Source organism: Candoia aspera, chromosome 10 (genome assembly GCF_035149785.1).
Source record: "Candoia aspera isolate rCanAsp1 chromosome 10, rCanAsp1.hap2, whole genome shotgun sequence".
Lineage (NCBI taxonomy): Eukaryota > Metazoa > Chordata > Lepidosauria > Squamata > Boidae > Candoia > Candoia aspera.
The window spans coordinates 4,209,177-4,281,265 of record NC_086162.1 but is presented as its reverse complement, the minus strand read 5'-3'; the positions used below and the strand labels follow the sequence as shown (position 1 = coordinate 4,281,265).

Below are 72,089 nucleotides of genomic sequence, written 5' to 3'. Positions count from 1 at the left end.
CCCTGTTGTAGACTGTGCAGGGATTTAGATTTAAGGCCCCAAGGTGCTTCCATCCGTTTTCCTTGGATTGCTTGCAATCCCAAGAAGAGGTCTGGCTGGCTTAAGGTGATGCAGTGAGGTGCTGCATCCATGCTCCTACCTGCTCCAAAGGATTGTCCTGTCCTTCAATCCTAAATCTTAATTACTGCCATTGCAGCCCAAACCAGCAGGAGTAAGTCTGCTCATCCAAGTGGCGAGCATCACACCTTCAAAGAAGATCCAAGCTGGCTCTTTATCCAGGTCTTCAAACCCTCCTCCCTGCATTCCTGTGGTTGTAATAGGAACTACTATTGATTTAATAGCTGCTATTACCTCCTGGAACTGATCTGATGTTTTCATTAAACAAGTTTTTAACACAGGTTCATTTGAGATTAGCTCACTGGAGGCAGCAGGGCAGCTGGAGACCATTTTTTCGCTTTCTCATTGAAGTGTGATTTATTGGGACTGGTTCAAAAGTGGTGCAGCTGACTGCTGGTGAGATAAAACCCAATATTTATATATTAAAAAATAATAAATGGTATTTACTTTACTTTTGTTCTGGAATGTTCTTTATGTTCATCCAGCAACCTTCGGGTCTAAGGTGAAGGAAAAGGCCACTCAGGAGGAACAGGAGAATATCAGAAAAGAAGAGAGAAAGCAGAAATATACAGGAAAAGATTAGCAGCTGGCAGTCCTGAATCTGACCCATGTAAAGGTGCAAGTAAAATGTCCCTTGAGCTGAACTGGACTCCTGGTCACTTTCGGTCAGGGTTTCTCCACCGGGGTTCCGTGGCACTCAAGGGTTCCACAAGAGGTCACTAGGGGTTCTCTGGGAGACCACAATTTATTAAAAAAATTATTTCAAATTTGGGCAACTTCACATTAAAGAGGTCAGTTTCACTCTTTATTTTTAGTTTAAGAACACTGTTCATGCATCTATACAGGCCTATCCATGAAACAAATATAATAATTTTGCAACTTCTGGCCTATACTTGAGCCTGACTGTGCAGGGGTTCCCCGAGGCCTGAAAAATATTTCAAGGGTTCCTCCAGGGTTAAAACATTGAGAAAGGCTGTTTTAGGGACACATTCATGTAGTTTTCTTGGCAACCATACAAAAGTAGTTTGCTACAGCCATTGTCCAGAATTTTCCTTCTTTTCTGGTTTTTTAACTTCACAGTCAAGTCTTCAGACCTGACTTTCCTTTTGTCTCCCATCCATCCATATCTAACCAGATATGACCCTTCTTTGCTTTCTTTAAAAAAAATATTCAATACAAAAAACAAAGAATATGCAAATAAAAGAAGAAAACAAACAAAAGAAACAAAAACTTACACACATACAAAATGTACATTTACAGACATATATACTTCAATAAATTAAGAACATGGTTTGCTACAGTCATCCATGGTTGATCTACATTGATTGATTGATTGATCTACATCAATCAATTCTGCAAACCACTGGATAGTTGGAGCACAAGTTTGTGTTTCTGATGCTGAACAGTAAGTCTTTGGATTGTGAGTTCATTTTCTTTGCCCAGAAGTTGACTCTCATGTGATTGAGATAGAATATAAACATCTGAAAATATTAAACCTCAAGGTTGAGTTAATACATGTAATTACTTCACCCTTCTTTGCTTTCTTTAGATCAGCCTGTTGCACAGATCAACTCTAGCTCAAAATTCAAAGATTTTTCTGTATGGCATGTTTGACTCTCACCACATATTCAACTGTTTGTCAAAAAAGGCACTGTTATTGGTTCAACCTCATATCCAACCCCTTGTCCACCTAACCTGAGATGTTACAATTTGACCAGAATTTTATTCACTCTGCAGGTTATCACATTTTTATCATTCCTCCAAGCTGGTCATGCTTGCTATGAAAGGGAAACATGTACCAGATTCCCCACTCCTGCCATGCCTCTTCAATTTTCCGATTTCTATTGCTATGGAGTCCCCCTGCATTTGCATTTAAATGCATTGATTTTACACCTTTTTTAAACTCTGAAATGTTTTTATGATTATTGTAAACCTCTGTGGTATATTGCTGGTAGTAATGGTATTCTGTACTGAGAAACAGCATAGAAGAATTTTAAATAAATGAATAAATATACTCAATATTATTATAACAACGGGTGTGTGTAAATGCATGGATGCTGGTGAAGAGATTATTATGAGCATGCACATAGCCTTATCAGCAATCTGGGTCACCAGAATTCACTCCATAGCTTGTTTGGATTTTTCTGCTGTCCTCTTTCCCCAGAATCAACTATTGTAAAATTAGCTTTCACTGTGAACTCCTGAACTAATGAGGCTGGAAAAGAAAGGACTCAACCTTTCTTTTCCAGAAGCCCTCTGAATCTGAGTACTCTGACCCCTGACCCAGTATAGTATCGTGGTAGTTATTGCTCCCACTGTCTATCTTCCTGTGGGATACATCTACCTGGAGTTCTTTCCCCTTAACCCCAGCACATGAGATATATAGGGTCCTCACAGCCTGTGTGCCTTTCTGGCAAGTTAAAAGAAAATCTGATTAAAAATGAAATAAATTCTATTGTACCATTTCCTGGCTCTGAAGCATTAAGGTGTGTGACTAGGGAAAATGCCCCCCTCCTTTGGGAGATCGATCAATCTCACAAGGTATAAATAGAATCAACCTTTATTTGAAAAGAAAAAAGAAAAACATTTCTTTTAACTTTAAGTAGTCACATGCAAGACATTCATCAGTGGAGGAGGTAAAAATACAGACCTGCTAAAATTACAGACAGCGGCTTAAAAGAACCTACAACAGAAAAATCTACAAGAAAAGATAAAGATCTGATAGATCACAGGAAGATGTTGGCATGCTTCTGGTGAGAGGCGACTCTGATGTTCGGATGTTCCAAGCTGCAGAAAAAAATGGAACTGACTTTGTATAAACAATAATCACCAGAGACAGGAGATTTAAATATCCAAAGTCAAAAATATTTTATGGAATATTTATAACTAAACGTTTTTTCCCCTATCCTTTCAAAGATAGCCATTCTTCCTGAAACAGATTGCCCTCTCTTTCAATTTTTCCTAGACTCTACCCACCTTCCCACCCCTGCTCTTGCAGATTCCTGAGGATTTGAGTCAATTAATTTTGGTGACTGCCCCGCCTCTCTTCTCAGCCTCAGTTCTCAACTTTTGCCTTTGCTTTTAAAATACAAACAGTTTTTCTCTCTAACAAAAAAAGCAGAGCAAGCTTTGAGCTCCTGGATTCTATGGTAAAACACGGGCAATTCCATCAAACACTGTTCAGAGGTGGGATGTTACATGATTCCTCACACAGAGAAGACATGACATATGCTCTCTTGGACTGGCAGCTATACGCCTCCGCCAGGGTGCAGCATTTAGAGCCACTAATTGACAGGACAGGGCACTGGGACCCCATCGACAGGTCATCTTCCTTCGTTCAAGGTTCTGATACATGGGCAATCAGAAAGGTTGCCAGGTTTATAGCTAAAACAATCCAGGTAAGCACTTCCTACCCAGATCAGATTGGGGTCAATTTTCAAAGTTATGATCTTATTTGAATACTTTTCATATATCCTGACATGTTGTATCAATTTTAGTCTATTTTACATGCTGATGCTATGTTATGATTTGATATGGTTGTTTGACTAATCAATAAACAATAAACATAAGTACCTAAGTACAAACTCTAGCAAAAAGGGAGGGCTTAGGTGAACTGACGTTCCGTATGACCTAAGCACGCAACCGTCCTTCCCACAGAGGGGGATTTTAGGTCTGAGAGGAGTGAATATGGACTGAAACTCAGATGTGTCTGCTGTTGTGTAGGTGTAGGTTGTAGAGGCTGCTTGCCCGTTCCCCCTCTGCTTACCTGGCAGTGCAGGGCAACAGCTGTTGTGCTCCAGTGGCTGGAGAGAGCTGGTCACATCCTCGCCAGTCCGCACCTTTACCCACAAGTCTTTTTCACCCTATTGGTGCATTATCCATGATTTTATTTTTAAACATAAAGTATCCCCTCCATTTCATTATTTTCTAACTGTTTTCACATTTTCTACTGCACTGAGGATTGTCTCAGAATATTCAAAATATGCTAGTGGATCTAAAGCCATATATTTGTTCAAAAAATGGCCACAGTATCAGAATTTGGGAAGATCATCGTATTAACCCCTTGCTGAGGACTATCTGGAATTGGTTAACAATTGAGGAGGTTGTGGAAGGTGGAGATGTAAAGGAAAACAGAGTTGGCCTTGGTCATGGGCATGGGCATGGGCATGGGCATGGGGAAGGAATGAGCAAGAGGTTAAGGGTGGGGGGACTTGGAGAAGAGATCCCACAGTCCAGGAATAGAAGGAAGTGCAAAAAAGAAACTCACAGTCACAATTCCTGATTTTATTTTGTATAAGAAACTGGGACAAGCTTTCAAGATGTTATTTTACCTTACTACAGTGAAGGGCATTCCTGGAATCCCTGCCCTGCCTGTTTCTTGACTCAGCCTACCTCGAAGAGCTGGCATCCATTTTGAAAGCCTCTCAGAGTTTCTCTCTGCCCCATAAGAGAGACTATCTAAAATAGTTTTTTCTTGGGATCATCTGAGCCTTTCTGCAGTCTTTGTCACTGGCAGAGCCCCTCGCCCCTTCAGCAGTACCCCAGGGCCCTGTCCCACATCCACATTTTGCCTTTTGGCAGTGGATGCTCCTGTTCGCTGTATTCAGCCTTTCTCTTTCCCTCAGAGGAGATCCAGCACGCTGTAAGCCCATGCAGGGTGGAAGCTCCTAGAAGGACCGGTGCTCATGTGAACACATTCTCCCCTCCTTAATGAGCCTATTCATAGCACCACTTATGCCTATGTCCTCCTCTTATTAAGGCCACACTTGCAAAGAGTTTTATTTTTAGATGTTCATTTCTCTTTTTTGCTCATCTGGATTCGGTACATCTGCTCCGCCTGCCCGGCCAGACCGCCTGATCTCTCTCCCCGTTCTGTTGCCAAGACCTGTACCTAGAATTATGAACAGGGACATCCTGAGCAGACCTCTGCTGTCCCACCTGGCACATCTGTCACCTTCTCCTGGTCAACTTAAGCCTGGGCAATGCCTGTTTCTGCAGGACATGCCCCGCAGGTGAGTGGAAGGATGATGACTCTGCAGGCAGAGTTCTGGTAAAGGGGAAAGATGCAAGATTGTCTTTCCCATTTGGCATTGGTCCACATGGCCATCCCAAGGAGGTACTCTCTCAGGGGAATAGCAACCTCCTGGAAGATATTAATTAATGCACCTGGCTCCCCATGAGTACAGTCTCTGTTCTTTCCAGCAACCAAGGCAGAACTGGTCCCAGGGGCACACAGCCCCACAGTTGCAGGGGGGGCAGTCTTGCAGCAGTCCCACTGGAATCCAGCAGGTCACTGACCCACTGAAGACCCTCCAGGTGACCTAGAATGCTCACAGAGTGGGCTTTGACCTTGGAAGGAAAACACCACTTTCCTGCCGGATCCCTGTGATCCAGTTCCTACCTGAGATAAAGGGGTCACTGTGAGGACTCATCTTCGGCCAATACTTAGCAGACCCTGGACCTTAGCAGACAACTGAACCCACGAACAGGAAATAGGAAGAACAACCAGAGGTGGCCTGGGATCCAAGAAATCCATTATCCAGGAAAGAAAGGAAGGGCCGTAACTCATTAAAAGGCACCTGTTTGGTCTGGTAAAGGTCTTAAGTTGGATCCTCTGTATCCCCAGATATGGCTGAAAAACTGGAAAGCTGCTATCAGTTGGTGATGCCAATACCAGTTGTCTAGTCTGATTTGGCCTGAGGCAGCTTCCTCTATCCCAGTGGATGTCAGAGTAGGTGCTTCTTAGAGGCTCCTGTTCATCATCTACTCCTTGAGTCCAATAAACAGGGGAAAAATAGCAAAGCATCACTTGACATCTAGCTTACCTGCTTGATTCTCCTCTAATTATCCCACATTGATTGGAGTTCAATGACAATAACCATCTGCCGTTGGATGCTCTCCAAGGCACTAGCAGAAGGCTCAGCGGTGGACCAGGAGCTCTGGAAGGGCTCCAAGCAAAGGCTTCAAGGGGGCTTGGTCGAGAGCTGGAAGTCTGGCAACAAGCCTTAGTTTGGCAGCAAACTGTATGCCCTGCAAACAGGGGTTGTGGAAGACAGTTTTCCCCCAGTGCCCTCTTCACTTGCTAAAAAGGGGAGCGGCTTCTAACAAGTAAGGGGAAGGCTTCAGCTGTTGGATTTCTGCAGGGCAGGCTACCATTAAAAGCCCAGGAGTAGAGTCAGTTTCAAGAGAGTTGCAAGCTTGAGCAAAAGGCAGAGGGAAAACATCTGGACAGCGGGAGAGGAGGCAGAGCCATGTTGAGCATGAAAGATCCGGTGTGGAATTGAAAACGGGAAATTTCTCCTTTCCATCCGGAGAGAAAGAAAGGACACTTCTCCACCGCTTGGTCACATTCATGGCTGTGCCTCCCTGCCCTCCCAGGAATCTGCTGCCATCTACAGAAGGAGGAATAATATTTGGAAGGCTGCTTTTTGATCATGAGGACATATGGCCCTAAGAACCACGTGTGTCAGAGCCCAGCAAGTCTGTAAGTAACTTTGAGGTAGGGGGATTCATTTCATTATTGCTTTTTCCCACATTGTTTTTCTGCTCTAGCAGAAAAACTTGTTCTTGTCACTGACTGGATGCAGAGGCTGCAAGTACTGCAGAACGACCAGGGCTGTTCCTTTACTTTGGGCTGAGAAAAAAAAACAAGGCAGCACCGAAGGCGAATCAGCAAAACTTTTTGGCCCAAAGAGGTTAAGAACTAGGATGCAGCTCATGGTAGGGCAGAGCTCCAATGCCTCTACTACAATCTTCTCCAAACCCTGGGCTTCCTAATCTTCCCCTTGTCCCCACCCAGCTTAGCTAATGGGAACTGTGACCCAACACAACAGGGTTATCTTAGGTGGACAGCAGTTACATATGGGTAGTCCTCAACTTACGATCACAATTGGGACCAGAATTTCCATCATAAGTTGTTGTGGTCATAAGTCGAGCCACCGTGTGACCAGATCCAGTTTTATGACCATTTTTACGGCAGCCATTAAGTGAATCGCCAGTGATGAAGCAAATCCAGCTTCCCCAATGGATGTTTTTTGCCATTTATAAAAGGTCACAAATTGTGATCACGTGACTGCAGGATACTGCAACTGGTCATAAATGTGAGCTGGTTGCCAAGCACCTGAATTCAAATCATGTGACCACAGAGGTGGTCAATGGTCGTAAGTGTGAATATAGGTCGTAAAGCACTTTTTCCAAGGCTGTCATAGCTTCGAACCATCATTAAATGAATGGTCGTAAGTCGAGGACTATGTATGCATCTTATGTATGTTGATAGATCCAGAAGCAACAAGGTATGGCGAAGTTAGTGACTAACTGGCTTAAGCATGTTTAGTGAACTCAGACACTGCATTGTAAGTTAGTCAGATGGTCTGGATTTGCACTATGCACTATGAACAGAAACAAGATTAGAAGTAATTAAGTTTAGCCTGATGTGCACAGGAAGCCACAAAGTCATTAACAGGCCAGCTGCAGCTGATGCAAACCAGCGAAGTGAATCAGCAGGATGGGGGGGTTCCATGGATGTATTTTGCTGCAAGGGGAAAATCACCCCATGGGGCTGGCAGCGGGGCTGGGTAGCCACTTTCCAGTCAGTTTCCAGCTATTCTTGCCAACCTTTCTCGGCTGGGCAGGAAGCTTATTCCGATCACATCCACAGAGGCCGAGAGATTTATTGACTGCTCTCTTCTCCATCACAATCCAGCAGGATTTTTATTCCAAGCTTCACAGTGCAAAACTGGCAAGGAATGGACAGGAGAGGAAAAAGAGAATAAGAGGGGGAAGGCATCCTCAATCGAATGGTAATTAAGTCTTCCAATCTGTCCAGGCATGGCACGGCAGAAGAGGGCATTGGCGGTCAGGAAGCAGGAATGAGTAGCCAGTTGTTGGGTTTTCCTTTTAAAAAAAAATGGTGGGGATTTTTGTCAGTGCAAAGGCTGAAGACAGCCTATGATGCATATTAAAGGGGGTGGGGCTTCAATTGCACAATCACAGTGGCCATCTTGACTTTTTTGACCCATGAACATCCTTGGAGTGAACTGTCCTTGCCACATGAGCCATATTATGGGACATCCAGCATGTCCTCTGCATCCCTGCAGCCCCTTAGCAGCAGGCATGATCAAAATATTCATCCAACAACCAAGCAGCATTCCTGGAATCCCTGTGGGGTCTCCTTTTTGACCTGGTCTACCTTGAAGTGTTGACAGATGAGGACATCATGCCTCTCATGCTCAGAGGCAGTTCCTCTTTCATTTTACTGCAACCTCTCCTGACAGCTGGCCATTACGATCCAGGTCCATGCAACACTTTGCCGCAAATGATGAGTTAGGGAAATTCCAGCAGGTGCAAGCAGGGCTGAGCCTCTGTTGCAGGAAGGCTCCCTTGCCAGAAAGCTGGCATCTTCAGGAAGGCTACAAAAAGTCCTTTCTGAAACCCCTGGAGAGCTGGTGTTCATCAGGATCACTGATGTGAAGCTCAAGCAAGTGATGATGAGACACACAGAAATTTGCTGCTTCACAACCCAAATCAAGGCTCTTCAGCTCTTTCTCCAAGAACACTTGCAACAAATTCTCCAAAGGCTGCTTTCTGTTCTGGGCCAGGAAACCCTGGTTGAGTCACCTTAATGTGCCACTGCCAGGCCGTTCACCAGGGCTTTGCTGCCCCCCGCTGGTTCTGAACAGGAAGCAAGAGGTGGTTTTCCAGCCCAGGTGGCTATTGGCAACTGTCGCATTGGCTTTTGTGGCTCCAGGAGTTTTGCACATGTTTCTTGCATTGGGCTAAATGATTTCTAAATGATTTCTGGTTATTTCTCCAAGATGTGGGAAACTGCGGGAACTCAGACTGCCAAGTGGCACGTTGTTGAATGAACACAGCATGTGAGGAATAGGGGGTACACTCTTTGCACAAACCTGGATGGGATCTAAATCAGGAATCTAGAGTTGGAAGGATATTTGAGGCCATCAAGTCCAGCCCTGCTCAGGAATCCAAACTGAAGCATCCACATTTTCATAAAAATACATAAAAACCAGGCAGAGGTTCAATCACACCACTATGGCCACCATCTTGACTTTTTTGACCACACCCTGCAGACACCTCTGACTCACTCCCGACCTTTCTGTAACTCAGGTTCATTATTCTGTGTCCTCTGCTCTGGAACAAGACAGAAAAGGTCTTGATCTTCTCTATGCGACATCCTTTCAAGTGTTGAAGAAAGCCGACATATTTCCCCTGGTCACCTGTTCTCAAGGCCACACCTCCTTCACTCTCTTTTGACAGGGCTGTGCCTCAGTGTCAAGTTACTGTATTTTCCTCCAGGCCTTAAGTCAGCAGAAAAAGATTCCAGCATAATTGTGCTGACCTGGTAGCCAAGCTCTAATCAGGAGCAGGACTTATTTATTCACTAAGCATTGATACAGAAAAATAATAAAAACAAAATGGGGTTCAGTAAAATAACCTGTGCCAGGAACCAAACAGCCACCTCCACATAGTTACAGCAGCTTCATATACTGTCCTGGGTGAGCACCTGGGAGAAGAATCAGGTTTTGGGGTCTTCTTAAAGGCTAACAGAGTGGGTTGGCACCAGCCAAATTTTGCTGGAGGGAGGCACCTCCATAGAGTGGATGCTGTGGCAGAGAAGGCATGCCCCCTGGATCCCATAAGGTGGCACTGTTTAATAGATGGGTCCCAGAGCATGCCTGCCTTCTCAAAACTTCTAGGATAAGCAGAGATAACCTGAGTGGACTGTCCCAAAAATATGCAGGCCCATCCCACCAAATGACCATCAGCACATTGAATCGCACCTGGAAGCCTACTGGTAACCAATATTGTTCATGCAGTAGCAGTACCAAGGTGCACTCATCATTACTTGCACTGCCACGTTCTGGACCTGCTGTCGCTTCCAAGTGGTCTTCAAGGGCAGCCCCAGGTAGAGCCCATTGCAATTATCCAAATGAATAGTCATTAGGGTGAGTGACTGTGAGTAGGGCCTCCCAGTCCAGGAACAGGTACAATTGGCACTAAAGATGGATTTATATAAAGGCCCTCCTAGCCGTAGCTGCTACCTGCTGTTCCAGAGGAGTTCAGAGTCTAAGAGAGCTCCCAGATTGCAAAAGTTCTGTATAGGGTGGTGCAACCCAAACTAACGATGGAGTTGGGTAGCCTCAAAATCGTCAAAATCCATAGCCACTCTGTCTTGCTAGGGTGCAGCCTTTGCCTGCCTATCCTCATTCACACTTCCATGGCCTCCAGACACTGAGGTGGAACCTTGATAGCATCATTGGTCATCCCAGGACTGAACTATATAGCTGGGTATCATCAGCATACTGATGAAGCCCAACCCATCCCACCAAATGACCAGAAACTTCATCAGTCCCCTTTTCGGGAGAGATGGGTGGTGATAGAAATTTGAAAAATAAATAAAAAATAAATAAAATGTAGATGTTAAATAGAGTGGGGAGAGTATCAAGCCTTGAAGCACCCAGCATAATAGGAGCCTGGGGCTCAATCTTTTCCTGTTCCACCAACACCAACTGAAACCAGCCCCAGTGGAAGGAGGAGAGCCAATGAGGTACTCCCCACAACCCCTTAGCCAATTCAGAAGAATGAAGGATGGTATCAAAAGCTGCCAAGAGACTGGGTCATCAGACTTCTGGTGGGAATATGGCGGACTGAGCAGCTGTGCCCGCAAGCTCCACAGGCAGAACTGGCATTGTGGCAATTTTTCCGGGCTCCTGTAGCCCAGAGCTTTTTTCTGGATTAAGGAAAAAGCTTGGAATCGACTCATTCGTCCTCCAGACGGCGAGTTGCAGCCAAGAAATTGTGGACAGCATGCATGATCGACGGGTAAGACTTCACCAGTAGGCTGGGATTTCACCATTTCCAAGCCACACTGCAGCCCTTAAAGGGACAGTAAGCCACCCCATTTCTAAAACACCCAATTTACTTTTTTTTTTAAGTTTTGTACCCTAAGAGAGGCTTTCTACAGTGAGAAGAAACTGAATCTCTTGGTGCTTATCGTTATTTCTGGGTTAAATTTTAAAAATTTTATAAAGTTTTGGCTTGTTTTCCCATTTAAAGATTAAGGAGGACTGAGAATACATAATTGCCTCCCTGTTACTATTTTTGTACTGAATTTGAAGGATTGAATATTTTCCTACACATTGGATTTGCCATTTAAAATCTTCAGATTTTTGTTCACTTTCCCTGGGACCTGCTTGTTAGTACATTGTTTCCTGTCTCAATTTCATTTGGATGCTTTGTAATAACTCATTAACTCCTGTCTGCGCGAGTCAAGTACCTAGGGGCTGCCATAATCTACTGCCTGAAATGTGGAAGATTTCAAAGAGGATTTTTCAGAGTTCCGTTGTGAGTATAAGCAGTCCTTTAAAGAGATTTTTTCAGAGTGCTGCCAAGCTATTCTGCAGAATATTCGGGATGTTGGGGAAGAGATTACTTCTAAACTGTGTCATCTGGCTGAAGATGTTTTGGAGGAAGATGGAGATTTTGGCCAAGATGGAGATGTTCCTGCTGTCAGTGAGACTGAAGTAATGCCAGGGGAAGACCACATTTTGGTGCCAAAGGGGTTAAAGCAACAGTCTGAGCTGCAGACTAGAGTTGTTTTTCTGGGGAAATGTTATGGCTTTATGAGGGATTGTTATGGGAGAGAAGAGAATATGTTTCATGGGAGTTTTTTTGCTGAGAAGTCTGAAATTTTAAGGGGGGCAGTTGGGCTGTTTGATTTTTGTAAGAAAAATGCCTTATGTGTAATAGGGAGATATGTAAATGTCCTGGTATATTTTGAAGTGGGGTAAAAAAAATAAGAATGTGTACCTGGATTGATAATGAGGCTACTATGATTTCATTTTTTTTAATGACTTGGATTAAGATTTACTGGACTTTTTTAAAGAGTTGATTGATTTGTAAGATTTATAAGGTATGATTTATAAGATTTATAAGGTATCTATAAGATGTAATAATAATTCTTTGGTTTTGGGGTTTAATAGGGTTAAGATTGTTGTAGTATTATTAATTATAAAAGTAGACAATTCATATGTTTTTATAATTTGATTTTTATTATAGTGGACAGAAATATATAGAATAGTGGTAGGAAGGAAATAATTAAATGGATGTTGTCTTATGGGGGAGGGAAGTTGATATATAGATATAGATAAAGATATAGATATATATTCTTTTTTATATAAGGGGAAGGAGCAACTGCATTAGTGATTTGTATATGTGCTAATGGAAGGATTTATAGAAATATGTGATCTTGGCTCTTGCTGTTGAAAGTCGGAAGTCACTTCTGTATACAATATAATCTTTAAAATTCTTTTTTCTTGTGTTTCACACTTTTTTAGTTTTTTTTTCTTTTTGTAGTTTTTTGTTTTTTTGTAGTTTTTATCTTTGTTTCAAACTTAATAAAATTCTTATTTTAAAAAAAGCTGCCAACTGATCAAGAAGGGCCAGGATGGATGGGTGATGGATGATGCGCTATCCCCATCCTGAACCTGATGGAGGTCATCCACAAGCACAATCAAAGCTGTCTCAATACTTTGCCCAGGCCAGAAATCCAACTGGGGGTGGGCGGGGAGAGATGGTTTCAGGATGATTCGAATGCATTACATTTATTGTGCACTTTATTTCTGCCATTGCTGCAGAGCTCAGCACTTTTCCTGCCATTGCTGCAAAACTCAGACTGCATTCTCACAGAGAAGCTACTGCTGCCACTGATATGATAGGAGGCGGAGCTCAGGTGGTAATGCGAGCAATGGGGAGCAGCTGTAAGTACAGATGAAGCTTCGCTCACTCGTGCACCACTCACCTCCTGCTGTGCGGACCGGTTCCTAACAGGCCACGGACCGGTACCAGTCCGTGGCCCAGGGGTTGGGGACCCCTGGTCCAGATAATCTGTTTTCTCTAGGGCCATTTGAAGTACAGCCTGATCATCTTCTCAAGAAATTTACCTATAAAGGGAATGTGGGAGACTGCTTGGAATTTGGTCAACCACACTGGGCCCAGCAAAGCTTGCAAGTAGTGCTGTTCTTTCTCATAGCCTGATTGCTATGCTGAAAGCAGTGATTGCCAGATGAAAGCAGTGATTGGTTGATTCCCCACTTGATTCTTTTCTTTCCCTACCCATCATCATCTGTAAGGGGGGAATGACCTTGGGAGACAGGAGGAAGAGCCGCAGATGGGACAACTGTCATGCAAAAGGTATCTCAGTCTACAGAAGCAGAGGGGGCATGGGAGGTGTTTCAGAAGGGACCTTCCCTAGTTTTCTGGAGAGTAAAAGAAAAGGAGGGGAGAAATACTTTCAGACTTGCAACATTCTGTTAATGTAACCTGACAATAAAGATAGAGCCAGGATTCATTGTTGTGCTTCTTGTCTGGGCTACCTCACAAGGCTGACATCACCAGCCAGCAGGAAAAAACAGCATCAACTGCTCTCTTTAACATGGTGTCATGCTCCCAGATCCAACATTCTCAGAACAATTGATTGGACTCGCGGGCATGTTTAAGTCAACACGTGTATCATCCTTGCGAGTCAAAGGCGTGGGAGGGGGAACATGGTTGGAGTGTGAAATCATTTTGTTTGAACTATCTTGCAATGCCGAGGTCATTTGCGAGGAGCTGCTGAAGACAGCTGCAGATGCTTACACTGACTGGCACGAGAGGGAAGGGCGCATACTTGAGATGGGGAGTGGGGGGGAATTTGAAATCACTGAAGATGTTTAACGGGGGGAAAGTGCGGGCTGTTTCATTCGCAACTTTTTCTTTTGTACTGAGTGCTACACACCATTAAAGAGAATTCTAAGTAAACGCTTATGAGTCAGATTTAATGGGAAGTTAAGTATTCCAGTCATCACACATGGTGGGGTAGGCTTGGGCAAAGGTGAGTGGGTGCTAGAATGGAGGATTTTATCACATTTTGTGTTCAAAGGATACATCAATGGTGTGGAAGTGTTCAGGGCCAGTAATCTGTCACTTAGGCTACCTCTGGTCTACCAACCTTCAGGAATCCTGGCAAACCTGTGTCTACAAATAGGCCAGGTTAGTAGAGTGAAGGAAGAGTGTAGGGCAGTTTCTCAACCTCAGCAACTTGAAGTTGTGTGGACTTCAACTCCCAGAATTCCCCAGCCAGCCGTGGGAATTCTGGGAGTTGAAGTCCACACATCTTCAAGTTGCCGAGGTTGAGAAATACTGGTGTAGGGTAAAGCAGGCATGAGCTTGAACAGTGCATTGAGAAAGCTCCTCCCTGCTTCATCTCTGATGTTCCGCTCCACTGACATTTTTCAGAACAGGTTTACTGGTCTTCCCGGAGACTCAGGTTCAGCAACAGTCAAATGACAGGTTGCATGTGCCTGCAACCTGTCCCTGGTTCTAGAAAGGGAACTGGCAAAACTCTCCTCAGTTTCACCCCACTTCCCAAATACCCCAAGTCAGTAAATGCTGCAAGGGAAGGAGATCGATGGCAGCTAATGATTGTGGCCGGCCGGCCCAGAAGGATTCCACAGACTAGGTCAAATGGCACTGGGATGGGTAAAATGGCATTGCCCCCCACCCAAAGTAATAAATTAGTAGAAAGCATGGCCATGCAAAACTCCTTGGTGGCACAAGCAGTGGAAACCTGTAACACCCTTATGTGGGACAGAATGAGCAACACACACCTGTCAGGATCCAGTTTTCTTTCCTGGTTTAAACTGACCTTCTGTCATGAGTGCCGTTGAGCTGAAGTCATCAGCGCAATGGCACACATGACAATAGCAAGGAAACAGGGGAAGGGGCTCAAGATAAGTAGCCATCAACTCACAACGACTGAAGGTCAAGAAACAATAGCTAAACGGATCGCGGAGCACACCCAAGCCATTAGCGCTAATACAACGGAGATTGCCCAGCTGACAGCAATCACCGGAGGAATAGAGAAACCGATGATGGGCGATCCCGGAACGCCAGCGGGGCCTCGCAACCCCTCACCCACCAGCAAGTCAACGTGTTGGACAAAGGGGGGTGACGTGACCGCGAGTGAGGGGGCGCTGACCGGCGCGGGGTATTTAAACCCCGCACCGGTGCGCTCCTGTAACTCTCAGCTTTTTTCTGATGCTGTACCTGCGCTGTGAATAAACCAGAGCCTGTTCCACCAAACCAGTGTCTGAGCATTATTCAGAGGTAGGCAGCGCATGACATAAAGCTGAGAGTCATAAACTCAGCCTCGCCGAGCCCCACCGGATGACAACGAGCCGCGGGAGGAATAGACGGCGAGAAGACCAGAACAATGAAGCCGGAGCGACACGGACAAGGAGGGCGAGCCGCACGGCGAGAAACAGAGGAGGACCGACCGAGGCCAGAGGCACCACGGACTCCCGGAGCCATGGACGCCCACCCGACCCGACCCGAGCCTCAGCTCCAACCCCAAGGGGAGATGGCGACGGAGGCAACCCGACCGCGGGAGGGAGCAACATACCTTCCGAAACCAGCGGAGGACCCCGCGCCCCACATCGCACCCCAGCAACGGGCGTGGAGCGACAGCCCAATGGCGGTCAGCACGGAGGAGGACGATGGAGACACCCAGCAGACGGCGGAGGAAGCGGACCAACGGCAGAGGGAGATTGAACCCCGCCGGCAACCCACCCCCGCCGACACACCGACGGAACCAGCCCCAGCGGAGGCGCGGACCGTGGACGAGGAAGCACGAGCTGAACTCGCGGCCATGCGGACCCAACTGGAGGAACTCCGGACCATGCTTCAGTCGCTCATGCCCCCCGCGCCGCCCAACGATGTCCCCGCACAGGCCCACACCCCGAGCGAAGCACCGAACCCCCACGGGCCAAATGAAGGTCAGCAGACGGCCCAGGCGGACGACACCACAGGCCGGGAAGCGAGAGGAAGGGCCGCGCAAAACGCCCGGGCCCCAAAGGACTTCCCCATCTTCTTTGATGGGAACCCCACGAAACTGTCGTTCTTTATAACGAACGCCAGGGAGTTCATGGGGAGGCACGGACACTCCTACGACTCCGAAGCGGACAAAATCGCCGCCGTGGCGATCAAATTACAAGACAGGGCGGCGGACTGGTACGTCCAACTGTACGAGTCCAGCTCCCCCGCCCTCGCCAACTTCCCCGCCTTCATCAATGAGATGAAAAACTACTTCGAAGACCCACTAGCCAAAGTGAGGGCGAAAAGCGCACTCCAAAGACTTAAACAGGGCACTACGCCCTTGAGTTCAAAGCCCTCGCGGGGAAGGTCAGCGACTGGTCTGAGACCACCCTGCTGGAAATGTTCAAAAGGGGGCTCAACCGCGACGTACTCCAATGGGCCCTCTACCGCGACGACCCAGAAACGCTACACGGGTGGATCCACCTCGCGGGGAAAGCCGAACACGCGCACCGCACCTTCCTCATGACAACCACGGAAGACACGAACTATACCTGCAAAAAGGTACCCGCACCACACGTGGGGACGGCCGGCCCCACATACCCAAAGAAGAAATTCAATCGGGAGCCCTGCGGGAGGTGTGGCAAACTAGGGCACAAGACGGCGGATTGCTTCGCCAACCGACTGCCGACCAGTGCGCCTAAACCCACCCCGAAAATTAGCCCCAAACCACCTAACCCGGTGCCGCCTCCTCACCGCCGAATGACCGTAGCCACAGCGACACCAGAGGAAGGCTGGGACGCCTACTGGGGGGAAGAGGACAACGTAGACCCAGACCAGCCGGCGGGAAAAGCTCCCCGCCTGCCCTGAAACGCGTTGCGAGGCAGGCGGTGGGACAGCAGCGCGGACCACCTCAACGGAACGGCGAAAGCTCCGTAATAATGGCGGCAATTAAACTCTCTGCCGGCAACGGAGCCACCACGGCCGCGGCACTAGTGGACTCGGGGTGCTCAAAAAACCTCATCCACCCCGACTTAGTCGCCAAACTCGACCTCCGCTGCTTCCCCCTCCCCACGCCGTTGGCATTCCACCAGCTGGACGGCTCTACAGCGGGAGGGAAACCAGCTACGATGCAAACCGAGCCAGTCACCCTGCAAATGGGCACTCACACCGAACGCACATCGTTCGTCGTCACTCACATCGGACGGCCCATTGCACTCCTGGGAATGCCATGGCTCGTGACAAACAACCCGCGCATCAACTGGGAGACCCGCACCTTCACATTTGGCGACGGCGAGTATCGGGCACCAGTTCCAGCAGGCAGAACCAACCCCACTGTGGGACGAGCGGAGGCGACTACACAGGACAACGCCGCTACCATAGCAGACCTACCGGAACAATACGCCGACTTCTCCGAGGTCTTCGGAGAGGCGGAAGCTGACCAACTACCCCCCCACCGCAAGACGGATTGCCGGATCGACCTGCTGCCTGACGTCCCCTTACCTAGACCGAAGATCTACTCGATGACCCCGAAGGAGATGGCAACCCTCCGGGAGTTCATCGATAAAAACCTAGACAGGGGATTCATAGAGCCAGCATGCTCACCGGTCGGAGCCCCCGTCTTATTCCGGGAGAAGAAAGACGGCACCCTACGGCTCTGCACCAACTACCGGGGCCTAAACGCGGCTTCCCTGTCCAACAAATACCCCTTACCCCTGGTGAAGGACATGCTCGCCCACCTGTCCACGGGCAAAGTCTTTTCCAAATTGGACCTTCGCGAGGCGTACTATCGCATCCGAATCAGGGAGGGGGATGAATGGAAGACTGCGTTCAACTGCCCCCTAGGCACCTTCCAGTACAAAGTGCTGCCGTTCGGACTCGCGGGGGCCCCTGGGGTGTTTATGCAGCTCATCAATGAGGTACTGCATGAACACCTGTTCAAAGGGGTCCTTGTCTACATAGACGACGTCCTTATCTACACTAAAACGCACGAGGAACATGTGACCCTAGTCAGGCAAGTCCTCGACAAGCTCAGAAGGGCGCAGCTCTATGCCAAACCTACAAAGTGCGAATTTCATAAAGCGCACCTAGACTACCTGGGGTACCGAATCTCCGGGGACGGCATAGAAATGGACCCCGCAAAAGTCGAGGCGGTGCTAAACTGGGAGCGCCCCCGCAACAGACGCCAACTCCAGAGCTTCCTCGGATTCGCGAATTTTTACAGGTCATTCGCCCGGGGGTTCGCAGAGATAGCCCTCCCCCTAACGGACCTCCTCAAAACCAAAGGGGTGGGGGACACCCGACGCGCCAAGAACCCAGGCACAGTATTGAATTGGACTCCCGCGTGCCAGACCGCATTCAACAAGCTGAAAGCGCTGTTCACCACGGAGCCAATCCTCGCGCACCCGGACCCAGAACGGCCGTTCGTGGTCCAAGCCGACGCCTCAGACTTCTCCCTGGGGGCCATCCTACTCCAAAAGGACCCCACGGGACTCCTGAAACCATGCGCCTACCTGTCGAGGAAGTTTTCCGAGACAGAAAGGCGATGGCACGTCTGGGAGAAAGAAGCCTTCGCGGTAAAATCGGCGCTAGAAACATGGCGACACCTACTCGAGGGAGCCACCCAACCATTCGAGGTCTGGACCGACCACCGGAACCTCGAGGCCCTCCGAACACCCAGACGCCTCAGCCCAAAACAGGTCCGATGGGCCCAATTCTTCAGCCGCTTTAATTTCCAGCTGAAGTTCATGCCGGGCAAAAAGAACTTCCTGGCCGACGCCCTCTCCCGACTGCCCCAAGACGAAGAGCCCACCCCAGACACCATTGGGACGGTCCTATCCGCCTCGCAACTGGGGATGGCCGTGACCACCCGAAGCGGCGCTCGGAGACAGCTCGACTCTACGGCGCAACCGACGGCGGGACAACCAGCGACCAGACGAAGCCAACCGCAACTACCAGGGGGAATACGCACGGACATCGCCGCCACCCTCAAAACCGACCCCTGGTTCCTGGCAAACCCCGACAAGGTAACGATTGCACAGGACCTGGCATGGGGGGAAGGCAGAATCTATGTCCCGGACCCCCAACGCCAAGCGATCTTGCATAGGTCACACGACGCCAAGCAAGCGGGACACTTTGGGTTCCTCAAGACCCTACACCTAACACGGCGTCAATTCTGGTGGCCCGCACTCAGGCGAGACGTGAAAGCATACGTAGAGTCCTGCCCAACGTGCGCTAGGGCCAAACGGGCACCAGGCAAACCCGCGGGGCTATTACAACGGGTGGCAGAACCCTCCCGCCCATGGGAGGAAATCTCTATGGATTTTATAGTGGATCTCCCACCCAGCCAGAAGAAAACGGCCATCTGGGTGGTGAAGGATTACTTCTCAAAACAGGCCCACTTCATCCCCTGCACGTCGGTCCCGTCCGCACAACAACTAGCCAAACTCTTCCTCATCCACATGTACAGGCTACACGGATGTCCCGCACGTGTGGTGACCGACAGGGGCACACAGTTCACCTCTAAATTCTGGCGGGCCTTCCTAAAGCTGACGGGGACCCAACAGGCCCTATCCACTGCCTGGCACCCCCAGACGGACGGAGCCACAGAGGTCCTCAATGCCACCCTAGAGCAATTCATACGCTCATATACCAACTATCACCAAGACGACTGGGCTGAACTGCTCCCGTTCGCCGAAGTCGCATACAACAACGCCGTCCACACGAGCACGGGGAAAACTCCGTTCGAGGTAGTCTCGGGGCGCGACTTCGTCCCCATACCGGAGCTACCTCAACCCCCGGAACCCCAGGTGGACGCTAGCGACTGGGGACGGAAGATCGCGGAATCATGGCCAATAATCACGGTGGCGCTGAAGGATGCACAGGCAGCCTACAAAGAGCAGGCCGACAAGCACCGGCGCCAACAACCGACGTTCCAGGCGGGGGATATGGTCTACCTATCCACCAAATTCCTAAAGTCACCCCAACCCTCGAAAAAACTGGGGCCTAAGTACATCGGGCCGTTCCGAGTCACGCAAATAGTGAACCCGGTGGCAATATGCTTGGACCTGCCACACAACCTACGGAGACTCCACCCGGTGTTTCACACCAGCCTCCTGAAACCGGCAACCACCTCTCGATGGCACCCAAGCACGCCACAGCCCTCACCGGTGATGATCGACGGGCAACATCACTTTGACGTAAGGGACATACTCGACTCCCGCAAGCAACGAGGAACTCTACACTATTTGATCAGGTGGAAACACTTCCCCCACCCGGAATGGGTGGCGGCGCACAACGTTAACACGCCTGACCTGACCCGGGCTTTTCACCGGGCATACCCCGACAAGCCAAAACCAAGGTTAGCAAGCCGTCCCCTGCAAAACCCCTCCCCCGCGGCCCCCCCTGCCTACCGTGCCCCAAGGGAAAGGGCCCCCCCAAGCCCGCGACTTGGGTGGACCTCCCCCCCCCGGGACTCACTCCCCCCGCCCCGGGCCCACGAGGCAGTAACAAGCGTTCGCCAGCACCCTCCCCCCACCCCGGGCCCACGGGGGAGTGGCAAGCAAGTCAACAGGGCAACCTGGGGGCAACGCCCAGGAGCACAAATAACAAAGGCGACGCACTTTGAATAAAAAAGAAGGGCCCTACCTGGAGCTGATAAGCACCCGACCAGCCACGCCTCTCTCCTCGCCGAACTGAGCCAAACAAACAGGGTGTGGCCGGAGCATGCGCACGCCAGGGCGTGACCTGGGCATGCGTACTAAGGACACACCCTGGGAAGGCACGTGGTAGAGGGAGGAGCAAAGGGAGGGGCGAGAACTACTCCAGCGGGAAATTTAAAAAAAAAAAAAAAAAGTTCCGTTTGACAGCTCCACGGAAAAAAAAAAAAAAAAAAAAACAGAAAACCGGGGAGGAGCACTATTCGGACAGGGGGCAGTATGTCATGAGTGCCGTTGAGCTGAAGTCATCAGCGCAATGGCACACATGACAATAGCAAGGAAACAGGGGAAGGGGCTCAAGATAAGTAGCCATCAACTCACAACGACTGAAGGTCAAGAAACAATAGCTAAACGGATCGCGGAGCACACCCAAGCCATTAGCGCTAATACAACGGAGATCGCCCAGCTGACAGCAATCACCGGAGGAATAGAGAAACCGATGATGGGCGATCCCGGAACGCCAGCGGGGCCTCGCAACCCCTCACCCACCGGCAAGTCAACGTGTTGGACAAAGGGGGGTGACGTGACCGCGAGTGAGGGGGCGCTGACCGGCGCGGGGTATTTAAACCCCGCACCGGCGCGCTCCTGTCACTCTCAGCTTTTTTCCGATGCTGTACCTGCGCTGTGAATAAACCAGAGCCTGTTCCACCGAACCAGTGTCTGAGCATTATTCAGAGGTAGGCAGCGCATGACACCTTCCAGGAAGATAGTGCTTGTCCTGTTCCTTAAACACAGGTCCACCACTCTTTCAGAAGGCCACTAAACATAAGACCACATAGTGGTCTTTCATAAGGGCATGAAAAACAGGTCTATTGTTCTTCCAGAAGAACACTGGACTCACGTAGAGGGGGAGTCTACTTTCTGAAGCACTGACCAGGCAATTAAGTGGGCAGAAGCCAGTGCAGAGCCGGTGGTGTCCTGCAGCCCAGCCAAAATGCCCACGGAGGCAGTGCACAGAGACCAGAGAAGAGTGAGCATGGCCACAGCATTCCAGAGTGGCCAATGCTGTCAATAAGGCATTGTACAGATAGTCCTCACTTAATGACCAAAATTGGGACCACCATTTAGGTTGCTAAGCAAAACAGTCATTAAGCAAATCTGACCTGATTTTACCACCTTTTTTCTGGCAGTTGTTAAGTGAATCACATGGTTCCCCATTGATTTTGCTTGCCAGAAGCTGGGTGGGAAGGTCAAAAATGGCAATCATGTGATCGTGGGACACTGTGACAGCCATAAATGTTACCGGTTGCCAAGCACCCAAATCGTGATCATGTGACCGCAGGGATGCTGCAACAGTCATAAATGCGAGGATTGGTCACAAGTAGTTATTTTCTGCACTGTTGTAAGTCCAAACCATCACTAAACGAATGGTCATTAAGTGAGGACTATCTGTAGAATGTTTGTGTGGCAGGAGAAGAGAAACAGTACTTTAAAACCAGAATAGCTAAAGACAAATGGTGGTCACAGGCATGGGAGAAAGCCTGCACCGTAAGGATATGACCTCTAAAAGCAATTAGCCGAGTGTCCTTATGGTGTGGTTAATGGGATGTAAGGATGAGTCCTTATTGTCTTCTCCCTGGGGGAAGAGTTGGTTTCCCTCCCATCCAGTTATCCTGAAAAGCACTCACAAAATTCACCATCTGTCTTTCCTTTACCTGCCTGGACTCTGAAGAATTGGGGAAAGCTACCTCGGGGCCTTGGGAAAGCCTATCACAAACTTTGATGGCATCAGTACGAGTCAAAGAAGAGAGGGGCGCTTCAAATTGTGCCCCTGATTAGGAATTACCCCTCTCCAATAAAGTTAATCTGCAGCATTTTTCTCTTTATGGCAGCTGCCAGCTGTATTAACACAATTAATTATATTAGGGGGCTAGTGGATTAGCCAATTATGAAAGTGCCGATGTTCTGATTTTCCTTTAATTAATTTGTTTTGTTTACAATGCAGCAACATCTGTCAAGGCCCCACTGGACTGTAGCCGGAATAAGACAGAACACGTCTCTTGGGAACAAAGAATTCTTCTGGAAGATGAAACTGTCTCTTGAAGTCATCTTTTACAGTATTTCTAGGATATTGTTTAACTACAGATTTTCAGCAACCGGTTGGCTCTGGGATGTACAAGACTCCCTCTCTTCTCCTCATCTAGGACATTTTCTCTGCTAATAAACAGTAGCCATGTGTTGGCCACTAATGTTTTACATCACTGTGGGTGAAATCCATTGATGTGGCTGAGAAGTTTAAATGCTTTGGAGGCTGTAAAAAAAAATGACCTATTTCAAAATCATTTCAGTTCAGCCACCAAAACTAAACATCTGATTATCAACTTACAAAAAAAAACTGAAGATAGTTTGAAATAGAGATTTAACCAGCTATAGTTGGTTAAATCAACTTTACCACTTTTTCCTCTGGTTTCAACAACTTGCCCACTCTGTCTAAAGGACGTAAGAAATCTTGATGAAAAACAATGGAATATGATGCCTTTTCAAAACCACATTAAATTCTTGATTTCTCTGCCCCTGGTCTGCATTTTAATGGTAGTCATTAAAGCAATTAATGCTGGCATAAGATAAAGCTTTTTGAAAATCCACTGCTGCTTTACATCATGTAGATTGGGCAGGTTTGTGAAATAATATTTAAAACTGGAAAACTTCCTTATTTAAACCCGGAAAACTTCCCTTATCAAAAATGAAGCTGGGTGTACTTAGACAGGACTCCTCACAAACTCCCTCCAAAAAACATTTGACTCTCCAGGGATGTGTCAAAGGAAAAGGGAGTATCTCCAGACAAAATTAATGGCTTTGAATACACTCTGCATATGAGAATATGTGTCCTAAAGTCAACAGCTGACATTTATTGAGCACCAAGATCATCCTGGGTTCTGTCCGGAAAAGGTGAGTGGCCAGGAGATCAAGCAAATTTGTAACCTGAGTCAGGCCACCCATACCAGGTGATGTCACCACACACGCTTTATTGCGTAATTGTACTTGTGGGCAGGAACAGATGCCCATATTTGAGGCATTCTTATTTCCATTACTGCCAAGCAGAAGAACATCTCTTAATGGTGAAGGTTGAATGGAAGCAAGAGAAGCCTGCAGGGACTGGAGAGATTTTCACACGTCATGGCCACCTCACCACTCAATAAATGCAAGAACTCTGCATTTCACCCAGGAGAATTTCTCCCAAATTCTCTCCTCCTTTGAAAGGACTTTGAAAGCAAATTCTCTTTCATCAAACTGAATGTTGTTCACAGAGAAGGCTAAGGAGCAAAAGGCCCCGTTCCCTCCACCCATCATCCCACCCCTGTGTAGTCCACAACCAAATATCTTTAAAAAAAAAAAAAAAAAGTCTGGCAAAAGCAGAGAGTGGCACCCCAGGGTATGCTTTTATGCATTAGATGTAATTTGGCTTTTTCAGAGTTTTGGGCACTAACAGAAGCTGTTGATTTCTGGTTCTGTTGATAATTGCTGTGGTTATTTGTTTTTCTGCTGCTATGCTGTTTTTTTCTTCTTCGTTTGTGATCTTTCTTTTGTTCTTTCTTTGAACAACAACTGCTGTGATTTAAAAAATGTGTTTTGTTCGCTGCTTTAGGTTGATTGTAACAAGAATGGTTAGGTGCACATGTTTAAAGCACGCAGACAGATAAAATAGGGTGGCGGGAACACACAGCATGTCAGTGCAACCACCACTCCTAGTTGACACTTATATTTCCATATGCTTTACACAGGACTGCATTGGACAATGAGAGAGTCAGTCTGGTGTTGTGGCCGAAGGCACCAGGCTAGAAACTGGGAGACCGTGAGTTCTAGTCCTCCCTTCGCATGAAAGCTGGCTGGATGATTTTGGGCCAGCTGTGCTCTCTCTGAGCCCAACCCAACTCACCAGCTTGTTGTCCTGGGGAAAGTAGGCTGTGGAAGGATTACATATGCCACTATGAATTGTACAAAATAGAAGTGGGATGTACATCTAATCATAAATGAATAATATTAGAGTGGAACAGAACTGACTGACAATTAATTAGCAGAGAAAAGAACCTGAGAAAAACTGTGCTTGATCACACCAAGGATTCTTCCCATCCACCATCCTGTTTCCACAACAGCCCATCCAGATGCCACTTGGAAGGCCACCAACAGAACCTGATTAGTACAACGGCTCTCACACTCATTCGTGTTCCTCAGCAATTAGCAGGGGAATACCTAATGCTTTCTGGGCCGCCAAGCAAACTTTTCAGGAGGAACCTCCTATCCCAACGTCAATCATCAGTTAAAGCATTATGGCTAATTCAAGGGAGCCAACTGTCCCACACAAGCCTCTATGGAGGAACAGCAGCAGCAGCAACTCAGGACAGTCGTTCAGAGACAAAGCGGCGCCATCAGGCTGTGCCAGTATTCAGGCTAGCTTCTAAATCTAGTCTGCTAAACCATGGATGGCCACAAGAGTGCAACAGAAAGTGTGAATTTCCTCAAGTGGTCACCCTAGTCATTACACCCAGAGGCTGCCTATGCACCTGCCCATAGCCCACCCCACCTGCTGCTTTCCCCATGCCATGCTAGGCAAATGCCTTGGTTCCCCTTCCGCTTGGCAACCAACCACAACCAGGTTTGGTTTTCCCAAAGCGTAATGACCTGCCATGTCCCCAGGCCCCAGGAAATTGCCATCCCTGCCTTGACAGTATTTATGCCATGGGAAACGTATTGAGAGATCTCCTGCCTCTGATTTGGGAAGTCATGAAAGAAGCCCTGTTTAGGTTGACCAGATATGGGCTGCAAAAATCCCAGTAATCAATAGATGGCTACAAAATGAGATATTGTGCCATTCTTCTTGCTGCTGCCTAGTAGTGGTCTGGATCTGGCACCCTAGACCTACAGCAAACAATAAAGCTAGATACAGGATCCCCTGGAGAGTCCCTTCTGAGACACTTGCCCTGCTCACATTCCTTCCGTGGGTTAAGCTACCCTTTATCTGGCCATTCCCTTGGCTGTGTCTCTTCTCCCTATCTCCCAAGGTCATTCCCACACACCATTACGTGTGTGGGCTTCAACTCCCAGCCAGTGAGGAGTTGTGGGAAGAAGAAGTCAAGTCCAGAGTAAACCTCCGGAAGAAGTCATCTAGAGAAGTAAGGTGGGATGTCCTTCTTATTGTATAAATAATATCCAATCTTCTCTTTCATTTCCACCAACTCTTAGGAGGAGTTGGCATGGAAGATGTAAGCCATGGTTTCAAGGGAATTCTGAAGTGGAGGCATGTAAACAAAAGGAAGCTCAGTTTGGACAAGGTTGATTTGCAGATGTTACACTAATGGCATGCAAACTGTTTCAAACAGAACTGCAGAAATGGTCCATCTAGACTCAACATTATCCTGGATGACCAGGCAGAAACAGCATCCAGAGGAGTAATGGTCTTCTGTATGTGGCCATAAAAATATTAAATATTATTGAGGTAAGTCATGCCTCCTTTAAGCCATGTTATACTCCCAATGACTACATAGGAGACATATCTATGTGGTTTTCTTAGTGACATTAGAGACATACTTTGTTGTTGCCTCCTTCCAGATGTTCTTGCTTTCCCCAGTCTACTCTTCACATCTGGCTTTTCTGATGGACTCCCATTCAAGTACTAACCAGGTCCAACCAGTTTTAGTTAAGTCTTCCAGATCAGCCAAGACTGGCTAATTGCTGCTACCTAAGCAGACCAACTTAAAGGTTAACATCTTTATTATGTCATAAAGCAGTTGGGAATTTGGGCTCAACTATAGCCGCAGAGTCCCAGTTTGGAAAAGGCTGATCTCACCTGGGAGGTTTCTAGATGAACCTCTGAATTTGTTGATAGTGTTCTTAATCCCGTTTGGGTTTGTTTTAATTTTATTTCTTTATTTATTGATTTCATTTATTTAGGTATTGCATTTATATTCTGCCACAATCAATTTGACTCTTGGTGGTTTACATAAGAGATAACAATTTAAAACATCCACAGTAGGCATAAAAAGTATATAATCAAATCTCAGAGACAATAAAAAGTAACAACTCAAGACAAATTAAATAAAAGGGGACCCACCTGATTGGAATGCTCTCTGAAAGACCTCTGTCTTCAGCACCTTCCTGAATTCAGTCAGGGAGGGGGCAAGCCCACACTGCAACCAAGAAGCCGCATGGTTTCCATTCCCTTTTTCTTTTTTTCTTTTAGTTTCTATCCCACCTTTATTATTTTTATAAATAACTCAAGGCAACGAACATACCTAACACTCCTTCCTCCTCCTATTTTCCACAACAGCAACCCTGTGAGGTGAGTTGGGCTGAGAGAGAGGGACTGGCCCAAGGTCACCCAGCCGGCTTTCGTGCCAAAGGCAGGACTAGAACTCTCAGTCTCCTGGATTCTAGCCCAGAAGTGGGGCCCTAGGAGCAGAATGCTTTCTTCATTTCCCTGGGCTTAAAACATGTTCTTGTAACTGCCGCCACACAGTTTCCCCAAGGTCAAATCTGTGGTTCCTTGCAGAAAGGCCAGGCCCATCCTGGTTGGAATGATGCTCTTATTTGATATTGCTAATGCTTTGCTTTACTGAATCATTGGCACATCACATCAGTGCAGAGAGAGGTGGGGTATGACTTAAAGGATCGTGCTGATTATGGGTGGGATTTGGTCCTGAGCCTTCTCCAATAAGGAAGACTTTGAACCCTCCATGTCTCCAAAAGCGCTTCCTGTCATTCATATTGAAAGCCTGCTGGGTAGCAAGATGATCAAGGGTAACAGAATTCTGTCTGATTGGCTGGACACCAGGGAAGGCCTTATCTATCAGTCCGCTAAGATATCAAATATAAACCTTGAGAGCCACTGTGATGCTGACACCCATCCTTACCTGTTGGGCCTTGTTTGACTAGACTAATCAGGAATATATATATATTCATTCTTGATTAGTCTAGTCATATATACACACACACACACACACACACACACACGCACACACACACACACACGCACATAAACTATTGTAGATTAAATTGCACTTACTACATTAGCTAAAGCAGTGTTTTTCAACCTTGGCAACTTTAAGAGGTGTGGACAGACGGCTGGGGAATTCTGGGAGTTGGTGTCCACACCTCTTAAAGTTGCCAAGGTTGAAAAAAACTGAGCTAAAGCATGATTGGCATGAAGATGTGAGAGATTGTGGGTAGGCTAGGAAAGGAATGGAAAAGAAATTAGACCTAACAGTCAAGACAAAGATGGCAGATCCATTGGCAATTTAAAGGGCAACTCAGCCCCAGGTGGGAAGAAGGATTTCAGATCATTAACTCCCCCTTAATGAACTCACTATCAGTGAAGATTGGTAATTCCCCCTGCCATTTCCAAGGGTCTGTATTTCCCCCAAGATTAGCATGAAAGAGACTGCCTGAAGGCTGTGTAATTCTTGCTTCTTCAGCCTTGCCTGGCTGCATGGAACTTGACAGAAGATTTAGAACGTCTTCACTTTCACCAGATTCAGAAATAGGAAGACAGACTTTCTAGATGACATTCCAGCTCTTTCTGGCCTGGCTGATTATATCATAGTATCTGACCCAATGGAACCATGCAAGATAGACCATAAAGTTGTCTACAGTTATTGCTGGAAATAAGTCACTCTAGGAAATGGTTCTTGGCAATGCTTTAGTTCTGCAGTCAAAGGCAGCTTGTGAGTCAGCTCCTCACACATCCCATCATCCTCTAGCAAAAGATCCAGGAGGCACTGCCAAAACATACATAAATGTCTGCCTTGAGCTGTTCAAAATATTGATGCTCTCCCAAGAGAGACTTGGGGAACATATGCGAATTCTGGTGGATGTATGTATAGAGGTGTGTTTAGGTATGCTAGATCATTTTTGACATTCTTAGAACATGGGAGAAACCAGTGGGTCTCAGATGCTGCTCCACTGCAACTCCCAGTTGCCCTGGCCAGTGTGGCTACTGGAGTTTGCAATTCATCTACAGCTGGAGGACATCTCTGTCTTAGAAGGAAATCCCAAACCACATTTCCTGATGCCAGTAGTTCAACACAGCCAAGCAAATGGGGTCTACCCTGCACCCAAAGGGGCTATGATAAATTACTGGAGTTCATCATACTTTTGGTCTGCTCTGCAGGATTCAAACTCCTTGAGAGTAAGAAAATTAAAGCTGTACCTTTCCTCCAGGGAATTTTGATCGACAATTTCAAGCACTGGTAAAGTTCATATCTTGCGTGAAACACATGGTCAGGAAGAAAGGAGGCACTGCTCAGTTGGGATGGAAGGTGGGGGGAATGGGGACATTAAATACAAATCAAATTACAGATTGTTGTAATAATAAGCTATTTTCTCTTCTTCTCTTTTTTCCTTCCTTTATGGTTAAAAAATTTAATCCCCATTTCATTGTTCCACATGCTGTATGTTAAAAATAATTCCATTAAGTGGCTTGCTCTTGCAATTAAGGACAACTATCAATCTTGAAAAGGATTATAAAAGTCTGCCTTTTTGTTACCAAATAAATAAAGCCGTATGCTGTAAAATACACAGTCATTAAAAAAGTTTTGCGATGTTATTTAACTGCTATTTCCAGCAAATCAAAAGCATTATAGTGAGAAATTTCTAGTTGAAACAGGTGTTATGATATCAAAGCAGCTCAGTTAATGGCATTGGTGGGAGACAAATAGGTGAAACCAGAATTATCAGCTACCCCTTTCACATTTGAAAGTGCTCATGATTAATTACATTGGAATGGGACATAAACACTTTCCTTGAAGACACCTTCTGGTTTGGTTTGATGACGGCATGCTATCGCTCTTCTGCCCTGGAAGAACAGGGATCATGTAACCCTAGATCTTTGTACTAGATCCTACACCAAAAATCTTCAGTCCAGTTCCACCCATGACTGCCTTCAAACTGTGAAAATTGTGAGGATCCTGCCATTAGCTATGTAGAACATTCCATCCCTGGAGATAAAATGTTTTGCACATACTTAACAGCCACCATTTAACTGCAGCATGTGTGTTTCTAGCTCTGGATTGATAAAAGTAGGCACTGCATGGGACCGTGCCAAGATAGGCAGGCATCATGGCCAGAATATAATCTATGTCCTCAGTTCAGCCAAGAACAAGGACTTGAGTGCCCTGGATCCTCTGAGAGGGATTCTTCAAATGAGGAAGATGGTCATGCCAAAGCCTGGGAACCAGATATAGCTGCCCTGATATCAGATTTGTGTCAGGACTGGATATCCTGCCATGGCACCAGGAAGGAACATCCTGTCAATCCATAAAAATCTACAGGGTAGTTGAGAGGACTTGATGGCAAACAACCAGACTTGCAGAGTAGGTGAGAATACTTGCGGGGGCGGGGGGCGAGGTATGATGTATTCGCAGAGCCACAGGCTGCAATGATCAAGGGGCTGCACTGAGCAGCCCAGCACCAAGCACAGATCAAAGGGTGCTATTGTCAAGCTGATTGATTTGAGCCAGGAAAGACCTGAAAACAGTGAGAAGAGGGGAGAAGCTGTCAAGCCGCAGACCCCGATGTGGGAGGGAATCTTGACGATTTTAAACTGTTAGTTGCACTGGCCTCCTTCACTCGAATCTTTAAAGTGTAATGGATCACTAGCTTTAATAAAGAACTCTTCGTATCCTTATGGGTGGGTGTTGAGCGTTACTGATTGAACAGCTAAAGGATCACGGTCATCACGACTTGGACTAGAACTATTCTATAGGACCCTTTGCTCATGACTCAGGTCTAGACCCATTAGTAGAGCCGTCACTCTGTGACATTGTATCAAATATTGGAAGTTCTGGAGTCCCCCTGGTGGGTGGAGATGGGCGGTGACAAATTTGATTAAATAAATAAATAAGAAATTCTAAAGTGCTCAATTATATGGCAGAGTATGTTGGAAATACAGGTCTATCCAAAACTAATTCAATACATCTAAATGGACCACACAACCAGACCAGGTTTGATGAATACTACTTTTGTTTAGCAGTGGCTTCAAGAATGAAAACTCAATTTGCAAGCAGCTGATTGCTGGAAATAACATCTGCCATTTGTGAGCCTGTGTAATCAGCTGTTCTCCTGCCTTGAAACTTCAATGCCTGATGGAATGAAGGAGCTCCCTGATGGACCATTCCGCTGCCTGGACCCTGTCTTCACCCTTTGGATTCACAAGAAGTTCAGATTGGTTTGGCTTTGAGTTCTGAATTGAGTTTCTATTCTCCAGTTTATCACCCACTCTGAGATACACTGTTTGGAATTAACTTCAGACCACATAACTACATTTTGCCTGATCCAGGACAACATATTGTAGGACCTGATCTCATGCTATATTCCTTCTACTCTCCAGAGAGAGAGAAATCACTGCTGCTATCCACTTATCCATCCATCCATCCATCCATCCATCCATCCATCTATCAATTTAGCTAATCAACTTTTAGCCACCTCAATCACCATTGCAAATCTAGATGGTGTACCACAATATAATAGAACTACAAAAGAAAAATGTTCCAATCATAAGAATAAAAATATTAACAACCCAAGTCAAGGGAAACCACAACACAAATTAGGCAACATACCAATTAGACATCACAAGGAGGGAAGACAAATCCCTCTGCCCCCCCACAAAAAAGCCAGGTCCTAAAGGACAACAGAGGTGGGGTCATGCAAACCTTCAGGGAAACATTATTCCAGGCAGCACATAAGATGGTATTGCTTCAACAATTGGACCTGGAGCATGCCAGCCCTGCCAGATCTTACTTGGATGGGCAGAAACAATCAGAGAAAGTTGGTTACTTGAGTATCTACTCTAAGTCATAAAAGGCTTCATAGGTGACAACCAAGACCTTGAATTGCACCCAGAAGCCAACCCATAACCCACACAGGTCATGAAGTAGAAGTGGCACATGTGTAAAATGAAGTGTGTCTTTAACCACTTGTGCCAGTGCATTCTGGACCATCTGTAGCTTCCAAGTGGTCTTCAATGGCAGCCCCTTGTAGAGCACATTGCAGTAACCTAAACTAAGGTAACTAATGGAAGAGTGACTGTGAAAAAAGTCTCCCAATTCAGGAAAGAATGTAACTGGTGCACCAGATGAATCTGTCCAAAGGCCTTCCTGGCCACAACTGTCATTTGCTCTTTGAGCAAGAGCTGAGCCTCCAGAAACACCCCCAAATTGTTCACAAGTTCTGCCTGGAAATGTGCAACCCCCACTAAGAACTAGTCCACTAGTGAGAGAATCCCTGGAAAGAGAAAATCCTTGAATCCACAGCCTTGCTAGGGTTGAACCTGAGCCTGCTTCTCTTTATCCAGACTGTGATAACTTCAGAATAGGGCTTCAACAGCACTGCCTGTTTGGCTGAGAGTCAACATATACCATTGGGTATCATCTGCATATTGGTAAAATCTGGTGCATGTCATCAGATGATCTCACCCAATGGCTTCATGTAGATGTTAAACACAAGTGGGGAGAGTGTGAAGGGCCTCAGCCTTAATCTCTCCCCACTTACCAATACCAACTGGAACTGACTCCAGCAAAAAGAAGAGTATCCTTGTAAAACAGTCCCCCCCACATCCCCAACTTGGAGATGGTCTATAAGGATACCACAATCAATAATATCAAAGGTTGCTGAGAGATCAACCACCCGGTTGACTGTAGGACCAGTACAGCTTTACCACCTTTATCCTAGTCCTGCCAGAGTTCATCCGCAAGCATGATGAATGTTGTCTCAGTACTATACCTAGGGCTGAAATCCAATTGAAAAGAACCAGATGATCCAGTTCCTCTAGGACCTGTGGAATTGCAGTCCCACCACACTCTCCATCATGTTCCTCCAAAAAGGGCAGTTGGAGACCAGACAAAAGTTATCTCTAAGATTCTTGGCTCCGCAAAGGATCGTTACCTTGTCGTGGTGCTGGAGCTTGAGCACCTCAATGATGCCATGAGCTAAACCGTGAAGGGCCACCCAAGACGGGAAGGTCATGACAGAGAGGTCAGACTAAATGCGATCCCTGGGGAAGGTAATGGCAACCCACCCCAGTATTCTTGCCGTGAAAACTAAATGGATCAGTACAACCAGAGATATGTCGGTATACCATCGGAAGATGAGACCCCCAGGTCGGAAGATGGTCAAAATGCTACTGGGGAGGAACAGAGGATGAGCTCAACTAGCCCCAGTCGTGATGACGCAGCTAGCTCAAAGCCGAAAGGACGGTTAGCGGCCGACGGTGCTGGTGGTGAACGGCGAATCCGATGTTCTAAGGATCAACACACCATTGGAACCTGGAATGTAAGATCTATGAGCCAGGGCAAATTGGATGTAGTTATTGGTGAGATGTCAAGATTAAAGATAGACATTCTGGGCATCAGTGAACTGAAATGGACTGGAATGGGCCACTTCACATCAAATGACCACCAGATCTACTACTGTGGACAAGAGGACCACAGAAGAAATGGAGTAGCCTTCATAATTAATAGTAAAGTGGCTAAAGCAGTGCTTGGATACAACCCCAAAAACGACAGAATGATCTCAATTCGAATTCAGGGCAAGCCATCTAACATCACAGTGATCCAAATATACGCCCCAACCACAAATGCTGAAGAAGCTGAAGTAGAGCAGTTCTATGAGGATCTGCAGCACCTACTGGACAACACGCCTAAAAGAGATGTTATTTTCATCACAGGAGACTGGAATGCTAAGGTGGGCAGTCAAATGACACCTCGAATTACAGGTAAGTATGGCCTGGGAGAACAAAACGAAGCAGGACATAGGCTGATAGAATTTTGCCAAGACAATTCACTCTGCATAACAAACACTCTCTTCCAACAACCTAAGAGACGGCTTTACACATGGACTTCACCAGATGGACAACACCGAAATCAGATTGATTACATCCTTTGCAGCCAAAGGTGGCGGACATCTGTACAGTCGGTAAAAACTAGGCCTGGAGCTGACTGTAGTTCAGACCATGAACTTCTTCTTGCACAATTTAGGATCAGACTAAAGAGATTAGGGAAGACCCACAGATCAGCTAGATATGAGCTCACGAATATTCCTCAGGAATATGCAGTGGAGGTGAAGAATAGATTTAAGGGACTGGACTTAGTAGATAGGGTCCCGGAAGAACTCTGGACAGAAGTTGGCAGCATTGTTCAGGAGGCGGCAACAAAATACATCCCAAAGAAAGAGAAAACCAAGAAGGCAAAATGGCTGTCTGCTGAGACACTAGAAGTAGCCCAAGAAAGAAGGAAAGCAAAAGGCAACAGCGATAGGGGGAGATATGCCCAATTAAATGCAAAATTCCAGAGGTTAGCCAGAAGAGATAAGGAATTATTTTTAAACAAGCAATGCGCGGAAGTGGAAGAAGACAATAGAATAGGAAGGACAAGAGACCTCTTCCAGAAAATTAGAAACATTGGAGGTAAATTCCAGGCAAAAATGGGTATGATCAAAAACAAAGATGGCAAGGACCTAACAGAAGAAGAAGAGATCAAGAAAAGGTGGCAAGAATATACAGAAGACCTGTATAGGAAGGATAACAATATCGGGGATAACTTTGACAGTGTGGTCAGTGAGCTAGAGCCAGACATCCTGAAGAGTGAGGTTGAGTGGGCCTTAAGAAGCATTGCTAATAACAAGGCAGCAGGAGAAGACGGCATCCCAGCTGAACTGTTCAAAATCTTGCAAGATGATGCTGTCAAGGTAATGCATGCTATATGCCAGCAAATTTGGAAAACACAAGAATGGCCATCAGATTGGAAAAAATCAACTTATATCCCCATACCAAAAAAGGGAAACACTAAAGAATGTTCAAACTATCGAACAGTGGCACTCATTTCACATGCCAGTAAGGTAATGCTCAAGATCCTGCAAGGTAGACTTCAGCAGTTCATGGAGCGAGAATTGCCAGATGTACAGGCTGGGTTTAGAAAAGGCAGAGGAACTAGAGACCAAATTGCCAATATCCGCTGGATAATGGAAAAAGCCAGGGAGTTTCAGAAAAACATCTATTTCTGTTTTATTGACTATTCTAAAGCCTTTTACTGTGTGGACCATAACAAATTGTGGCAAGTTCTTAGTGGTATGGGGATACCAAGTCATCTTGTATGCCTCCTGAAGAATCTGTATAACGACCAAGTAGCAACAGTAAGAACAGACCACGGAACAACGGACTGGTTTAAGATTGGGAAAGGAGTACGGCAGGGCTGTATACTCTCACCCTACCTATTCAACTTGTATGCAGAACACATCATGCGACAAGCTGGTCTTGAGGAATCCAAGGCTGGAGTTAAAATCTCTGGAAGAAACATTAACAATCTCAGATATGCAGATGATACCACTTTGATGGCTGAAAGTGAAGAGGAACTGAGGAGCCTTATGATGAAGGTGAAAGAAGAAAGTGCAAAAGCTGGCTTGCAGCTAAACCTCAAAAAAACCAAGATTATGGCAACCAGCTTGATTGATAACTGGCAAATAGAGGGAGAAAATGTAGAAGCAGTGAAAGACTTTGTATTCCTAGGTGCAAAGATTACTGCAGATGCTGACTGCAGTCAGGAAATCAGAAGACGCTTAATCCTTGGGAGAAGAGCAATGACAAATCTCGATAAAATAGTTAAGAGCAGAGACATCACACTGACAACAAAGGCCCGCATAGTTAAAGCAATGGTGTTCCCTGTAGTAACATATGGCTGCGAGAGCTGGACCATAAGGAAGGCTGAGCGAAGGAAGATCGATGCTTTTGAACTGTGGTGTTGGAGGAAAATTCTGAGAGTGCCTTGGACTGCCAGAAGATCAAACCAGTCCATCCTCCAGGAAATAAAGCCAGACTGCTCACTTGAGGGAATGATATTAAAGGCAAAACTGAAATACTTTGGCCACATAATGAGAAGACAGGACACCCTGGAGAAGATGCTGATGCTAGGGAGAGTGGAAGGCAAAAGGAAGAGGGGCCGACCAAGGGCAAGATGGATGGATGATATTCTAGAGGTGACGGACTCGTCCCTGGGGGAGCTGGGGATGTTGACGACCGACAGGAAGCTCTGGCGTGGGCTGGTCCATGAAGTCACGAAGAGTCGGAAGCGACTAAACGAATAAACAACAACAACAAGATTCTTGGGTTAAGAGATGGCTTCTTGAGGAGAGGACATAGCACCATCTCCTTCAAGGCAGATGGACCACCTGTCACTCAAGGATGAATTTACCACATCTGAACACAGGTGCAAGTCATTCCTGGGTGGCCTTGACCAACCAGGAGGGCAAGGATGTCACATAGTGCATTGATAGCACTAAAAACTGTGGGAATCCCGTCCAATTCCTTGAAACTCTTCCTAGACAGACTGAGACCATTTGTCAGCCAGCTCAGTTGGACCTCTGCCAGCCAGACTCAAGCACTTTTATCGATCACATGCTGAAAATATTCAAATATAATTTGGTTTGTGCCTTGGTCAGAGAGGGGGGCCTACGGAAGTAGTTTTTTTGGCAAGAATATAGGTGAAATGTCTATCAAAAATCTTTAGTTCAAAGACTGTTGGGGGAGTTAAGGCCAAAACACAGATCCTCTTATAGGGCTACCAAATCTGGCCTGAAAATCTAGATGGCAGCAAGGAGTTTTTGATACTTCAGTTCTATCATCTAATAATAATCGTGGTCTTTGCAGACAGATCTGGAACCTTACTTCTGGTGTATCTGTTGGTACACAAATCTTACATGCCTTCTACACCCGTGTTTCTAAACCAGGAGACTGTAAATTCCAGTCTTGCCTTGGGCATGAAAGCCAACTGGCATGACTGACCTTGGGCCAGTCCCTCTCTCAGCCCAACTCACCTCACGGGAGGAGTATTAGGTGTGTTTGCCACCTTGAGTTATTTATAAAAATAATAAAGGCGGGATAGAAAATGAATGAATGAATGAATGTGTGGACTTCAACTCCCAGAATTCCCTAGCCAGCAATGGCCTTTGAGTGGTACACCAGAGATAGTTAAAGGTAAAGGTTTCCCTTGATATTAAGTCCAGTCGTGTCCGATTCTAGGCGGCGGTGCTCATCTCCGTTTCAAAGCCGAAGAGCCGGCATTTGTCCGTAGACACTTCCTCTGTGGTCATGTGGCCGGCATGACTGAACGGAACACCGTTACCTGCCCACCGAAGCGGTACCTATTCATCTACTCACATTGGCATGTTTTCAAACTGCTAGGTTGGCAGGAGCTGGGGCTAGCAACGGGAGCTCACCCCATCACGTGGATTCGAACCGCCGACCTTCCGATCGGCAAGCTCAGCAGCTCAGCGGTTTAACCGCAGCGCCACCGCGTGGTACACCAGAGATAGTTCTCCAAAATATAGATGGGGTCAGGATAAAAAACTGAATTTAAATTCATGTCATTCACTTTTGAAATAACTCAGTACTGTCAATACTATGATTACTCCACAAATCTGAAAATAAATTGATCCTCAAAGAATTTTGTGAGACACCTAGGCTGGAAAAACAGTCCTAGATCATTTTCCCAAGGAGAGGCCGAGATGGCCCAGTGTCCGCTGAAAGAACCATGCTGGCTGGCATTCTCTATTAAAGGACACCATCTGGTGGTCAGAATAAGAAGATGCTGCCTTAGCATCTGCCAAAAAGATGCCTCATTTGGGCACAGAAAAAAACTGGAAGATTCTCTAGAGACCCTCCCTCCCTTTCCCACCACCTCCACAGGTTCAATCTCTGTTGGTGGGGACACCAGACAGGGCCAGGAGCCACAGTTGCTGGTATGAACTTGTTCGGCTGATAGAATCTCACAGCAGCAGCAGATGGCTGAAGGCACTTTCCTCAAAGGGCCTGCACAGTATTCTGTCTGCTGCCCTTCTCTGCCTTTTGTTAAGGATGTCCTGTAGTAAATCTTTTCCCGCAATGGAAACAGAAAAGACCATGAAAGAATTCTGAAAAGGGCCTTGTTTTGCAGAAAGAGAAAAGAGCTAGAAGAAAGATTCTTAGAGAAGAAAGGTGATGAGAAAAGGAGGGAAGCCTGCAGATGGCGGTCTTCAGAAGATATAGCTTGGTCCTGGGTGAAAAGGAGAGAAGCAATGGGTGGCTGCACATCTTCAGCACCAGGAAGTCAAACCACTATTGGAAATGTACCTTACACCCTCCCTGCCCCTGGGCCAAGATTAGTTGCTGAAGGCCACTGGGGCAACTTGCCAATATGTTGCTTCTTTCTACTTCCAGCCTGTCACTCACAGGGCTATGTATAGGCTGACTGATGAGGGGGAGCAGGAGGTGGGGGAGACATAGTGCTTCTAAACAGGATATTGAATGTAAGAAACCTCAACTCTTCCCAATGCAATTATTTGGCATTTCCTTAACAATACTACCAGCCAACCAGAAGCCTACAAACAGAGGCTGGATAGTCATCTGTCAGAGATGGTCTAGTGCAATGTTTCTCAACCTTGGCAACTTGAAGATGTATGGACCTCAAGTCCCAGAATTCCCCAGCCAGCCCTAAGAAGCATAGCTGGCTGGGGAATCCTGGGACTTGAAGTCCACACATCTTCAAGTTGCCAAGGTTGAGAAACACTGGTCTAGTGCATCCTGCACTGAGAAGGGTGTTGGACTAGACCAGTATTTCTCAACCTTGGCAACTTGAAGATGTGTGCACTTCAACTCCCACCATGCTGGCTGAGGAATTCTGGGACTTGAAGTCCATACATCTAAAAGTAAGACTAAATTACCTCAAAGCCCCTTTCCAGCTCTGCGATTCCATTCAGGAAAACAACCATTCCAACTTTTTCCTGACCTCAGCACAGGTAAAGAAAGCTTTTTTTAAAAAAAACTCCAACCCACAATTTTACAGAAGTAATAAAACCTTTATTTGCTTTGAACTCTTTAGAATGCTTTCTTAACATGAAAATAAATGTTAGGCGTAATTGTGTCTTCTATTCAGACAACTCCAATCCCAATGCAGTTCTCATTTTCCTGATGGAATCTGCCTCTTGCCCACATACTTATTCAAATCATCAGTATATAATACCAAAACAGTAAAACTATCAACATTTTTCTGCTCAGGAAGTTATCAAATGCCATTTTCCATTACCATCATGGAGAATGCTCTTTTTAAGTCTTGAGCTGACAACGGTTGCTGGTGAGCCAATTAGCTAAGTGTCTGTCGCAACCACGCTATGAGATGGGCCTACTAGGACTCAGGCAATTTACAGTATCTAAGGGAACTCCCCACCTCAATAAATCCCACAATTTAAACCTATATCTACCCAAGTGTCTTAGAACTATAAGGAATAAATATGCAAGCAGGTAAGTGGGTAATAAATCCTCCTTCACCTGCAGCTTATTTCACCCCTATTCCTACCCTGTTACTCTCAAACCTGAGCTGTCCCCTATTTGGCTGCTTCAAACTGCCCCCATCCCATCTCCATTCACCCTCAGACCTCCTTCAGAGTCCCTTGCAGCTAGTGAACTAGCAATCAGTGGACTAGGCAGTCAACATCTGCCTCATTTTATCAAGGGATGAGGGTAATTGGGCCCCTTCTCCGGATTTGGGGCCAGCTGGAGAATCCTGGCAAAATTGTCCTTGCCTTGCCTGCCTGCCTGCCTGCCTGCCTGCCTGCCTGCCTTCCTTCCTTCCTTCCTTCCTTCCTTCCTTCCTTCCTTCCTTCCTTCCTTCCTTCCCTCCCTCCCTCCCTCCCTCCCTCCTTCCTTCCTTCCTTCCTTCCTTCCCTCCCTCCTTCCTTCCTTCCTTCCTTCCTTCCTTCCTTTCCTTCCCTCCTTCCTCTGAAATCACCTCTCTAGAGCAGGGTTTCTCAACCTTAGCAATTTTAAGATGTGTGGACTTCAACTCCCAGAATTCTGGGAGTTGAAGTTCACACATCTTAAAGTTGCTGAGGCTGAGAAACCCTGCTCTAGAGCCTGCAAAACTGGTATCTGTGCTCATGATGTGCAATTCACCCCAAGCATATCCCAAGTCCAGATCGAAAGATGGATATCATAGGAGTAACAAACATTTTAAAAAATAGCAAGTATAAAATAATCTACCTCCTATGCTCCAGGCCATATTAGGGTTACCGTACGTACCGTGCTGTTTTGAGGGACAGCAGCCAGCACACGAGCAACCTCCATGCTTACCCTTCATTTCTTTTTTGCTTACTGGACCTTTGTAAGCTGCTCAGGATTAATTCTGACAGCAGATTCCTGCCCCCAGCTCTTTCAGTCTAAGGTCAGATGTATTACATAATATGTAGCTCTTGAGAATGGGATGAAGTCTTCTCAGATAACGCTGAACAATTTTCCCCAATGATTACATTATCTGAGCACATGTTGTTTCTTGCAAGTATACTCTGTTAAGACCACAACTATAGAAAGGGGCTATAGCTATCCCTTGAAAGTAGACAAGGGCATCTCAAGTTGGTCATATGTAGCATCATCTTCCTGGACTGGAAACAACTCTATTTCTGCTGGAATCTGAGACAAGGCAGAGGTTATTTCCTGTGTAAGAAGACTAAAAGGTTGAAGTTCCTAATTTTGAGTGGTGGACTGCAGCTGTGTCACATGCTGGATGAGAGATAAAGTTTCCTGCACAGATGAGTTAGGTTCACCAATAATGTTGGTGCAAGGAATCTGGGATGAAAGTTGAACCTGACACTCTTCAAAAGGTGCCACAGCTTCAGCACAAAGGACACTCGGTAAAAGTAGGGCTTCAAAAGTGTTTATCCCTTGGGCTCCATGTGCATGAGTTCCATGTTGATCTGGACCTAAAACCTCAGAAGGTAAAAGAAGACCAAGCGCGCTACAGAAATCTGATGGATGAAGATCAGTGCAAAACTGTACCTCTTCCCCACTCTGACATGGCTGTGCTCCCAAAATTTCAAGAGTCAAATTGCCCAATTGTTCTCCAGTTGAAGCAGAATCTGTTGCTGAATGGAAAGTATCACCCAAAGAATGTTGGTTGACTTCATCTCTTGCATCTTGGTGGCAAGAAGAGGAAGGCACTCTATAAAGTATATCTCTTTTGAGCTGTTCTATGAGACCAAGAAGAGTATCAACTGTGAGCCCCTCTTGCTTCGGAAGGCTTCTCAGACCTTCCCCAGAGGAAAGCCCCTCTGCGGACAGACGCTGTGGTGTCTGTTCCTGACCAACATCTACCTGTAAATGTGAAGGGACGGTGAAGCAGTTGGTTTCTGGGCTGTCCTTAGAAGTGACTCTCTTTCTCTTAGCTTTTGGTAGAAGATCATGACTTGTATTCAAAGTGTCCAGACAAGTTCTTTTGGGCAAAATCAGCCCTAATAGCAAAGATGGGTGGCCTCGATCAAGCCCTGTTGAAAGAAACAAAGCCATGGATTGAAAAGGACATGCCCAGGGACAACATCACAAGAGCCTCAACTGTTTTTAAAGTAAGTGCTTTCTGCCAATATTGTAAAGAATGAAGTTCGTGGGGCAGGAACCTGTGGTTCTCTAGCCAGAGAGAATCATGAAGTCAGCATTAAACATGTCCCTCCCAATCTCAAGGCTGTGAAGAGAACAGCCAATTTTCTGCTCTTTTCTGCAGGAAGTAAAAGCCTAGAATTTAAATCTGGAGCACTGACATATATACATGCACACATGCATATACTGATTTCTGTGCCCTGTAGAAGGCAGATCTATGCATATATGGTTTCCTTCTTGTCTGCAATATAGCTACTAATCTAGCCGTGTCATGTCCCCAAACTCTTGCTTTAAGCAAATTCCTGAATACAGACATACATACGGGTCTGAAGAGTCAAGATCTACAGCTGTGTGTGTGTGAAGCCTGTCAGATATAACAAATACATCCTCATAGTTTGCAAGTCAAACTTGAGTGGGCGGGAGGGGGGAGGAAGGAAAAGCAAACTTTTCTGTAATGTGTAAACCTTGGGGTTTTAAAACAAGTCTTTAAACTTGTTGGCACTTATCTATCCAAAGATTTAATTGACTTTATATAGGTGCCGTGCAATGCTTTAGCTTGGTGTCTTAGACAGATGTTTTGGAGTACAACTCTTAGAATCTTTTGCTATTAGTCACCCTGGCCAGGGCTAGCAGAAAGTAACGTTCAGAACCCCTGAAGAACTGCAGATAGCTTATTTCTGCTTTTAGAAAATTATTTGTTAGGTTTTATTTTTATACTCCCCATGAGCATTTTTAGATCAGAAAAAAAGCCAACATGGTGAAAGAGACTAATCTCCCTTATGTAGAAAATGATGGGGTGGCATCGCTTTGGCCAACTGGTACACACTCCCCCGCCTGTTTGTCTTCAGCCCTCACCCCAGATCTAGGTAAATAGCACACTTGGTAGCTGTGCATATGATTCTCTGGCATTTTGCAATGTGCAATGAAAGGAGGAGGCCAATTCTAAATGTCGATAAAGAAATTTTAATATCCTGTTCCAGTTGCAGCAGGACAATCAAATGCCAGGCACAGAAAGGTCATCATAACAAAGCCAATGAAAATGACAGCATTGTGGGTGGGGGAGGTGGGAGATGACAGCTGAGGAGAGCACACATCCTAAAAAGTCCATTGTTAAGGGTTCTGTAAGAATGCTGAATAGTCTCTGCTTAAGGTTGAATTAAAAGATATGGAGGGTGATTAAATATCTGTCTCACACATTAGAGATCCAATAAAGTTCCAAACTCCCACGTTTGCCCCCTGAAGTGTTCAAAGGCATAGGAAATTGAATCACCCAAGAGGTCTGGTATCCATCAAGCCCAGCAAAATTAAACTGAACCCATCTACATAATGCAGAGATGCATCACCTTTTTGGGCCAAAGTCACATTTGGCCTTTAAACATCATGCGAAATGTGAATGTGAATTTATGTGATTTCTCCATGTGCATTCAGTGGTTTCCCCCATCTGTCACTTTAAACCTAACAAAGTATTGGCAGCTTTTAGAGGAGTCTTTGTGACCCCAAAGCTGCAGGTTGGGCATCCTTGACATAGATGATATCCTGCTTTGTGCACATTCCGAGCCTTCTTCAATGTTGCCTCCTAGTATCCTTTGTCAGACATCATTCGCTTAAATATTATCTTGTACTCTTAATCTGGAGTTGCTTTAACAGAGTGGAATCACATAGAGTTCCCTGACAATCTTGCTAACTGCAAAAGGCCTTGACAACTTAATGAATCTTCCCCCAGAAAACTTCATTTCTACACCATCCAGTATCCTGTGTTCCCTCAACCTTTCTCATGTTAGCTTTCCCCAGTCCTGTTTCTTTTTCTTCTGGATGAGTTCAGACTGCAACACTCAGAACTGCCAGCCACCCTGGCCAACTGCCATGTTGATTTTGTTGACTGGGAATCTGAGTTCAACTCTTCTTCTACCTCCACTCCCCACCAGCCTTCTACGTTCTCTTGATATGTCATCAGAGAACTGTGTGAACTCTGGGAGAGTTGACGTTTTCTTTTTTTTACTCCTTTCATGCCATGGTACCAATAACCCTAGCAAATTTCCGCCAGGCCCTTTCTTCTTCAGACTTTTTTTTTTCACTTCTCTGATTTCTCTTGGGGTCTCACATCTCAGCTGCAAAGGTTCAGGTGCCACTAGATGGCAGCAAAAAGAGATGGAACACTCTCTGCTGCTATCTGGTGGCCATTTCTATGTCTGCAGTTCAGAAATGGTAGCCCTACAAAAACAGTTGAAACAAAGAGAAGTTCACTTGAAAGAGAACCTGAAGTGGAGGAGTTGTATTTGATTACAGTAGCCAAGGAAAAAACAACAACAGACACATCAATTTGCCTTGGCAGGAAGTTTATCTTACAAAGAATATTTGACACAGCTTTTAGCTGTTCAGCTTCCTAAACACCAATAAAACAAAACAGACCTGTTCTGGGTTCCTACCTGGTCCACCTACTGGGTGGAGTTGGGACGGCACCAGCTGGTAGGCTGCTAATGGTACCAGGAATATTTCCATCCGGCTGCTTTCCACAATGCCATATCTCTGTCTGTTGTTCAGGTAGGTATAGAGTGTGTGATAAGGGCCAACATCTTTGGGTAAGCTGGGGTGGAATCGTATCATACCCATTCCCTAAACAGAAAGGCAAGAAAAAGGCCAAAAGCTAATGGGAAATATTTCTCCAATATAAAAATTTATATAATTTATGTTTTTTCTTGCAAGAATTAAGCAGGGGCTGCCTATGCCACCCACCCACTGCAAGAGTGGACAAACTCTTCATTTTTCTGTTTTTTTGTTTGTGTGTATGTATGGCTGTGTATGTTTGGGGGGTTACCTTGTGTTAAGGAGTTGCGCTGGCAATTATTTTAAAGTAAATCTAATCAAGAAGAACCTGTCTGGAAGGTGTCTTGCTCAGGTCACCTGGTGGGCTTTCAACACAATTTGGAGGAAGAGGGAGACCAATATCCAGAACCACACTCACAGCATAACCCCAAGACAGTAAACCTTCCGCAAGGAAGGAAGTGGTAAGAAGAAAGGGGTGCTCAGGAATTCATTCCGAGACACAACCCTTCTTAGGTTTAAGGGCTGTACTGAAGGGTTCAGATGCCTGGCCACTGATGCACAGAGTACAGGGGACAAACAGGGAGAAGCTGAAGTCCTGGTATTGTGGGGCGGGGGGAGAACAAATACGACGTTGCTGGTATTGCTGAAACCTGGTGGGATGGGACTCAGGATTGGAATATAGTGCTGAAATAATACAATTTGTTCGAAAGAAACATGGAACAAAAGGGGAGGGGGATCACATTATTCATAAGGAGTATGGAAGTTCATGACAGGAAGAATGAATGAAGAATGAAAAGCCTGCCAAAAGCATCGGGGTGAATATTAAATATTAAAGGAGAAGAAACAATTATTGATTGATTGATTGATTGATTGATCTAATTTATCCCCACCCATCTCCGCCCGTCGGAGGACTCTGGGCGGTTTACAACAATCGATTAAAACCATCACAATAATACGAAAAGTAAAATACAGTAAAAAATAATATCAATAGAAATAAAAAATAAAAAATCCAAGTGGTGAAGCATCTAGAACAGTCCAAGTGTGGGAGGAGTGGTCTATAACAACCATCCCCATGTAGCTCTATTCCCCTCTCCACCCCAAGCGAGGCGGCAGAACCAGGTCTTCAGACTCCTCCGAAAGGCCAGGAGCAATGGGGCCAATCTCACCTCCTGGGGCAGCATGTTCCACAGGGCGGGAGCTACTGCAGAGAAGGCCCGCTTCCTGGACCCCGCCAGATGAAATTCTCTTACAGACGGGGTCCGTAGCATGCCATCTCTGCACGATCGGGTGGGACGGGTTGATATAATGGGGAAGAGGCGGTCCCTCAGGTAACCTGGCCCCATGCCATGTAGGGCTTTAAAGGTGATAGCCAACACCTTGAATTGGACCCGGAAGCAAACTGGTACCCAATGCAGCTCGTGCAGCAGTGGTGTTACATGTGCCCTTCTGGGGACACCAAAAACAGCTCACGCAGCTGCATTCTGGACCAGCTGAAGCTTCCGGATACTTTTCAAGGGTAGCCCCATGTAGAGTGCGTTGCAATAGTCTGTGTGAGAGATAACAAGGGTATGAGTGACTGTTCGAAGGGCCTCCTGGTCCAGGAAGGGGCGTAACTGGTGCACAGCACGTAGCTGCGCAAAGGCTCTCCTGGCCACGGCTGCCACCTGCTCTTTGAGCAGGAGCCGTGAGTCCAGGAGGACCCCCAAGTTATGCACCAGGTCTGTCTGGGGCAGTGCAACCCCATCCAGAACCAGAGATGTTAATATCCCAGATACAGAAGAACCATTAACCCACAGCCACTTGGTTTTACCAGGGTTCAGTTGAAGCCTGTTGTTCCCCATCCAGGCCCCCACAGCCCCCAGACACTCAGAGAGGGTGGTCACGGCATCACTTACTTCACCCAGAATGGAGATATACAATTGAGCATCATCAGCATACTGATGATATCTCATCCCATGGTGATGGATGATCTCACCCAGCGGTTACATGTAGATGTTAAAAAGGAGAGGGGAGAGTACTGATCCCTGTGGCACCCCACAAAGAAGGAGCCGCAGGGCCAATCTCTCCTCCCCTATCAACACTGACTGGGATCAGCCCTGGAGGAAGGAGGTGAACCAGCGTAAGACTACGCCGCCCACCCCCAACTCCCTGAGTCGCCCCAAAAGGATACCACGGTTGATGGTATCGAAGGCCGCTGAGAGATCAAGGAGAGCGAGGATGGATGCACTGCCTCCATCCCGCTCCCGCCAGAGATCATCCATAAGTGTGACCAATGCCGTTTCTGTCCCATAACCGGGCCTGAAACCTGACTGAAAGGGGCCTAGATAATCCGTTTCCTCCAGGACCCTCTGGAGCTGCAAAGCCACCACTTTCTCAACCACCTTCCCCAGAAAGGGGAGGTGGGAGACTGGACGAAAATTGTCCAGGACAGTAGGGTCCAGCAATGGCTTCTTGAGGAGGGGGTGTACCAACGCCTCTTTAAAGGCCGCCGGAAACACCCCCTCTCCCAAGGATGTATTAACCATCACATGGACCCAACCACATGTGACCTCCCGGCCTGCTTTTACTAGCCAGGAGGGACACAGGTCTAGATGGCATGTGGTGGCATTTACTGTCCGTAGGATCCTGTCCACTTCCTCAGGTCCAACAGGATCAAACTGCTCCCAGATAACTGGGTAAGCCTGTTCCCCTGGTATATCTCCAGACCACACCTCACGCCTGGAGTCTAACTTGGAGCGGATCCGAGCGATTTTGTCCTGCAGATGCTCAGCAAATTCCTCTGCGCGGCCCTGTAGGTGGGTCACTGAACCCACCTTCCCCAAAAGGGATCAAATGATCTTAAACAGGGCCGTCGGGCAGCATTCTGCAGACACAGTAAGAGCGGAGGAATATTGACATTTCGCCGCTTTTATCACCACAAGGTAGGCCTTAATGGCGGCTCTAGCTTGTGTTCGGTCAAATTCAGTTTTTGTCTTCCTCCAGTGGCTGGCGTCTCTTAATCCTCTTCAGAACCCTCAGCTCCTCCGTAAACCATGGGGAGTGCCGGGTTCAGTGGGACAAGAGGGGCCGCACAGGCGCAATCCTGTCCAAGGCCCCAGCCGCCTCCCTATTCCAGGCAGCAGCCAGGGCCTCCGCTGGACCGTGCAGCCAATCACCAGGTATAACCCCCAGCTCCCTCTGAAACCTCACTGGGTCCATCAGTCCCCGGGGGCGGTCCTGCCTCCCTGCGGAGGGGGGTGGCATAAGAGAATCTCAGGGCCAGCAGGGCATGATCTGACCATGACAAAGGGGACAGATCTAACTCTCCCCTCAGATCACATTGCCACTGCTCTGACAAGAAAACCAAGTCTGGGGTGTGACCGTCTTGAGTCAGGTCCCGAATTATCTGGGACAGGCCCATGGCTGCCATGGTAGCCATGAACTCCCAAGCTGCCTCTGAGGCACGCCCCAGGGATGGCAGGTTGAAGTCCCCCAGAACCATAAGCCTGGGGAACTCCACCGCCAGCCCCGAGACGGCATCAAGCAGCTCAGGCAGGGAGGTTGCCACGCAGCAGGGAGGTTGGTACAGCAGCAACACAGCAGCCGGAAACCAGGACCCCTATGGATCTGCTGTCCAGGGCCTGGGTCTGAGCGCAGAGGGCCGAACATGCCACCAGTAACAAACACCGGAGGCGCCTTCCCCGAAGATGGCCTGCCCTCCGGCTCCCACCATAACGTCCCCTACCTGTCACCACCTCAATAATGAGCCCTGCCATGTAGCCCCCAGTGACTCCTGATCCATTAGCCCCCACTCCTGGACCTCGGGAGTCTCTGGCTCTAAGTAGGGCTCCCTCCATCCATTCATACATCCTTATTTACAATCAATCTCTCACAGGGTGATGGTAGGCCCTCCGGCGCACCAGCTTCCACTCTCGGCACCAGCAGAGCCCAACCCTCACCCCTCCATTTGCTAATAATGATGTTGTTGTGGGTGTTTACTACAGGCCACCCAACCAAGAAGAAAATATAGATGAAATCTTCACAAATCAGATGGCTGCAAAGTCCAAGAAACACACCACTGCAGTAATGGATGATTTCAACTACCCTTATATCAACTGGGAATCAAACTCTGTGGCAAGCAGGAGATCCCACAGGTTCCTGACATGCCTTGAAGACAACTTCCTTGTCCAAAAGGTGGAGAAGAGAACTAGAGGATTAGCTATATAAACTTAATACTGTACTTACTAACAGGGAAGAAATGACTGAAGAAGTGGAAACTGCAGGAACTTTGACCGTGTGAGTCTAGAATTCACCAGACTGCAGGCATGGAGTGTTCTAGATTCCAAGAGAGATAGGTCATCTCAATAAGCTAAATAGGAAGGATTTCAGGCATGGAAATCCTGAAGGGAAAAACTCTTCGAGAGGCTTGGGAAATTCTGAAAAACAAGTTAATTAAAGCCCAAACACAAACAGTGCCAGAGAGAAAGAAAAATGGGAGGCAGCTGAGGAGACCAGCATGGCTCCAAAAAGTGCTCTCTGATAAACTGAGAAACACAAAGGACAAATTTAAAAAATGGAACAAATAGTATATAATGGAACCAGAATACAGCCCAAATCTCTAAAGATGGGGTCGTGAAGACTAAAGCTCGAAATGAACTGAGACTTCCAATGAATGCCAAAAAATAACAAAAAGTCTTGAGTATGGTGGAACAAAAGAAAAGTTAAGGAAACAGTGGATCTGCTGGTTGGAGAAGATGGCAAGATGGCGATAGACTAGAAATTGAGATCCTGTGAGTTCTAGTCCTCCCTCAGGCAGGGAAGGCCGTTGGGTAACTTTGAGCCAGCCAGACCCTCAGCCAAATCTATCTCACTGGGTTATTGTTTTGGGGAAAATAGGAGGTGGGGGCATTACGTATGCCACCTTGAGTTGTACAAAATTAAGGTGAGAGATACATCTAATAACAACAACAGGAAAAGGCTGAACTGCTTAATTCCTATTCTGCATCTGTCATTTTGCAAAAGGAAAAAGAGAAAACCAAAAAGTACCAAATACTGCATGTGCCTCATTGATCATAGAAAGGCCTTTGACTGTGTCAACCAAGGCAAGGTGTGGGATGTCCTTAGAATATCAGAATTACAGAATGTCTCCCTGTCCTCCTGCATAATCTACACACAGGACAGGAAGCCACAGTCTAGATGGGACACGGCGAAAGGCGAAACCAACTGGCTCCAGGCTGGCAAAGGGGTGAGACAAGGCTGCATACGCTCCCCGTATTTAGTCAATCTATATGCTGAATACATCTGGAGAGCAAAAAGATGAGCGTGGTTTTAAACTTGGAGGAAGAAATATCAGTCACTGCACCATGCTGGTAACCCTGCTCTGATAGCTGGAAGTGCAAATGAACACGCTCCAGTAGTGAAAGTCAAGGGGCAGCGTGAAAAAATGGGACTAACGTTAAATGTAAAGAAGACCAAACTGATGACAGCAGGTACAACCACCAGCCTTAAAACTGACAGTGAAGATATTGAAGTGATGGATAGCTTCTGCTTTCTAGCGTCGACCATCCACAATAATGGAGCAACGGTCAAGACACACGTTGCGGACTAGCACTTGGCAGAGCAGCCACGAAGGCCTTGTAAAAACCTGATGCCGTGCTGTCTCCATACCTACTAAGATGAGAATCGTGCAAGCCACAGCTTTCCTGTAACACTCTATGGAAGTGACCCTGAAGAAGCAAGCAAGAGGATTGACGCTTTTGGAATTTGGTGCTGGAGAAGACGCTGAGACAGCTAAGAAAACAATTGAACGGATCACAGAACAACTTGATCCAAAGTTCTCATCTGAGGGACAAATGTGCCGGCTGAAATTGTCATATTTTAGACACCTTTACAAAGGTGAGAAGCCCATAATGCTGAGAAAGGTGGAAAGAAAGAGCAAAAGATGGTGACCGGCAGCCAAGTGGATGGACTCAGTCACAGCAGCAATGGATGCACCACTGGAAGACCTGAAGGTTTGGGGACACGCTTGGGGACAGATCATCCTGGAGGAAATCTACTTATGTGGCCACTAAGAGTTGACACTGACTTGATGGCACAGAATCATCATCTATCAGGAAGCCCCAGCAATACGTAACAGCAATCTGCCATACATGAAGGGCTGTCACGGAGAAGAGTGTGTGGACTTATTCTCTGCAGTGCATGAGGGAGGTCGAGAATCAACAGGCGAAGCTTTTCAGAGAGAGTTCCAAATATGAAATAAGGAGGAATTTCCTGTGAGAACGGTTAAGCAGAGAAATAGCCTGCCTCCTGGAGGCGTGGGCGCTCCGTCACTGGAGGTGGTCAAACAAGGTCGGACAGCCACTTGACTGGGACACTCTGGGGGTCCTAGCTATGGGCAGGGAATTGGACTAGAAAACTTCCAAGGTCTCTTTGACTCTATTTCAAGTTTTCTCTGGTTCTGCTTCCTTCATGCAAACCCTGCCCACGACCTCATTCTGTTTCTAGGATAAACAAAGGTACAGATACGGGAAAGGTTACGGATAATGACTAATGTGCAGGTTATTTAATGAAATATTTACAAAGGTATTTCCACTTATTAGATTAAGACCATAAATAATAGATACAAAACGCAGCTACCTGGATTTTGATTAAACGTAAAGAAAATCTTCCTGGCAGTAAGATCTGTATGACAGTGGAAAAATCTACCTACAGAGGTTATGGGTTTTCCATCTCTAGATGTTTTGAAAAGGAAGCTGGACAGCCAACTCTGATGGATGATTTAATTGGCTTTCCTGCACATCGCAGAGGATGGATTGATGATCCTTGTGGTCCCTCCCAACTCCTCAATTCTATGAATCTATCGAGCAAGCGTGTTCCTGTCACCTTTCAACCAAACTACAAGGCCTTTTATTGTGTACGTAGGGTTGCAGGATACTGCGGGTCATCCTTTCAGAGAATTCTAAAGATACACACACAACCACAAATACAGTCACATACTTTAATAAGATGTCATCAAGCTTCAGCTCCAAGGTGTTTCAAAGCAAACCTACAACTCTGCGTCAAGGAAATCACTAGAAGTATTAAAAGAAAGACCTGCTTGACATTTTGACTACACTTCAACAGCAATTCTCCCCTCTGGGTCACCAGAAGAGTGGCGCTGACAGGAAAGGGTTAGCCTTCTATTTCTTGAGAAGTAGGGCCAACTAAAGAGTTCGTTCTGTCCCCTGAGAGAAGACCCCTTCACTCTTGGCAAGCAGGTTATTTTTTTTCCTGTCTGTTCTAAGCCATGTTAGGACTGGCCAAAAAAGAAAAAGAATTTAAGTTCTCATCAGACTGTTTTCTTTAGTTCCCCTTCTGTTACTGGGCTTAGTCAGGAAGACAGCGGGAGAATTGGAATCGGTCTAAGCAACTGATGTGTGTTTTCTAGCCTCCCTCTGTGTCTCAGGACAGAAGTTGGCAAGCAGGAGATGGCCTGGGTTTGGCACTGATGGATGAGATCCGAAGAGGTGTCTCTCTCCTGTTTCCTCAAATCAAGCATTTTCTTCAGGAATGAAAATCTCCTTCGCTGGTGGTTCACAGATGTCCATCTTGCAGTTTGATCTTGTTTCTTCAAGGGTTGGCTGCCCCTATCTTCTGGAAAACTGGAAAATTTGTGGAAATGGAAAACTGCATTAGAGGTGACATTTCCTTCAGCCAGGCAAGCGGGTTGGGGGGGGACCCCAATCTATCAGTGTAGGACAGCTTCTGGGTTTTCCACGTTAATCCTTCACCTGAAGCCCTCTTTCATTTCCAAGACCAATTCCTTTTCCTTTTCCACAGATGATAGCTTTGCCTCATCTCCTTCCAAAACCCTCTCAATCTGAGGGAACAGGAGTGCCAGTGGTGTAAATTAGATGTCCGACAATCTCTTAGAAGCTATCTGAAAGACACTGCTAGATTCCTGTTGTTCTGATAGCCTACTGTGTCTTACAACACAGCATCAAGATCAAAAGGGCCGGGGACTACAGTTGATGAATAAGTTAGAGTGTGCATTAATTTTGCGTACGTCTCTCAATACAGCCTCGTAATGCAGGGATTACTGTTAGAAGCCACCATTTCCATAACAAAAGAAGAAGGCATTTCATTGCTGGAGATTTGCAGGACTGTTTATTGAGCAAAGCCACGTATTAAACTCTCAAAAACTCAGAAAATGATGACTCTCGGAAACTTCACCATTTGTCCAAATACACCTCAGATAATGCCAATTTCTTTACCCATCAAAATGACTGATAAATTGGCATTATCTGAGGTGAATTTGGGCAAACGGTGAAGTTTCTGAGAGTCTGGCCTACTCAAGAGGTACTGCTGTAACACACCCCTTTCCTTCAACTCCGCTCCTCCAGTGATTGTAAATGAACATTAGCCTTGCTGTGAATGACTCTTCTTCTTTTTTTGTAAGAAGTTTATTGAAATTTCAAGGAAAAGTTAAAATACAAAATAGAGAAAAGTCAGAATATAGAATTAAAGAAACAAGACAAAGAAAAACATTAAAAAGTGCAACAATAGCAAGAAAATTAAGAAGGTGACTTCCGACCTTCTCCAACACAGATATCTTATTAAACTATCTTAATCTCTTACTCTTAAACCTTAATTAACATTATTTCTATAAAAAGAAACCAATTAATAGTCAAAGCCCAAAATGCTGTGAACGCCTCTTCTGACAGTCTTTGCTTTCTTCACATCTGTGGGGCTCTTCAGGAAGAGAACAGTTGCCTCCGCTATCTCCTGAACCGTCTTCCTCACTCAGAGATCTGACTTATCTTGGTTGTTCCTGCTGTTTTATTCTGTAGCTGTTGTCAACTTTTGTGACCAAAGGGGTCTCCTCTTGGGAGTCAGGGCAAGGACTTGGGTGGTCCTGCCTTCTCAAGGAACAGAGAAATAACTAATAGCCCTTTCCAGTCAGGTCCAGAAGAGTTCACAATAAAACAACCACATTACTCATTCAAGGTGTTGAAGGTATCAGCAAATCAGCGTGCCTCATTAGCATGTGGATGAGTTCACTCTAGGATGCAAATTCTCCATGTGCTTCTGGAGGAAGCTGTTTGTCGCCCCTCCAACATTCCTTACTTCTCTCTTCCTCCTTCTTCACCTTCTGGGAAGAAGCATGCAGCTGCAGTTCTTCCATCTTGGGCCATGCAATGGGCCTAGAATCAGGAGGTTCCCCCTTTTCTCCATGCAGCCTTCAACAGCAATGAGGGCTGAGGGTCAGTTCAGTTTAGGGACAGAAGACGAACAAGAATCATCTTTTCTGAATGGATGTAACTGGACCAAATAAATGAGTAAGACTTCTTTTTGCTTACTTTTGAACCTAGTTTGTCTGTGTAATTCTTTATGCATGGGTGGGCTAAGTGTGTAAGATCAATAACCTATATTTCTCTAACGTGCTCATTAATGCTATTTAAGATAATATTCTTTTTCTGTGTGCATCTTTTGCTGTGTTAAGCTCTGCTCCATTCAGTGGTCCTAGCCGTCCACTAATGGCTTCACAAGGAACAGTATCAGTAACTACTACAAAAGCAGAATCTGGAAGAAAGAACAAAGAAGGAATCAGACATAGACAAATCTGAGCTGGGTGTCAGTTGGGGTATTGTAATGGTATATGGGAAAGACCTTAGGAGATGGGGCAAAGAGACACTGCCTATCTGAGACACTGTCAGATAAGAGAAGGCATAGCCTGCAGCTGCATAATGGGCAGAGAAAGAAACTCAGAAAGGAACCTCCCTAACTTAACAGGTTGTACAATGGATGGTGGGAAATTTGTACTTTCAGACTTGCTGTTAATGTAGCCTTACAATAAAGTAGAATTAGCTCATCTGATTGTGTTTCCTTTCTGGTCTCCCTGGGAAGGCCAACAGGCATTCTAAAAAGGCTCTGGAAGCTTGGAAGTTAGGATGTGAGTAACAATCCCTGAACAAAGGAAGAATTTGGGGAGAATTAAGATACCTTTCTGTTTGCTGGCCATATGCTGTCTACATAAGTCCAGACATCCTCGGGGAGAATACATCCCTTTGACTGAAGAACTGCTGGCAAAGCCTACAAGAAAACAGAAGAGGCAGGCCTTCAGTGTTGCAATAAGGAAAGCTCCATATCGGGCTGTAAGGCTGATCCAGAGAGAAGCATTATGTACAATTTTTATCAGCATTCCTTATGGAGATATTTTAAGATAAGAAAACCACGAAGGCCGTTCCCACAGCAAAAAGAACACAGGTGTATTTGAGGCTCTCTAATGAACTTCCGCGAGAAGCAGGACATTCCCACCCTGCCGCTTATAAAAGTCCGTAAGAATAACTGTGGCCCAGTTCCTTAATCATAACCATTCTGATTGCCCCTCCTTCATCTTTCTCAGCTCCACAATACTCTTCCTGGAGTTCAGTGACCAGAATAGTATGCAATATTCTAAGCATGGGTGCAGCCGTTTATTACTGGGTATTTCATTTTCATTCTATTTCCTTTTTTTTCCCCTGATGTTTGCATTTTATTTTATTCAATATTTTAAAGTAGATGCATAAACCAAAAAAGAAAAGAAAAAGGAAAAAGAAATAAATGAATAAAATATAAATGAATAAACAAAAAGCTTACAAATGACACAGAAGTTATACTTTTCCAATACATCATTATTTAATTGTGAATAACTGAATATATTCTATCATTTTAAAAGACTGAAAATTGCCATTAAGCCCCAAGCAAAGCATGAATACCAGTAAATAGGGTCAAAATAGCATAAATCACTGAGTGAGATTATAAGCTACAATAAATTCTATTCGTATTGCTAAAAGTCTGTCCTGATTTTAAAATCCTATAAAAATGAAATATAGATTCTACACATAGAGAAATCCAAATTTTGGATGTTGTCTAGAAATGCTTTTGGGTTGAAAAAAAGAACACTGATGGATAGCACCTTCCAGGGAAAAGCCAAAAAAAGCTGTTTTTACTGATTTGCTTTCCTGCTGCTCTACACATTATTTCACAGCAATTTGTTATGCTTTCTGAACAACTCATCTTGCAACTGCTTTTATAAAAGTGCATTTTAATGCATTATGCAATTATGTATTTAATGCTCACCCATACCGGGTAGTGTTCTAATGACAGAAGCAGTGCAATGGAGAAATTCCACACACCTTCAAGGGGGCACAGGGGTGGCTGTGCTATTATTAAATATGTTATAATATAATATATAATACAATATATTATTACATATATACATCAGGAAGCTGTCTGGTGCCATTGCTGCATGCATCACAGTGAGGGACAGGACTAAAATATTTTGGCCCTTTTTGGTGGTGTTAAAGGTGGGAATGGGAATCAGAAGGTCATTATCTGCTCAACGATAATGCCAAAAAAAAAAAAAAGGTTAAATCATGCTGCCCCAAAATCACACTGCCAAAATTGGCCATTCCGTGGCCCACCTTCAGCAGCAGAGTCTCGAGGGGCTGCTGAGGGGCTGTGCATGGGGAGCTGTGGGCATCTCGCAGGTAGCCCCAACCTGGTTCAGCTACTCCAACCTACTCCTACCTGACAGAGATGAGAGCCAAACCCAGAAACAGGATATGCTTTGGCCACAAACTGCTTCACGCTGAACATCTGGATAAGCCCATTCCAGAGGACCGAGCTGCTGGACTGCTTTGCCACCCGCCGTTTTCGGTTTGGAACGCCAGCAAAAGAGGCAGGCCTACAGAAAGATGAAGAAATCTGCGGGTCATGATCTGTTGCACAGGCACACCCCAACTACTTTGGGTTTTCCTATTAATTAATTAGTCTTAATTAATCACAATGGGTTCCCACTCATTCTGAAGGCAAGCACCTTCCATATCTATCACCTTCTTTCTTCTTGTATCGCCTCAGAAAACACACTAATATTTCTCTGGCAAAGTATATAATGAATTTCCAACTGAAATGACCACGGGAACCCAAAGCAAATTTAATAGGGGCTACCTGACATGGGTAGAAGCAGTGAAAGACTTTGTATTCCTAGGTGCAAAGATTACTGCAGATGCTGACTGCAGTCAGGAAATCAGAAGACGCTTAATCCTTGGGAGAAGAGCAATGACAAATCTCGATAAAATAGTTAAGAGCAGAGTCACCACACTGACAACAAAGGTCCGCATAGTTAAAGCAATGGTGTTCCCCGTAGTAACATATGGCTGAGAGAGCTGGACCATAAGGAAGGCTGAGAGAAGGAAGATCGATGCTTTGGAACTGTGGTGTTGGAGGAAAATCCTGAGAGTGCCTTGGACTGCAAGAAGACCAAACCAGTCCATCCTCCAGGAAATAAAGCCAGACTGCTCACTTGAGGGAATGGTATTCAAGGCCAAACTGAAATACTTTGGCCACATAATGAGAAGACAGGACACCCTGGAGAAGATGCTGATGCTGGGGAGAGTGGAGGGCAAAAGGAAGAGGGGCCGACCAAGGGCAAGATGGATGGATGATATTCTAGAGGTGACGGACTCATCCCTGGGGGAGCTGGGGGTGTTGACGACCGACAGGAAGCTCTGGCGTGGGCTGGTCCATGAAGTCACGAAGAGTCGGAAGCGACTAAACGAATAAACAACAAAACCTGACATGGATCCAGCTGAAAAAAAATGCACAACAGCTGTACTTGTGGAATGGTCACAGGGCAAGCAAGCAAACAAGAGATGACAGAACAGGAATTGGGTGGCTTTAACATCTAGCTGCCAACTGCTAGTAATTGACCGAAAGGATCTAACCAGTCAGTTCCTTCCTGGTTTTGCTGATACCTTCTTCTGCCCAAAAGAAATGGATTTGGCTGCTTTGGTTAAAGGACACTGCATTTAACTCCTGTTCAAAGCCTGCAGAGAAGATGTAAACAGAGGAGTAGGTCCCCAGGGTTAAAAGAAATACACCACTTTCTCAGCTCAAGTATCCTCTTCCAGGAGAACACAGACCATGGTTGTCTTCTTTTGCACTGGATGGAAAAAGGAAATGCTCTAGCCTCTTAAATCTCCATTTACTTGCTTCTTGCTGTCCAGAAAAGGACACAACTGGGATGCAATCTGCAGCCCAGCCATACATTAGGAGAATAAAGTTGTGAAATGCAAACTGCAACCTTACCGGCTGGAAAGTCAAATAATTTAGAGATGACCACTAGTTGAAAATAACAGGGCAACATGTTGCTCTGGCTTCATTACGTTTGACTTTCAGTATGCGTTCCTCTCCTGAACGTGATAGCGACTGGGAACTTGGGGGCAGGGAGAAGTTTTGCCATTACAAAGATGGAAAATATTTGGACATGTGCAGCTGCAATCAACCTTATGACCAGGTGACTGATATCTCAGTAGAGATCTGTTTAAATTTGCAAGTGGGATGAGTGTGTATAAAACCTCCTATCCATCCATTTTTTGCACATCCTCATTTGCACTACTTGCTGAGCACACTATTGTGATGGAATGTGTTTCTGAAGGGGAAAGTGATGTTATGGAGATAGCAGGCGAGGATGGAGGGGGCGCCTTCCAGGGGGAAAAACGCACGCACAGCGCGGAAGACCTTGGGTGCCCGGCCAAGAAGTTCAGGCAGGACCCACCTCAGAGTTTCTGGCGTTCTTCCCTTAGAGCCTGCTAGTTTTGCTCAGTTTGGCAAGGTTCTGTCTATATAGTAGAAACAATAAAGACTAGAGCTTCATTCCTGGCTCAGCATAGTTTTTTCGCCTTATTCCTGACACTATTCACATATGCCCTTCCCCTTCATTCATTCATTCATTCATTCCTCATCAATTTTTATTTGTAGCCCACCTTTTTGCCCAGACAGCACTCAAGACAACTAATTAAAAAATAAAGCAGATACTCAAAGGGCTGCCACAGGGAAGATGGCATGGATTTATTCTTCATAGTACATGAGGGTAAGACAAGAACCAACCAATGGAAGCTTTACAGAGGGAGATCCAAACTCCAAGTAAAGAGGAATTTTCTGACTATAAGAGCTAAGAAGCAGTGGAACAGCTTTCTTCCTGGAGTGATGGGGGCTTCATCACTGGAGGTTTTCAAGTGGAGGTTGGACACCCATTTCTCTGGAATGGTCTGAAGATTCCTGCCCTAGGCAGGGGGTTGGACTAGAAGACCTCCAAGGTCCTTCTAAACCTATGATTCTATAGTTCTATCAAAACAAAGAGAAAAAATATGATAAAAACAATTAATCCCAACTATCAACTAATTCTAACTGAAAAGGTCTAACCAACAAGGTAGGTCTATTCACAGACACAGACAGGCTAATTCCAAATTTTGAAGAATCCTTAAGATCCCCAACTAATTCTTCTTTACTATTGTTTTCGCCATTCCTTCGATTAGCTCTTCTTCTTGACCCAATTCACAGTGTCATCTAACAAACGAGGCAAGAGGGGGCTGCTGTTCTTCACTGTTGCCACAGCCAACTACCACAAAGAGAGTCAGCCAAAGGAGTGGTGTAAGGAATAAGGAAGACAACATTGACAGAGATATGCAGGAACCGTTACTTAGCAAAAGCGGCTGAACCATTTTTTAAGCCCAGAAGTACAAGATAACATTTGGCAGTCTCAATAAAAGTAGTTTTAGCCTTCCTGAGGAGTTGATTTCCTGGTCTGGTCTATCCAGGGGGGCTGACAAGGGGCTTCTGGGATTTTCTGCAGGCTACAGCCCTGAAATGCCACAGAGGCCCAGTGCAGACCCAGACACATCACAACTGCTGGCCCTGAAAGTGTGATTACTTATCCCCTTTCTCTTCTCTGATCTATCACTTCCCTGAAGAGTACTGAAATCCTTCTGCTCCACTAGGTGATTGTTTTCAAACTTCTGAGAGGCTGGAATATGCACATAACATTGCTTAAGACCTCTGGAAGCTTTTATTAAAAAGGTCAAGACGCTAAGTAGTTTATGTTCACAGAACTTCAGTCTTCAGTTATGAAACTCACGCAATTGAAAAAACATAAATTGTGCTACATAGACAGACCTGTCCTCATCCAGAGGTCTCCTGTCTTCCTCCAAGTATGTGATGTTTTGATGCAAAATTTTAGAGGTGTTGGCCTTCTGCTTGAAAGTACGTTTATATGTAGGTGGCTCAAATCCCTTCTCACTGTCAACAGCCAACTCTCCTGCACAGCCAGAAAGAAATAAAGTTGTAAGAGTTGTTTTCCATTACATTTTAAATTATCCTGGGTCAATTTTTCAGAACCCATGTTCACAACTCTTAACATTTAAACGGCAAGTCCTGAAACTTGGGACTGATTCTATCACTTAGATTCCATGATTAACATTACTCATTTTTTATTGTTTATCCAAAATTTTCAACATCAGTACATCTTTCTGGTTAAAAGGGCTGGACTCTTATACCGTGGCTTTTTCGCCTCCAAATCGTCCTGCAGCTCCCTCTGACAATACCATTCCCTGGAGAAAAAACTAATTCTGCCAAATTCTTGTAGCCTCTCCAATGAAGCCCAACAGATAGGTGCAGTCCCATTCCCTGAACATTTGCAGAGACTCCTCAGCAGTAAGGCAACAGGAACTGTCCAAAAACCAACATGGATTGCATTCAGTTCCATCCATTCTTTTCAGAATCATGTTCACGGGAAAAACAGCCAGTGGATTTTGCGCCAAAGCCTGGAGCCAGATATTTTTTGTAGAACCCAGAGCAACTTAAATGCAAAATTCAGACACACCAGAGTAGCTTTGAGCCCTACCCTCTCTAACTTGCAAATACAAATAAAATAGATAGAAGTCCTTTAAAGCACATTAGTCCTTAGGGTCACTTGGTCAATTGAGCCAGCGTATACATTAACCAAATAAACAAACAAACAAACTTACCTCTTGGGTTGCTCACAACTGACGATGGCACCTCATCGTAGGAGGTCCCCTCTCTGAGTGGCGATGATTCCTAAGAGTAATGTACCATCATGAGAGTTATTGTGCTTTTAGTGTTTAGCCCCACCAGTCAACATCTATGATGGCGTCAGTGAAGGCCTGCAGCTTTAACCCTATAAACTGTGCAGGCCCTGCCATGGCGCCTGCCCTCTGGAACATCCTCCCTCCTGAGGTTAGGATGGCCCCAACCCTTTTGGCTTTTCAGAAGGCCTTGAAGACCTGGCTACGTGCTCGGGCCTGGGGCCCCAAGTGTGCGAAGGGCCCCGGTTCATGGTTGTGCTGACACCAACGGATTTTAATATCTCTTGGCTCTATTTATATTTACTCATTTATTGCACTGTTTTAATTGTTTGACTGGTTGTTTTATGACCAGAGCCACTGGTTTGAGATGGGCAGCTATATAAATTAAATAAATAAGTAAATAAAATCAGCAAAATGAAGTCAGTAATGAAAAATCTAACACATCCTAAACAATATTCGTTTTTAATCTTCTTCCCCCGGGGATTCTGATTTCCATTGTGTAGAAACACCCATTTTTTTAAACTTCTACAGCAATGAAAGGAAATGTTAATACCAAGTAGAGCAACGTTGCATGTGGGATGATAAGAGCTGAAAAGGCACTCATCTTGTCCAGACAGCTGCTGCTTTTGCAATGTTATCTCCACTGTCTGTGACAAATTATATAGAATCCCAGGAATTTCACCCTAGATAACGTGAATGCAAACCTATTTTATTTATTTGGTTGATATGCTGCCTTTTTCCTCTGAGAAGCACTCGGGTGAGGGGGCAAGAAAATCAAAAAACAAAGGCAGCATACAAGGTTGTAAATACTTATTAAAAATAATGATAAATACTGAAACCATCTAAGAACTAAACACCTGCTGAAAGGACACATCTCTACAAATTCATGGCAACAGAAGGCAAGGAGGCCCAAGGCAACTCCCAAGTTACACAGCAGTGCAGGAGAAAGCCTTTGTCTCTGGGCCAGGAGGACGGGTCTCTGACAACAGCACCTCTTTACAAGGGCCCGTTCTTCAGATCCTAACAATTAAATTGGGGATCCGTTGATCTACCTTTCCTCAAATTTAAGCAAATTGCCTACAGCAATGCTCAGCTGGTTGCCCTTGCCTGAATACTACAATCTACTCACAATTCTTCCTTCAGGCACCAAATCCATGTTTGCTTCTCTGTGTATCTCTACAATTCCTTTGTGGGTGAATTTTTCAGAGCAATGCCGTGGCACTTCTCGCTCTTCTTTCTCTATCAGCTCCAGCACCTGCAAGCCACACAGGGATGGAGACATGCCTCCAAACAGGAGGGCCACTTCACACATTACATTCAGGGATGCACATCTGAGATGGAACAGGCAGCTGTGGTAAACATTCTCTCTTGCACATGTGGGGAAATAAGATGGGCCTTGGTTTATGAGCCATGGATCAGCGCCATAGATTCACTACTTAAAAATGGAAATAGCAGCAATATACCAATACTTTAGAAGACGTAACAAAGATACACTTGAAAAGTAAAGCCTCAGAGAATGTGAAGACAAACATCTGTTTGGGATTTGGGATTTCCATGCTGCTGGGTTTCTAATGAGCAGCTATTTTCTCCTAGTAAGAAAGCTTACTTCAGATCCAATTTTCAAGCAGAAAGGAAACTGCAGCCTTGGAGCAAACTTGGAACAATCCAGAGTGGATAGACTGGGCACGCTCTAGGTCCCTTCCCTTAAACCAGTGTTTCTCAACCTGAGCAATTTTTAGCTGGGTGGACTTCAACTCCCAGAATTCCCCAGCTGGGAGTTGAAGTCCACTCATGTGAAAGTTGCTCAGGTTGAGAAACACTGCCCTACAGCATACGTAATACTGGCTGCCAATTTTAATGTGAGAATTGGGCACCCGCAGCAAATTCTTACACTTCCAAATATGCCAACCAAGCTGAAAAGGCAAGAGACCTCAACTTACGTGTTTGTTCTTCTTGGCTCTCCACTCTGCTAGTTCCTTGGAGGCCATCTCTAAAGAGCTCATCTGAACCAGTCTCCTCGGGGTGACTTTTCCAAGCATCAGCTTGCGGAAGAGCTGGCAAAATCACAAGCAAAAGATGTTTTGCAAGAGAGCCGCAGTTAAAACAGGAACAGCCAGCCTAAAACAGCCTTATTTTCCTTCTCACGAAAGAGTCCAAGAAACCTACAATGCCTTTGAAACCAATATCCATACAGATTGCGAACCATGATCTGTAATGCAATATTCTAGCAAGGTGATTGGGTCAGCTAGTCTCTCACTGCAAGCAACTCTAGATTTCTCCAACCCAGAATAGATACATTTCTGCCTTTCAAATCTGTGGCCAGGCCCCCATTTGCATCTCACCACAGCACAACATGCCCTGACAACAAGGCTTTTTCTGCCCCATGAATTGCCTTTATCTTGTCCCCAGCCCATGAGACAGCCTTAAGTTGTCCTTAGCTGTAGTAGCATTAAAGTTGTATTTCCCCTCTTATTCCAGCCCTATGCAAGGACAGTATCAACAATACATCGTTATCTGTTGGCTTAGTCACCTATAACCTTCCAGGAAGTGTGACTGGGAGCTGAGTCAGTAGAAGCAGTATGGGGACCAACAACGGTGACAGCATTTTTCATGCTGATACAACTTTCTGGTGACTCAAGGATAACTACATATTATAGGTAGTCCTCGTTTAGCAACCACAATTGGGATTGGCAACTTGGTCATTAAGCAAAGCAGGCACTAAGTGAAACTGTAACTGTGCTTACGATTCTACTTTGGCTTTTCTTTGCTTTACAGACCTGCGAGGGTCATAAATATGAGGATTGGTCATAAAGTTACTTTTTCATCTCTGTTCTAACTGCAAATGATCACTAAACAAGGCAGTTAGTTGCTAAACAAGGATTACCTGTACTATCATTCAGTAGAGTGTTAAACCCAAGAATTGCACAAAAAGCTTCTTTTAAGCCTTACCCAAATAGCAAAGCTATAACCCAAGTTCTAGTAGAATTTGGAGTAGCCACTAAACTGCAGCCCAGTTGTCCTCCCTCTCGTGCCATATCAAATAAAAACTGAGCAAGAATCATTTATCCTGGTCACTAGATGGTTGGTTTAAAAAACCCTTACTGGTTAAATGTAACTTTAAATGAAATAAAAAATGAATGAGTAAGACAACCCAGCATGGAAACAAAGCTAGCTATACTTTAAGCCCTTTGCTTCATAATCATGATTTCCTTCAATGCTTTGAAATGAATTATGAGGTTTGCATTTCCTTGTATTTCTGACCTGGTTGTCTGTTGATTTCAGATTGAAGAGCAGGCTGCTATACTTGTTTCTGTAAAGCCGGTGCACATGGCCAAAGTGTCTGAATATCTCCTTCTCCACTTTCTCTGCTATTTCTGATGCTGTATTTTTCTCCACCTCCAAGTCAGGGGAATCATTCAGTCTGAAATACAGCAGGCAGGGGATCAGCTGGTCTAACCAGTCAACCACTTGCACAAAATGCACATCTGTTCTTCTCATCTCCACCAAGAAATTAGCTAACAGGCCATTTAGAGACTTTTCAATTAAATGCATTATCTCAAGGTACCTGAGAACACCAAGAAAGAACATTTGCTGCAGAGTTATAAGAATCAGTTACAGGCCAACTCAGACTACCACTCCATCCTAAAGCCCACTGGATGAACGTTGGTGATCCTCTGTCCCTTAACCTACCTCAAAAAGCATCTTCAAGAGGAAGGGAAGCTATTTACACTATCACAAGGGGTTCAGGTTTGATAAACAGTAGTAATGAAACATTAACTTAATGAACATTGTCCCCATCCTGTATACCGGGGATGCAGAGCCGCACCTACTTACCTTTTCTGGAGGGTTTCTTTCAAAGTGTCCAGAACCTTGATGCGATTTTGTTCTTGAGACAGCCAAGAACTAGGTATTGGTTTGGGGGTCCTTTTCGATCTTTTTCTTGTCTTCTGTTTTTCTCTGCTGTCTTCTAAAACAATAGAAAAGATTTGAGACTCTACAACATTCTCACAGAGGAACTTGCAGATGGAAGCTTGAGGAAGACCTAGCATTAGTTCCTGGCTAAGAGCTCAACTTCTTGCAATTTGTATGTATTTAGTACAATAGAAGAATACCTCCCTAACTCAGTGTTTCTCAACCTTGGCGACTTTAAGATGGGTGGACTTCAACTCCCAGAATTCCTCAGCCAGCTAGGCTTCTTAGGGCTGGCTGGGGAATTCTGGGAGTTGAAGTCCACCCATCTTAAAGTCGCCAAGGTTGAGAAACACTGCCATAACTGCTCAAAACAAGCAAACTTCATCCTCTTCCTTCCAATCAGCATAATGAAATTTGCTTCAACTGAGATATTTAGTGTGAAGACAGGCCTCAAAAGCCCTCTCCACCCAGATTCAAAAATTAAAACCATCTCAGAACAAAATGAGAGAATTAGAGTGGGAACAGTTTAGATCTTTGCATGTGTTTGTTTTTGAGTAATGGCACCACAATTGTGTTTATTCAGTGCCTTCTCCCGCTGCCGTCTAAGAACATCTTCTGTTTTCCCAAGGTATACAAGCAAATCTGCTTATGCTGATTTGCAATTCTACTAGTTAGCCATTGCCAAGTTGCTGTAAGATCACTGCACAGCCCCTCTAGAGTACCCACTTGACATCATCAGTGTCATGAAATGTTATTTTCCAACTTGCCTGTGCAACTAGGTTAATTAAAGGATAAGAGCTTTCCCATTTTCCTAGCATTCATGCAGTCCATTTAAAAAGGGGAGGGTGGCTGACAGATTCAAGATCATGGAGTCCTGGGTGCTCTCTGAGCCTTGTTGTTTTCTTGCAGACGTTTCATTGCCAGACTAGGCAACACCTTCAGTGTTCGCACTGAAGATGTTGCCTAGTCTGGCAATGAAACGTCTGCAAGAAAACAACCAGGCTCAGAGAGCACCCAGGACTCCACAGTTCAACCCTGAGCTACAGAGATTCACTTAGATTCAAGATCATCAGCCTATTTCCAGACTGAACTTTGCCAGGAACTGTGAGTTTCTTCTTGCTTTTATGCAACTTCTGAAAAACTTGCCAAGAAAACTGCAGGGACTTGTCCAGGCAGTCTCTGAGAATCGGACACAATTGAATGGATAAAAATAAAACTAGGAAATACCCAAAAATTAAAAAGCGACATTGTGCCAATATGACAAAATATGGATTTATTGTGTAACACAAACACCAAGTAAACTTGTATGGTGCAAGGCTAGAGGTCTTCAACTCCTCTCCAAGAAGTCCTCTGGATTTTCCCACTCTGGTTCTGCTTCCTACTTCTCAGCAGTGGTTTCGTAATTCCTGCTTCTACCCTCAATGTTCCAGGAATCATCATCCCCTTTAGCCTCAGCATGTGTGAAAGAGAGGGCTCTCCTCCTGTGCTTTCTGGTGATTAAAAGGTAAAAATAATATAATGACATTTCTACAGTGCCATTACTGAACACATATGGCATTGAGACAGGTATTGTTATGGAGTGTCTCTGAAGGGGGAGTTGATATGGTGGATTTCCGTAGTGCTGCTGGTTCTCAGGAAGGAGGGAAAACATCCCAAGAAGAGGGACAAGATAAGAGGAAACACAGTCCAGGCGGCAGTTGTGGGAAAACCAAGAGGTTCAGAATAGCCCCGCCCTAGAGCTTTTCAGGGTTATTTCCCTTTAGGTTAGGTAGGGTAGCTTTAGTCTGGCAGGATTCTGTCTGTACCGTGTGAGCAAATAAAGAACTGGAGTTTGAAGGGACTGACTCTTCGTCATTCTTGGGCTGGGCCTGACAGGTGTCCACAGGTTTCAGCCCTTCCTTAGGAGCTAGACCAAACTCACAAAAGACAAACAAGATCAACTTTACTAAAAATTTAAAAACCTGTAATCATTCTTCTCAACCTGAGATATTAAAATGCCAACTTTCCCTACATGGAGGTAGGTACAAAGCTGTTCAAATCCAAACCGTAGTTTCAAAAGGGGATTGCAAAAGAAAATACAACACTATGGGCAGACCACAAGATGATACCAGTCTGCAACAAATTAAAAAGAACTTGATGTAAAGCTATGTTTTTCAAACTTGGCAACTTTAAGATGGGTGGACTTTGACCCCCAGAATTCCCCAGCCAGCATGCTGGCTGGGGAATTCTAGGGGTCGAAGTCCACCCATCTTAATGTTGCCAAGTTTGAAAAACACTGCTGTAAAGAGATTACAGCAGGACTTCAAATTACCATCCCAAATCACAAAACGTTCTAATCAGAAATTATTGAACTTGTTATCTGAAGCTGAAGTTCATTCTGCTTCATTTTTCCTGGACTTCTTTTTTTCCCAGAAATTCCAAGCTTTGCTTTCAAAGTCTAGGAAATGGGATTAACCATGCATCTCTCTGTTTATGTGACATGAAGATGTGGATTCTCTGCCACCCTATCTGGCTTGGAAGCTGGCCAGTTGTGGTGCTTGCAGGCTGCCATTTACAGACAGTGCATTTGCTAATATTATTTAAAATATATCAGCCCTGAATTTAAAATATACAAAGTTTTGAATTTTTCCTGTACACACTTATAACTCTGATTCTAGAAATAAAACAGAGGAGTTTAAAACATCCACAGAATGAAATGCATGTGTCTTGACAGATATTCTTTAGGGCCTAACAGGACTTTCAACGTTTTACAGACCATGACGACGTCTCCTGAATTATTGCTGGCATTGCAGTAAAACATTCTAGCAAGAAAGACCTTGTCTTCTTCATAGCTCCTTCTTCACGGAAGCTGCTTGACCAACAGCTGCCCCCACTTCCTCCCTCAATGTCATGGTTCAGATATATAGCCCACAACCCATAATTGCTTCAGACAAGGTGTAACAGCAACACAGCTTTTTGTTTGGCCCTTTAAAAAAATATCCTGAGAAAATTCTGCCTCTGTTGCATTGGACTCTACAACACTAACAGGCACTTCTATAAATCAGTCCATGAGAAATTCCCTGGCCAGAAAGAGATTCTGGGATTTGTCAAGTAGCATTTATGACTACTGAAATGTCAAAAATGCCTGCACTATGTGAGATTCATGGAGATTTGAAAAGTCAAGATGTACAAAAGGGTGGGGCTTCGATCATGCAGCTGTAACTGCCATCTTGACTTTCTTTGCCTCTAATTTATCCTCATAATCTGTGAAATATTGTACTTGCTGATGGCATTATTTAAATATATTAATCCTTAGCTAGTCATGTAATAGCATCTTGACTTTGTACCAGCATCCAGACTCTTCCCTTGCAGACATGCTCGCCCATCCCATAAATTATCCTATTACTGCATTGTGATGGATCAAACAGAGACCTCCTTATATGTTCTATTTGCTCTTTAGGACCAATAAATCTCACAATTCCCAGCTGATAGTCAATGTGATATAGAGCACAGGCCCAGAGCAAGGTGACATTTGTTCAAAGTCTTACTCTGTCATAAACCTTACTGCTGAAGTCCCCGGGGCAGGGCTTTTAAGTACCAATGTGCCTGCAGACAATTCCATTTGCGCCCTCCAGGCTCTTCGCTCCACAGGACGTTTAATTGAAAAATAATTGTAAACAAAATTAAGCAAGAAATGGGGATGTAACAAAGGAAAACTTCTAGCTTCATCTGTATTTCAAACAATGCCTCTGGGGACCATAACATTCCTATAAAATAAAAATAATTGGTGCCTGCTTTGTTTGGAAATATGCCTATTTGCTGAGAATTACAGGAAAAGTAAGCTGTGGGGCTGTATGGAGTATTCTACGGTGTTGGTGAGGAACATCCCTAGTTTGCATTTTCGTTTTTGAGAACTGGACTCTGGCCATGACAGCCATTGAGTAACACAGCCATGATATAATTCAAAATTCCCAGTGTTGTCACCAGCCACCAAACCGGGAGTCCCTGATCATGGGGTTAACCTTAACCGCCTAATCCTCAAATATAAAACAGTCCCCTTCCTACTAAAATAGGAAGGATTGAAGTCAGAACTGATATCTGAAAGCATAAGACACATTTTTATATGGTGCCCAGAATCCTTTGGCTGGCTATAAATAGGATAAATAAATAAATTAGCAGCAACTTACCTAAACACATAGCTTTGTTTGCTAAATGTAGCCTGTCTTCTTTTTTACTCTTTGAAGACAGCCTAGAAAAATTGCCTTCATTTTTCTTGTATTACAGGAATTGTGACAATTGTGCAGGGGGGAAAAAAACAGGAATAAATTAATGGCTTCTTATAGACTTTAATTAGAATTAAATTACCCCTTTGTTAGTCATTGTTAGTATGCAGCCCACAACATCGTAGGAGAAAAAGGAAGTTTGTGCAGTGACTGGGCTCATGCATCACATCAATCCATGGTTTGTTTAACTATGGATCACTGAATAAATCGATATTAACTGGGTTGTACAACAAACAAGAATCCATCAAACTTTCAAACATCCAAAAGAAACAAACCAAGAATACAAAGGCAATTTTGCTGTTGTGTTTTGAAAACTATTTCACTAACAATGAGCCTTGGAAAGTATGTTCAAAACAAACAAATGTCATTGTTATATACTCATGTGGCTGAATTCTCTACTTTTGAAACTGAGAATCCACCCGAGACCACGGGCAAGAGAAGGAGGAATCAATGAACAAAAATAGATGATCAATACAATTATTATTTTTGGTCAGCAATCTCACTGCTGAAAGAGTGTGTTTTTTTGTCCCTGCAATTGCTCTGGATGGAAATGCACCAGAATTCTTCTTGCCCCAAATTACTGTTCTCGCCTGAAAGACTTGTGGATCCTATTCCAAGCGCTTAATGCCATCATCTGTCACTCACAGCTGTCCTACTCTGTCATTTATTCAATTATCCCATCAAGTTGCAAAGGAAGATGAAAATGCATAATGATTCACCTCGGTATTTGAAGAATTTTCCAGTTCTGTGAGTTTTCCCAATCTGAATGTTTCGTAATTAACCCTGGGAGTTGCAAGAAGTCTCACGAGTGACCCAGACAGTTCCTGGAGGAAAGCCCACAGACACAATTATCGTCACACACACACACACACACACACACCCCTCTGTAAATAGTGGTCTTTAGGGGAAGAGGAAGTTTTAAATGTCTCCCTCTAAAATGGGTTCTACTGAATCCAGAACTGAATGCACAGGTGAGGTTCAAAGAAGTTTTTGATTTTTATAATTTCCATTACGAATACCTGTTTCCTGCTTTATCTGAGAATCTTAAGACAAGGATGCCAAGAGACATCTAATTCCTTTAAAGCTTACACATGAAAACATTCTGACAAAATGTTTTTTTTTCCTGTTCTTTCATCTATAACATAAATATAAAATCTATACCACAAACATGTTTTGTTTTTAAAATGTCATTGCCTTTTATGTGATCATCCATTTTTAAAATAGTTCAGGATGATTTTTTTTTTTTATATAAGACATTTCATATATAATGCATATTATTATTCCTTTTCAAGAATGAGCAAAAATAGCTGTAAGAATAAAGAGGGTTCTCAGGCAATTAAAAACATTTTAAATGACCATATGCCTTCTGGTCAATTATGAAAAAGTATCTCCACTAATTACTCAACAAATGCTTTAGTTGATTAGTTTACAAATTAAATCAGCTCAAGGTTATACCCTTACAAAACATTTAAAATAAAACCTTCCACAGAATTTATCTTTCTTGTACAAAGCTAAGAACCAAGTATCTATTTTACAAAATATTTTTTTATATAGCAGAAATATCTGCATCTGTTTTTACCAAGAGTTTTATCTGAAAAATCTGCAATTTTTTTCTGATTTGTACTTTTTTTTTTCCCCTTCAAGTTAATCTGGACTCCAGGCAACTGCCTGGAACAGTCCCTGCACTTTTCTTGGCAAGATTTTCAGAAGCAGTTTGCCCTTGCCTTCTTCCTAGAGCTGAAAGACAGCAACTGGCCCAAGGTCACCCAACTGGCTTCGTGCCCAAGGCAGGAGTAGAACTCACGGTCTCCCAGTTTCTAGTCTGATGCCTTTAACCACCACACCGAACTGACACTTTTATATATTGTACTAATCTCCTATAAATCTTTTGGGAAGCTATTTTTATGCTACTAAGTTATTCCTAAATATTTCAGAACAAATCAGTGTCAAACCCCGAATGAATTGCAATCTGTTTAATCTGGTGTAGAAACGTTTTTTTTAAAAAAATTCTGAGAAAATAAAGATAACAGGTGGCACAACATTAAACTCTTGTTTGACCCTCTTCTCTGAAATAATATTCCTACTTGCAATTCAGGTGCTTCCTTAAAAGCTCACATTAACTAAATGGGGGAAGCTCAATAAGTTTAAAATGGTCATCTACCCAGATAGAATACGAACTCCTAAAACATTACGTTGTTACAGGATCATATTACTGTAACAAACAATGGACCTCATCAAGTGCTTTGAGGAAGGAGGACAGCTTTTCATTGACTGGAAAAAACAAGAGATTTTCTTTTCATGGTTTGGACTAGACAACATGAAGGAAATAGGAGCGATTTAATTAACATTTAAACACACAGCGCTGACTGAAAGTTGGCTCTGATGTAAAGCGTCAGCTCTGCACTGGATGTGTCTCACTTAGCCTAAAGAGTCTAACTAAGAGAATGCCGTGTTGGGCAAGCTGGCTGATGGAATCCATAAGTATGTAACATAGTATATTGGGTGTTCCTGCAATAAGCAATGTTCTCCAACATTACAGGTAGTCCTCGACTTATGACCACAATTGGGACCGGGACTTCCATCGTTAAGCAGTGTGGTCATTAAGTGGGTCGCACCCAGTTTCACTACCTTTTTTGCTACTGTTGTTAATTGAATCACTCGGTCATTAAGTGAACCCAGCTTTCCCCATTGACTTTGTTGGAAGCCCCCTGGGAAGATCATAAATGGGACCCCAGGATGCTGCAAACGTCATAAATACATGCTGATTGCCAAGCACACAAATTTTGATCATGTGACTACAGGGACGCTGCAGCAGTCATAAGTGCGAGGACCAGTCATAAGTCACTTTTTTCAGCACCATCGTAACTTCAAACAGTTGTTAAATGAATGATCGTAAGTTGAGGACTACCTGTACATGGCTAACAGACCCAAATGAGCCATGTGAAAAAATATTTTAGAAATTGTTCAAAACATTAAAATTTGGGATGGATATAGGAACACATTTGCAGGAAAGGGTGGAACAGGCCCACAAATGACCACTTATGACTGGTGCAGATGAACACAGATATGCAGCAGAGGTGCCTATAGAGCACAGATATGGACAACCTGTGGTCCTCCAGAAGCTGCAGTAGTGCAATAGCAGATCGTTTGGCAATCCATCAAAAACCAACATTAAGGCTATGCTATGCCGGAGTAGAAACGCACGGCAGATAGTACAAAGTGGTAATAACCATTATCCTAAATCCAACCCCTACTTTGTGCAAAATCACTAAAATTTCTGGAAGTTGTAGATTATTTGGACCTGTGGCAGTCAGAAGTGAGGTCCAGTCACAGGACTGAAACTGCATTGGCGGACTAATGGCAGGGCGTGGCTGGGTGAACTCTTGTCCTGCTGGATCCCTCAGTGGTCTTCAATACTGTTGAACACAGTATCCTTTGGGGCCATCTGAGTGGGTGGGGAGTTAGAAACACTGCACTACCGTGGTTCTGCTTCTTCCTGATTGGGCAGGTGGTTGCAGGAGGAGGAAAGGTTTGACCCTTGGGTACGCATTTATGGGGTGCTCCAGGGCTTGGCCCTCTGTTTATCATCTACGTGAAGCTGCTGGGAGAGGACATTCATCAGTCCAAGGTGAGGTTATAATTAATACACCAGTGATGCCCAGCTGTATACTTCCATCCCAAGCTGAATGGGGGATCTAGCAGAAGTCCTGACCCAGGGTCTGGAGGTTCTAAGGGTCCAGCAGAGAGACGCAAGCTCAAACTTAACCCAAACAAGGTAGAGTGGCTACTCAAAGCTGGCTGATTCTGGAGGTGCTTTGGCTTCCAACAGGGGACTACTCCCTCCTGGACTCAAGCTCCTGTGGGATAAGCAGGGGGAGGCTGTTGCAAGAGCACCTTTGCCCAGCTCCAGCTGCTGTGCCAGCTGCAGCCTTTGGTGCCTAGAACAGATGGGCATTCACATGTCATCTCCCAGGGCTGTCCAGAAACTTCAGCTGGTGCAAAATGCAGCACTGATTGTTCCCAAAAGGCAGTCCAGTTGTTGCTATGTAAGGCCAGCATTGTGGGAGCCACACTGGCTACCAATACCTTCCAAAGTGTAATTCAAGGCACTACTTAGCATCAACAAAGCCTTATATGGCTCGGGGCCTGGGGAGCTACAAGACTGCCTATCCCAGATAAATTCTGCCTGCCCAGTCCAAGTTAACAGAAGACGCCTGCCGAAGGTCCCCACTTCCTGAGAATGGGCATTCTCTGGGGGGTGGGGATCTCCTCCAATGGAACAGCTTGCTTCCTAAGGCAAGGGTGGCTCCTACCCAGGGCCTTCCAGAAGCTTATAAACATTTGGCTCTTCTGTAAATATTTAAACTGTTTTGGAACTCTTGCCTCCAGATGTGATCATTGTTGT

At 45.2% G+C, this 72,089-nt stretch overlaps 2 protein-coding genes across 2 annotated transcripts; both read right to left on the bottom strand.

Moving 5' to 3' along the window:
- Positions 1-39,551: 39,551 nt before the first annotated feature.
- LOC134503145 (SPOC domain-containing protein 1-like) lies at positions 39,552-55,382 on the bottom strand. Its single transcript, XM_063311796.1, has 4 exons — positions 55,156-55,382; positions 53,587-53,676; positions 43,509-43,695; positions 39,552-40,973 (listed from the first exon to the last, which is right to left on the bottom strand). Exons 1-4 carry the CDS (start codon positions 55,222-55,224, stop codon positions 40,177-40,179), a joined length of 1,143 nt encoding a protein of 380 aa, XP_063167866.1. The 5' UTR covers positions 55,225-55,382; the 3' UTR covers positions 39,552-40,176.
- A 5,124-nt stretch (positions 55,383-60,506) lies between these two features.
- Positions 60,507-68,382, bottom strand: LOC134503476 (PHD finger protein 3-like). Its single transcript, XM_063312277.1, has 6 exons — positions 67,589-68,382; positions 63,345-63,477; positions 62,772-62,931; positions 61,451-61,564; positions 60,640-60,765; positions 60,507-60,530 (listed from the first exon to the last, which is right to left on the bottom strand). The coding sequence occupies exons 1-6, from the start codon at positions 67,596-67,598 to the stop codon at positions 60,507-60,509; spliced, it is 567 nt and encodes a 188-aa protein (XP_063168347.1). The 5' UTR covers positions 67,599-68,382.
- Between the last annotated feature and the right edge of the window lie 3,707 nt (positions 68,383-72,089).

Bases quoted from the DNA above. Each gene is read 5' to 3' on its own strand.
- LOC134503145 (XM_063311796.1), bottom strand. From the start codon at position 55,224: ATGTTCAGCGTGAAGCAGTTTGTGGCCAAAGCATATCCTGTTTCTGGG. The intron at 53,677-55,155 runs GTAGGAGTAGGT...GTTTTCTTGTAG, and splicing joins TTGGCTCTCATCTCTGTCAG to GCTTTGCCAGCAGTTCTTCA. The intron at 40,974-43,508 runs GTAGGAACCCAG...TTCTTTCAACAG, and splicing joins CCACCCAGTAGGTGGACCAG to GGCTTGATCGAGGCCACCCA.
- LOC134503476 (XM_063312277.1), bottom strand. The intron at 61,565-62,771 runs GTCAGAAATACA...TGATTTTGCCAG, and splicing joins TGAAATCAACAGACAACCAG to CTCTTCCGCAAGCTGATGCT. The intron at 60,531-60,639 runs GTGAGTAGATTG...TTTAATTGTTAG, and splicing joins TGGTGCCTGAAGGAAGAATT to GATCTGAAGAACGGGCCCTT.